Here is a 51,402-nt window from a genome sequence, read left to right as displayed (position 1 = left end):
GTTGATTATATGGATTTTGTTGCTTCTTTAAAAATGTTTAGTTTTGTTCTGGTAGGCTGTTTGTTGACTGTGAATCAGAGTGATCTTTTCAAGGCTTATTTGTTTTTAAGCTTTGTGATGATGGGTCTAGAGTAGCCTTTTCTGCAGGTCTAACTTAGCCCTACTAAATGCATCAGGTGAATAAGGTCTCCCAACACCACGTCTCCCAACACCAAGGTCTCTTTGATGCTTGTCCAGCATCCAGTTCCTCAGTAGCTTTTGTTTGCTGACCTCACGGAGTCTCATCCTACTCCTGCACAGCTTTGTATTTGGCCAAAGGCACAAGGGACCTCCTATGCAGATTTCTGAAACTTGTTCTCTGTGTAATTCCCATCTCTCTGGTATTTTGCTCCACAAATTTTAGCTGCCTTAGTCTCTATAACCTCTGACTTTTTCTCCTCAGCTCAGAAAGTCTGTCATGCTTTCCTTGGGATACCCCTTCTTGTGCTGATATTTGGAAATGCCACCAAGCAGAAAGCTGGGGAAATTGTAGGGCTCACTTCACTTTTTCCCTTTCTCTCAGTAATCACTGTCCTGTGCTCCTGTGGTCCAATGACTGAAAACAATTATTTCATATATGTCGTACAGTTATCTAATTGCTTATGACAGAAGATTTAGGCTGGTACCAGTTACTCTGTCTTGCCTAGATATGTGTATTATTTTTTTGACTAGTTCCTTTTTGCTCAACATTATGTTTATAAGATTCATCCTTGTTGTTGAGTGAAGTAGTGAGCTTGCTTTTTATTTCTGTATGGCATTTTATAGTAGGAATATATCACAATTTACCTATATAATATGTTGTTATTGGACATTCGAGTAGTTTCCATTTGGAGGCTATTATAAACAATGCAGCTATGAACATTCTTGTACATACCTTCCTGCTAGGTATATATCCAGAAATGGAATTGCTGGGTCATAGGCAGTGCTTATAGTCAGTTTTATACATATTGCCAATTAGTTTTACAAAATGGTTGCACCAATCTAATAGTATATTAGAGTCCCAGTTGTTTCACACTTCATTAGCACTTGGTATTGTCAGTTTTTTAAATGGGAGCCTTTATGGTGGGTGTACTTTCTGGCTTCCAAAGAAGTGGATCACCTTTCACATGTTTATTGCTCTTTTGGATATCTATCGGCCTATTCGTGTCTTTTGTCCATTTTTCTATTGGATTGTCTGACTTTTTTCTTTTTTGATTGACCAGTTAATCGAGTGAGTTATTTACTCATTCTGGATTTGAGTCCTTTGTCAGTTACATATTACACATTATCTTATTCCACTCTGTGGCTTGCCTTTTTAATCTCTTAATAGTGTATTTTGGTGAAAAGAAGTTCTTAATTTTAATGTAGTCCAATTTATCAGTGTTTTCATTTTGATGTCTTATATGTGAAATCTTTCCTACCTCAAGGTCATGAAAATATTTTTTTCTTTTTAGAAACTTTATTACTTTACCTATCACATTGAGATCTACAACACACCTAGAAATAATTTTTGGATGAGTGTGAAGAAGAACTCAAGATTCATTTCTTCTCCATATGGATATACAATTGACACGATCCCATTTATTACAACGACTGCCCTTTCTCACTGCTCTGCAGTGTACTTTTGTTATTAATCAAGTTTCCATATTTGTAAGCATCTATTTCTGTCTTCTATCCTGTCTCAATGGTCTATTTATCTATTCTTGTGCCCATACCACCCTCTTAGATATTGTAGCTTTATAATTATCCTTAATATCACATAGTGTGAGTCCTCTATCTCTGTTTTTCAAGATTATCTGGGCTATTCTAGACCATTTGCATTTTCATATAAAGTTTATAACAAGTTTACTAATTTTTATAACAGTAATAACTTGGATGTTGATTAGAATTACCTTGACATCTTTATAATATTTGGTCCTCTAATTCATGAATATGATAAAACCCTCTTTTAGATTTCTTTTTAGATTTTTCTTTAATTTTTCTTAATCATGTTTTGCAGTTTTCTCTGTAGGGTTTTTGCATGTCTTTCATTAGGTTTCTTACTAAGTATTTGATGTTCCTTGATGCTATTGTAAATGGTATTTAAAATATTTTCCCTTTTTGCTGTTGTTATATAGAATACCATCAATTTTTGTATATTTATGTTTTCGTTGTTTTTGCTGAGGAAGATTTTCCCTGAGCTAACATCTGTTGCCAATCTTCCTCTTTTTGCTTGAGGAAGATTGACCCTGAACTAACATCTATGCCTATCTTCCTCTATTTTGTATGTGGGTTGCTGCCACAGCATGGCCGCTGCAAAGCAGTGTAGGTCCGTGTCTGGGAACCAAACCTGGGCTGCTGCAGCAGAGCACCCCGAACTTAACTACTAGGCCATGGGACCAGCCCCTGTATATTTATGTTTTTATTCGGCAAGCTTACTAAATCTACTTTTAATTCTAGTAATCCATTTGTAGAGTCTTCTGATTTTCTGCATGCACAATCATGTTGTCTGTGGATGATAGTTTTACTTCTTACTTTCCAATTCTTATGCCTTTTATTTCTTTTTTTGCCTTACTTTACAATCTTGGACCTCTAGTAGAATGTCAAATAGAAATAATGATAGAGATCTTCTCTTCTCTTGTTTCCAATATGAGGGGACAAAATGTCAATATTTTACCATGTTTCTAAATAAACCATGTCTGAAAGAAGAAATCATAATGAAAATTTAAAATGTTGTATTGGAATAATAATGAAAGTGTGGTACTTAAAACTAGAACGATACAGCTAAAGACATACTTAGAAGAAATTTTATAGCCTTAAATGCATATGCATGCACAAACACACACACATACAAAGGGCTGAAAAATCAGTGAGCTAAGCATCCATCTCAAGGTGTTAGAAAAAGAGCAAATTAAACCTAAGATAACAGATGAAGGAAATAATAAAGATGATCATGAATCAATGAAACAGAAAACAAATAATAGCAAGTATTATCAAAGGCAAATATTGGTTTTTTTAAAAGACTATTAATATTGAAAAACTCCTGACAAGACTAATAAAAGAGAGAACCAGATAAGCAATAACAGGATTGAAGAAGGGGACATCACTATACACATAAACAGATATTAAGAAGCTAAGAAGATATTATAGACAAATTCATGACAATAAATTTTAAAATCTATATGAACATCCAGGTTTTTGCATGTATCAATAGTTTGTTCCTTTTCATTCTGAGTAGTATTCTACAGTGTGGATATATCACGGTTTGTTTAACCACTTACCTGTTTAAGGAATCTTGGCTGATTCCAGTTTGGGGCTATCAAAATTAAGCTGCCATAAACACTTGTGGACAGGTTTTTACGTAAACATACATTTACATTTTTCTAGGATAAATGCCTAGGAGTGCAATTGCTGGGTCAGATGGTAGTGACATGTTTAATTTTGTAAGAAACTGCCAAACTGTTCTTCCAGAGTGGCTGTACCATTTACATTCCCATCAGCAATGGTTGAGAGATCCATTTTCTCCACATCCTTTCCAGCATTTGTTGTCACTATTTTCTATATTAGCCATTCTGATCAGTGTGCAAATCAATTTAAAAAATATTTCACCCCGGGGGCCGGCCCCATGGCCAAGTTGTTACGTCTGTGTGCTCTGCTTCAGCAGCCCAGTTCAGATCCTGGGCGTGGACCTAGCACCACTCATCAAGCCACGCTGAGGCCGTGTTCCACATAGCACAGCTAGAAGGACCTACAACTAGAATATGCAACTATGTACTTGGGGGCTTTGGGGAGAAGAAAAAGAAAAAGATTGGCAACAGATGTTAGCTCAGGTCCAATCTTTAAAAAAAAAAAAAATTTCATCCAGATTTTTTAGTGTTTTTGAAGGGTGAGGTAATCTGCAACATATTAAACCTCTATAACCAATACTGAATCAGGTTTTCGAGGGATAGGACCCAGACATCTAGATATTTTTTAAATCTTCATTGGTGAATCTGATTTGCAGCCAAGGTTATGAAGACACCTTGGTCTCAGAAGACACAAGCCACAAGCTTTGAAGGAAAAGTCATCCTTTGAAGAAACAGCCATATCCAATGATGGGAACGTCACAGACAATGAAAATATGTCGTAGGATAATAGAACTGAGTGACATTTCAGAAATATACACAAGGATTCTATGACCCTGAAAAATAACATTTTTTGAAAATAATTTTTAAACTTTTGAAAATTCAAATAGATTAATTTTTAAAAGAACTACTTGGACCAAAACTAATTTTAAATTTGAATATCTAAATAATAAATGGTTACTTAGAGCCATGAAGAATTCCTTATTAACAAGAAATGAAAATAAGTTAGTTGATAAGATGTATAATTGCCCCATTCACCTAGAAAAGAAAAAATAGAAAAAGTTCAGGTAGTGACTAATCAAATTAATTGATTAATTTGAGGCTATCAAAATTTCTGACAACCCAGGAAAGTTGTAGATTGCGTCTCCAGGGGGAGCCGAACCTCTACAGAGCAATGCAGGAGGGGAAAGTATTGAAAATTCTAAGAACTAAAAAAGTAAGGCCTCATGAAGAGAGGTAACATCAATTAGAAATCTACAGTATGTTATTAAAAAAGGAGCAAGTCTAAGAGTAAGAGGTTTCAAAACAAAAAGAAAGAGAAGGGTCTGCCTAATCCACCCCCGGCTTATCATCCCTGCCTCTCCAGTGGGATTCTGTCACGTGCAACTGGAGAGTCCTGACTAGGAGCAACTGCCATGTGCCGCTTTGGAGAACTGGTGGTAATGACATCAGAATGGCTAGTCAGGGCCAGTCAGGGCAGACAAAGTAGGTCCAAGTAGTCAAACCTGCTCACCCTCTTGTGCTCTCTACCTGGATTTATGGCATCAGGATCCACCCATGTCATCGAAACCAGAAACCTGGGCTTTATCCTTGACTCTAATACCTCTTACTGATAATGTGACTAGTTTTCCTACCTAGCTACCTTTGAATTTATACTGAGAAATGATCTGTGCATCTCCAGAATACTCTCTTCCACAGCAAACTACGGGTTCCAACCTTGCTATTTCCCTACCTTCCCCAGCAACATCACTGATAGGTCCCAGTCTCCCCAGGAGATGCTAAAGGTCACTCAAAAGGATTTTCAGCACACTATCTACAAGCCCACGCACTCAAGTTTGAGTACTGTATACTTTTAAAAGAAAAAATTATCAGACTTCTAGGATTATTAACTATATAATTATTATACTAAAATTATTTCAGTATAATCTTGCTTTAATATGTCCAAATCCAATATTAGGTATAAACTTCTTATAACTCTTATGCAAGTATAAAATCAAAACTAACCTACATAGTAAATACAACCCAAATTACAACTAATAAAAGTAAACTGTCAATGTTAATTAGTTATAATGGCTGATGCTGTTTTGCTGAAACTAAATCCCCTCTTACATCATGGATTTGGCACTAGCTGCTTTAGAGGAGGCTCTTTTGCATTTGGCAAGTTCATACTACTACCTGAGGCAGAGTAATGACTCAGTTATAAAACTTTTCTCTAATTGAATTACATCCATCACTTGGTTTATGCATTCTCAGTCCGTAAATTTTAGATTTAAAAAAAAAAACCTGAATATTTACACCTGCCATTTATTCTAAAACATTTTTAGATTTTTATGAGTTTTCTTTCAAACCAAAGATACTCTCTATACCATGACATAGAAGATAAGTTTCCCTGTTACTTTTGCTGCTGCTGCTGCTGAGGATTCATGAGGGGACTATGGGGAGGGGTTTATTGACACTTTGGTTGAGTGACTCTGTTGGCTCTGGGACCTGTGTCTGCTGAACAACCAAAGTGTTTCTGTTGAACACACGCCCAGTTTAAACTCTTGTTTGTATTGTTATGATTATTTTTTTTTGAGGAAGATTAGCCCTGAGCTAATTACTGCCAGTCCTCCTCTTTTTTGCTGAGGAAGCCTGGCCCTGAGCTAACATCCGTGCCCATCTTCCTCTATTTTATATGTGGGACGCCTACTACAGCATGGCTTTTGCCAAGTGGTGCCATGTCTGCACCCGGGATCCGAACCGGTGAACCCTGGGCCACCAAAGCAGAACGTGTGAACTTAACTGCTGCGCCACTGGGCCAGCCCTGTATTATTTTTTCTAACATCACAACCTTTAAACTAGAAAAAGAAAGGATGGAAAAAGTATTAACTTAAGCTGTGAAAACTAAGAAAAAAATGCTTATTTTAAGTGAAAAATTAGTGGTGATAAATCAAAGCAAGACAAACATTAATGGCATGAAAGCCAAACTTTGTACATACAAGGGCATTGGGCGGTAACAGGTTTGGAAAGAGCATTAAGACACCTATCTTGAAACTGCACTTTTATAGCAAGCAATCTTTTAAGAAAATTAGCCCTGAGATACAATTTACCTATAACAAATTCAACAATTTAAAAAGTACAATTTGATGAGCTTTGACAGATGTTTACAATCATGTGACCACCACCACAAACATGATAAAGATTACAGAACATCTCCTGTTACTTCCCAAATTTCCCTTGTATTTTTTTGCAATCAATTCTATACCCCACCTCTAACCTCTGATCTGCTTTCTGCTTTGCCTTTTCTGGAATGTCATAAAAATAGAAACAAATAGTATTTTGTGTCTGGCTTCTTTCACATATCATAATGCTTTTGAGATTCGTCCATGTCGTTGCATGTATCAGTATTTTGTGTCTTTCATTGCTCAGTATTATTCCAGTGTATGGACATACTACAATTTGTTCAAATAGTCACCAGTTGATGGACATCTGGTTTGTTTCCCATTTGGCTATTATGAATAAAGTAGCTATAAACATTTGGCTAGTGATCTTTGCGTGGACATAAGTTTTGATTTCCCTTGGGTAAACATCCTGGAGTGGAATTGCTGGGTCATATAGTAAGTATATATTTGACTTTATAAAAACTGCCAAACTTTTCCAAAGTGGCTGCTGTAGTTTGCATTCCTACCAACAATGTATGAGAGTTTCAGTTGCTCTGCATTCTCACCAATATTGTCAGACTTCTTAATTTTAGCCATTCTAAGGGTTGTGTATAGATATAACAATGTTGTATTAATTTGTGTTTACCTAGTGACTACTGGATGTCAGGCATCTTTTCATGGACTTATTGGCCATGTGTATATTCACTTTGGTGAAGTGTCTGTTCAAATCATTTGCTCGTTCTTTAATTGGATTGTCTTCTTATTAAGTTGTAAGAGCTCCTTATCTGTTTTGTATGTAAGTCCATTAGCAGATACATGTTCTACAAATATTTTCTCCCAGTTTATGGCTTGCTTTTTCATTTTCTTAATAGTTTTCTTTGAAGAGCAAAAGTTTTCCATTTTGATGAGGCATAACTTGTCAATTTTTCTTCTTTTATGGTTCGTGCTTTTCTGTGTCCTAAGAAACCTTTGTCTAACTCAAGGTCACAAAGATCTTCTTTTATGCTTCCTAAATTTTATAGCTTTAACTCTTATTTTTAGTTCTACGATCCACTATTTATAGTATGAGGTAAGGGCTGAGGTTCCTTTTTTGGGCATATGATATCCAGTTGTTCCAGTGACATTTGTTGGAAAGACCATAATTTACCCCATTGAATTACCTTGGCACCTTTGCTGAAAATCTGTTTGCCATAAACGTGCAAGCCAATAAGCACATGAAAGGATGCTCAAGATCATTAATCATCAGGAAATGCAAATGAAAACTACAATGAGATACCACTTCACACTCACTTGGATGGCTATAATAAAAAAATAGAAAATAACAAATGTTAGTGAGAAATAGGGATTCTCATATTTTGCTGCTGGGAATATAAAAGGGTACAGTCACTTTGGAAAACAATCTGGCAGTTCTTCAAAATATTAAACACATAGTTACTATATGACCTAGCAATTTCACTCCTAGGTATATACTTGTTCATAGCAGCTTCACTCATAATAGCCCCAAAATGAAAACTATCCAAACATCCATCAGCTGAGGAGTGGATAAACAAAATGTGATATATACATACAATGGAATATTATTTGGCCACAAAAAAGAATGAAGTACTGGGGCTGGCCCCGTGGCCGAGTGGTTAAGTTTGCGTGCTCTGCTGCAGGCGGCCCAGTGTTTCGTGGGTTCGAATCCTGGGCGCAGACATGGCACCGCTCATCCAGCCACGCTGAGGCGGCGTCCCACATACCACAACTGGAAGTACCCACAACTAAGAATGTGCAACTATGTACCAGGGGGCTTTGGGGAGAAAAAGGAGAAAAATAAAATCTTAAAAAAAAAAAAATGAAGTACTGATATATGCTACAACATGGATGAATCTTGAAAACATCATGCAAAGTGAAAGAAGCCAGTCACAAAGATCACATATTATATGATTTCATTTGTATGAAATGCATAGAATTGGCAAACCTACAGAGACTAGTGATTAGGGTGCGTGCAGGGTGGTGGTGTAAGGGAAAATTGGGAGTAACTGCTAATGGGTATGGAGTTTCCTTTTGAGGGCAGAGAAATTTTCTAAAAGGGGGTTGTGGTGACAGTGGTACAACCCTGTCAATTTATTTAAAAACACTGAATTGGACAATTTAAGTGAATTGTATGGTATGTGAATTATACCTTAATAAATTTGTTTTAAAAATCCAAAAAAATTAATTGATTTAAAATTTTTGTTCCCTAAAGCTATATTCTTGTCTCTACCAGTATCATAAAACAATTTCCAGTGTTTAAAACAGCGGCTGTCTCCTTCCTGATATTGTTAAAATAAAACTTTTTCTAAAGTCACAGTCACAAAACACACACACAAGCACACTAAGATAAAAAAAAAGTTTAGTAAATTTCACCAATGCATCAGTTACATACGAAATAGCAAGCTAGGGGCCCGCCCCGAGGCCGAGTGGTTAAGTTCGAGTGCTCCGCTTCGGCGGCCCAGGGTTTTGCCGGTTCGAATTCTGGGCGCGGACATGGTACCTGTCGTCAGGCCACGTTGAGGCGGCGTTCCACGTGCCACAACTAGACGGACACACAGCCAAAAAAATACACAACTATTTGCTGGGGAGATTTGGGGAGAAAAAAGAAGAAAAAGAAGATTGGCAACAGTTGTTAGCTCAGGTGCCAATCTTTAAAAAAAAAAAGTAGCAAGCTAAAGTAAAAATAAAGTATAATAGAGAAATTGCAGACCACTGGGAATACATACTCAGATGTCAGTTCTATTCTCAGGTTCTCCTCCTGATTCATGGGTACCACCTGACCAGTGAGAATATGGAGGACTGCTGCTCCCCAAACCCCTCCACAATATAGGAGCACTTAATCTCATGACCTTCCAAATTTTCCTTGCACATCATCCTATATTTTTATGTTAGACACAAACACTTTCCATAGGTTAAGTTCCTTCTTCCAAACAAGAACTATATAAAAGAATCAAGATATAGTCAAGAAGGGAGGAAAGTGCCATCACCTGTGCCTTTATAATTCACAACGTCAGTATACGTGCTTGCTCATACTGTTCCAGCTGTGTCTTTAGCTCCTGAATCTGAAAGGTACACTTAGGATGCTTGTGAACACCTGGGCCAGTCCCAATGCTTGGGCTGAGAGAAGACTACATGCTAAAAGAAAGGTCTTAGGCTGATGGGGGTGCAACCTATTAATTTCTGTTTTCAAGTAGAAGGACAGAACTGCAGAGAAGGCCCACCAAATGGCAAGATGAAGCCCCCAGCATCTTGGGCCACAGCTCTGTTTACTTTGTCCTTCAGACAAATACGTTCTCAGTTCAAATACCAATCTATTCAACTTTCCTTCTTTCACGAGTACACCACACTGACCTACAGAAAAAAAGCTATCTTCATCAGTCCATAGTCTACATACATCTGATATTCTACTATATCTTAATAATTTTTTATTGAGATATATTTGATATACAACACTGTAAGTTTAAGGTGTACAACATATTGATTTGATACGTTTATATTGCAATATGATTGCCATTGGCGAGTTAGCTAACACCTCTATCATATCACATAATTAGCATTTCTTCTAGTGTTGGGAACAATTTAAGATCTAGTCTCTTAGCAAGTTTAATGTTTATAATACAGTTTTGTTGTCTATAATCACTGTACTATATATTATGTCTCTGTGGCTTATTTATCTACTAATTGCAAGTATATACCCTTAAACAACATCTCTCCCATTACCCCACCCTGGGGCCCCTGGTAACCACCATTTTACTCTCTGCATTTATGATTTTGATCTTTTTTAGATTCCACATATAAGAGATATCCTACAGTATTTGTCTTTCTCTAACTTATCTCACTTAGCATAATGTCCTCAAGGTCCATCCATCTTGTTACAAATGGCAGAATTTCCTTTTTTCTCATGGCCGAATAGTATTCCATTGTATACATATACCACATCTTCTTTATCCATTTATCTGTTGATGAACACTTAGGTTGTTTCCATATCTTGGCTATTGTGAATAATGCTGCAATGAACATGGGAGTCCATATGTCACTTTGATAACCTGTTTTCATTTCCTATGGATATATACTCAGAAGTGGGACTGCTAGATTGTCTGGCAGTTCTATTTATAATTTTTTGAGGAGATGCCATCACGTTTTCGATAATGACTAACCCAGTTTACAATACCACCAACAGTGCACACGTGTTCCCTTTTCCACATCCTTGGCAATACTTGTTATCTCTTGTCTTCTTGACAGTAGTCATTCTTACAGGTGTGAGGTGATATCTCATCATGGTTTTGATTTGCATTTCCCTGATTATTAGTGATACTCAGCACTTTTTTACCTATCTGTCAGTACATAACTTTCATTGCTAGTGTATTTGGATGGCTTCTTTGGAAAAATGTCTATTTAGTTCCTCTGTGCATTTTTAAATCGGATTTTTTTTTTTTTGTTATTGAGTTTTAAGAGTTCTTGATAAATTTTGGATATTAACCGCTTATTCAATACATGATTTGCCGAAATTTTCTCCCATTCTTTAGCTTGGCGTTTTCATTTTGTTGATTGTTTCTTTTGCTGTACAGAAGCTTTTAAGTTTGATGTCGTCCCACCTGTTGGTTTTTTCTTTTGTTGTTTGTGCTTTCAGTGTCATATCCGAAAAATCATTGCCAAGTCCAATGTTGAGGAGGTTCTTCCCTGTTTTCTTCTGGGAGTTTTACAGTGTTAGGTCTTATGTTTAAGTCTTTGATCTATTTCAAGTTAATTTTTGTGAGTGGTGTAAGATAGGAATCCAATTTCATTTTTTTGCATGTGGTTATCCAGTTTTTCCAACATCATTTTTTGAAGAGACTATCCTTTCCCTGCTGGATGTTCCCAAGTCCTTTATCAAATATTAGTTGACCGTATATACGGGGGTTTAATTCTAGGTTGTCTATTCTGTTCCATTGGCCTATGTGTCTATTTTTATGCCAGTACCACACTGTTAATTACTATAGCTTTGTAGCATAGTCTGAAATCAGGAAGTGTTACTATGGCTTTGCTCCTTCTCAGGAATGCTTTGGCTATTTGGGGTCTTCTGTGGTTTCATATAAATTTTAGGATTCTTTTTTCTATTTCCGTGAAAAAAGCCGCTGGAATTTTGATAGGGATTGTGTTGAACCTGTAGATGGCTTTGGATATTATGGACATTTAAAGAATATTAACTCTTCTAATCCATGAACGTGGGATGTCCTTCCATTTGTTTGTATCTTCTTTGATTTCTTTCAGCAAAATCTTGTGGTTTGTACAGATCTTTGTATAGATCTTTGACTTCCTTGGTTAAATTTATTTCTAGGTAGTTTACTGTTTTTGATGCTATTGTGAATTGAACAGTTTTCTTTTTCAGATGCTTCATTGCTAGTGTATACAAAAGCAACTTATTTCTGTGTATTGATTTTACATCCTGCAACTTTACTGAACTCATTGATTAAATCCAACAGTTTGTCTTTTACATCTTAATAACTTTTCATATTAACGTATTGCATTTATTTAGCCACACATTGGCTTGAGACACAACGAAGAATCTTGCTCATCTCACATATAATACTTAATGAATCCAATAATTGAACTCCTGAGAGTCTAACATATAGTTATTTACGAATAAATTCAGGTTTGAAAAGTAGCTGCAGGTTTTGTAGTCTGTCGACTCAGAAGGCACACAACTCTTACAAACACTTCCACTGTTTCATTCATAATAAATGGCATATTTGATGATGTACTTTGCAGAAATTCTAAGATTAAACAGAGTAGCTAAACTTTCAAAAATGCACTCAATTTTTAGATCACTACCAACCTGTGACCTATTGTGTTAACATTTCTAAGTCAATAGGGTTTGTTTTTACTTGACCACTGCAAGCTCTGGATGCTTCTTCATTCATTGGCTAGAATGATTACAGGAAAATCATACCCAGGTGAACTTTGGGTCATGCTCCCCAAGCATTTCTTATGGCTATAGAGAAGAGAACCTGATGGAGGCTCTATTAAACCTCAGCCCAGCCCTTTCCTCTACCAAGAGTACCAAAGTATAGCAGGTGCTCTCCAGGTGTTGGGGAGGTGGTCTGAACTTCTCCCACATGCTCTCCTGGGCCTAGATTAAATCTTGCTCCTCTGGCTGGAGTATGGCCCAGGTGGTGGCAGTGATAGCAGGTACCTTGTTCACTCCAGCTGAGACACAGGTCCTCAATCTTCCCTGCTGGGGACAGCCATGGGAAGAGCGTTGGCTACAAAGGAGACCCACCTCTGCTCAGATCGCAAGTGAGCCACAAGATTTTTCTTGTCCCCAGCATCTCACCTCCATAAGCCCTGCCCATGGCCAAGGGGACTGTCCTCTGCAGTTCTGGCCGCCACCCTCTCCCACTACTGGACTTTCGTGTAGTAAGGATGGTATAAGTCACAACTGACTGGTCTAGAGCAAGAAGGTAAATTGCTGCTAAGTTTCTTAGATATGATATCAGTTTTATGGTTATACTGGAAAGTGTCCTTTTCAGGAGATGCATATTGAAGTATTTTGTGATGAAGTGTCATGGTATCTCATCTTCAGAAAGTTCAGACACCAAATACACATACACAGAGTCCATGTGCAGTGTTTTACTCTGTTTTTCTCTAATTCTCTGCTTGTGGAAAGGAAAACTGAGGTCAAGGGAGAGCTTTTTTTTAAAGATTGGCACCTGACCTAACAACTGTTGCCAATCTTTTTTTTTTCTGCTTTTTCTCCCCAAATCCCCCCAGTGCATAGTTGCACATTCTAGTTGTGGGTCCCCCTAGTTGTGGCATGTGGGATGCTGCAAAATGGCCTGACGAGTGGTGCCATGTCCATGTCCAGGATCCAAACAAGCGAAACCCTGGGCTGCTGAAGCAGAGCACGTGAGAACTTAACCACTCGGCCATGAGGCCAGCCCCAAGGGGGGAGCTCTTCATAGGTTAAGGCACCAGGATTATACATAATTCTGCCAGAGGGTGATAGATTAATCCTGAAGGGATTTCTGCTCCTGGCAGGGAGAAGCAACCTGGCAGCATTGCATCAGTCTCAGGATAGTCTATCCTGGACCACAAACTGATTGTAATTTGGAAAGGGAACACCAAATGTGAAATAAGTATATCTGGGTGTCTGCAAATTGAACATTGGTGGGAAAGCTATGTGTAGCCCTGATGGCTGGTGTTTAAAATAACCTGAAGCATGAGCAAAGGGTTCAGTCTGGTTGCCAGGCAAGCCTGCCAAGAGCTTCCTTCAGGTTGACCTTTATTTATTCTTTTCTATCCACATCTCTTAACATTTCCACTTCTGGGCCACCCTTGATTCATTTGATATTTAATGAGCACTGTTCGTGTGAGTTGGGGGATCCAGGACAGGCCACACCACAAGCTCTGAAACAAAACAGGGCAGAAACCTTGCCCTCAAGCACCTGACACTAATAAAAATAGAAAGGCAAGTATACAATTACCATGATTTTGTTCATTTAACATAATCCTTTACAATTTGTAACTCAATCACACCCACAAAGATCCTTTTACCAAATAAGGTAACATGTACAGGTTCCAGGGTTTAGGACCTGCCATCTTTGGGGGACATTTTCAGCCTAGCACAGATGGGAAACACGGAAGCGCACTTCTAAGAATGACCGCTGAAGCTCTTGTTACCCGAATGGCTGGCTGACTACTAGAGCCTAGGCTACATTCAAAATGATGTCCTGATTCTCTGGAAGCTCAGGCTATGGTGCTTTCTTTTGCTTACTTTGTTTCCTCAACCTCTCATTAACTAAAGTAACCTAGGCATGGCTCTTTTGATTGCAAATTGAGTCAAACTGTAGCAAAATGGCTGACCTAAGAACAGTTCCTTTTGCATATAATTTTCACACTGTAAATTTACCAAAATTTCAATGGTTGTAGATCTTTTGGTACTATTGGTTCGGTCCACGCTCCCCATCTATGGGGGTAGGCCCCTTTGGCAATGTTGATACTAAGTGACAGCATCCCCCGTCAGAGCTGATTGGATCAGAGACAGGCACTTGACTAAGTTGGACCAATCAGATTCTCTTCAGGGACTTGGAACTTAGACACTGCTCGTTTTGTTTCTGGAATTTAAATGGGCTGCCAATGTAGCCCTGAAAGGTTAATCTTTCTGTCAAGTGAATGCCATTATATAGAGAGAAGCAGAGACAAGTGACCACAGGGACTCGTCAAGAGACAGAAAGTGCAGCTGCCTTGGTTCTTAATGGCTTCCCTGGTTAGAGACTCAAGTGAAGCCCAGCTACATTTCTGCTTTAGATTAAGAGAGAATTTTGCCCTGCATAACCCCCACCACGCCAGCCCAGCAATCCTGAGAGTAAATTTCCCTTTTTGCTTAGGCAGTTTGAGTGGCCATTATCAGCAACCAAAAGAAGTTTAAGACTGATGTTTCACTCTTGCTTTAAGTACTTCTTATCTTACACCCACAGAATTATTCAGGCTCAGTAGCTAAAATGATGCTGTACTTGGGTAATTTTTCAAAAGATGCTTCTAAAACCTCCAGAGATTGCCCATGATTATTAGTCCTTCCTGACATTTTAATAATCATTGGCTAAGCACAATATTATGATAATGTTTTCATTTCATAAAACAGTGGCACACAAGGCACCTTAGGGGATGTCTAATTCAACCCCCTCACTTTCAAGTAAGGAAACTAAGGCCCAAAATGGCCAAGAATCTTGCCCAGTGCTGGGATCAGAACCTTATTTCTGTCAATACTCAGGCCAGGGTCCTTTGCCAATGAATGTTTCAGGGGCCAAGATGGTATTTTCCTTTCCTTAAATTCCAAATGAGATCACTAAACAACATTTACCAATTGCCTGCTTAATTGGTCAGGACTCTCTAAGTTGCAAGTTAAAAATCCAGCTCAAATAGCTTAAGCAAAGATTCTATCTCTTCACCTCTAGGAAAGACTTTCCACAAGGTGGGGCACCATAGACTCACATCCTATCAGCTTAGCTACCTGAGCAGTACATGCCGACTATCCTTGGACTTCTGAGTTATATGAGCCAATGAATTTCTTTTTATTCCCTTAAGCCAATTTGAATTTGGTTTGTCACTTGCAACAAGCATTCTAAAACCGAGTTTATCAAAGACACAAGGATAATGATACCCAATGAGATGCTCCCTTCAAAACTCTGAATGTAAGAGTAAGTAGTATAAGCAGAAGCTGAAAGAATATGCAGAGAAGGCAGCAATTCAGGCCATGATAAAAATGAACTTACTCTTGACACACTATGTTGGCCTCTAATCTTTACCTCTTCTATAACTTCTCTACCTTACATCTTCTGCTTAGTCAGTTTCTGCTTATTCATGACTTCACCTTATTCTTGGTCTCACCTGTATGATGATCTGGATTGCTACATAATATCCTAAGCTGATTTGACCCGGAACCTTTTTCCCAGAAACAGCAAAAGGTAATTGTCAGCAAAGCCTCCTGGGCTTTAAACAGAACAAGCAAGAACAGGTTTCCTCTTCCAACTTGGTAAGGCTCCTCATGACATCCTAGGATCCAAACTAACTCACGTTATAACTCATGTGGTAACCACATTTGGATCAGGATGTGGGTTTCCCTCAGGCAGGAGGCTTGACAAGACAACCAAGATTCTCTGCAGATACCCAATTGTGCCTGAAATTTTCCTGGATCCTCAGGTTCCTTAATGTCTCTGAGTCTCAATTCCTGTGGCAATAAAATGGGGGAAATCACCCACTTCACTGATTTGAAATAAGAAATGAAATATATGTAAAATGGCTGGTACCTGGTCTGTACTCAGTGAATACTGGTTCTCTTCCCCCAAATTTTAATATGTCATTTACTATATGAAGTATTACCCAATTATTTTCTTTTGCTCAAATGTCTTAAAATTTATACCATGGAATGGTATTATTCTACATACAACAAACAGTTTAAACAAAGAATCAGGATTTTTTTTAACCTAAAAAAAGTTTTGCTGCAGTTTTTCAAATGTTTTTATTGGATTTAAATCCCATTTAAGGGATATACAGATATAGAGCTAGTTTGATCAGCTACTAATATATTTTCGCATCCCTTTATTTTTGTACTCAAGAGCCAGTTCACTTTTTCTCCATGTTCAATACTTAGCTTTGGTAAAATTTTGCCATGCTCTTCATCTGTTACTGAAGCATTAGCGTTTCCACCCTGCTTGGTATAAGTTGCTCTTTTAGTTTTCTTCCTGTGGGTATGTTTTGTAGGACTCTTCTGTTTTTTCTCAACTTCACTGCTTACATCCCACAATATTATCTTCCCATCATTTCCTCCAGTAAGCAGCAAATAGGATTCTGGCAGAAAGCAGACCTGGGATACTCCCAAAGTGTGGCCCTTAAATCCCAGTTCTTGTTCACACTTGACTCCCATCACCCTAAAGATTCGAACCTTACCATCTTCTGCACCACAACTAAAAATATTGCCGCACGACGCCACAGACACTGAGTGAGCTAGAGCAGGGTTTAAAAGCTGACCAGGTGATTGTGGGCTTTCCATTTCTTCTGTTTCCTCCTCCTGTAAATTTGTAATCCAGAGTGGCCGGGCTTTCTGAAGGTTCCAGAGCATCACCTTTAAACAGAAGTTACACAGTCAAACAGAGTTCTAGCCTTTTTGCTCAACTATCATGCTTATTCCACTTCTAATAAAACCATCAAAGTAGCCTGAGAATGATTAGTAGGAGACACTTCCAGTAATATGAAAAAAAAAACACCTCAGATGGCACTGCAACATGCCAGTGGAATGCTACCCTGGTACCCAACCTAGAATGCCAATTGGCAGTAAGGTACACTTTAGAAAACAAGCTCCTGGATAACTTTTGATTAAGAAATCAAAGTGCAATCCAAATTCTTAAGCAGTTGCCAGTTTCTTTAAGTCATTCTACCCTCATCTCTGCAAGTAAAATGAAAGATTATGAAATTTATTAATTTTAGTCTACGCTGGTTACAAGTAAAAATGCCTATCAACTAAATAAACTAAATCTGGAATATCACTGAAATAATTTCTATCTGGAATGCTTTTCCTTTCCTTTCACATTACCCTAATTATCCATCCTAGGGGCTTAGCTCAAGTCCCTGTCCCTTCAAAGAGGCTTTCCTAACTATTCCAGCCCACTTCTCTCTTCCCCCTATTTAACTGATATTCTATTAGTTGACGTATACTACTAACTTGTCGGTTTCTTGAAATTTAATTCATCTTTGCTAATGCCTGGCATAATACCTGGAAAAGAGGAGAAATTCCAAACACATGTGTTGATTAATTTGACATCCTGGTATATTTGGCTTTTTGTTTTTGTTCCCCACCATGATCTTGGACCTACTAAATTGATTTAAATGAAATGTTAATTAAAATGTATTTAAAACAAAACAATAACCTTCGTGAATTGATTTTACTCTATAATGTACTGATTCATTTTCTTCCTGGAGCAACTAATTTGAAAAGGAAAATTTTTTCATACTTTCAGAGAGAATAGACAGCTTTATTTTACCATCTCATATTACCCCTGAATTATGACTCATAATTTAAAATGGATACTAGGATAAGCATGACCTTGTTCAGATAGTCAAAAACATAGAGCTGAATTGACAAGATTATTACTGCTGATGATATTAAGGATTTGGTTTTCTGTTCAGCGGAACTTGTCTCAACTCCACCTACTTTCAAAAGAAGTGACAGCTAATAACACTTATATTTTGTTTCCAGTAGGAGAAGCACTGAAAATCCTTTTGGATTGGATCTATAACATTATACTAAGTGCCGGCAATCACTATTTGGGTGAAGTCAAAATACTAACAAACTGAAATAAAGTAAAACAGTATCAAAAAATATAACAAAAATGAATGGTACTAAAACTTGATGTGGAAACAGCCTCTATAAAAAAACCTGAACACAAGGAAATTGGACATCCCAGAATCTGCTAGCTTAACTGTTTTGGCAGGTATCCCCAAGTTCTTTCTTGCACAGCTCCCATAATGCCTGGATTATATTTGTCCTCCTTAGACACCCAAACATGAAGTACATCCAAATGTTTTCAGCAGCTTAAACATTTTTGTATTTATTTAAATCATCTAAATGTGCTGATAGCCATCCCAGATTCTACCAATTCAAGAATCATTTTCAAGTACTGAAGATTCGCAAATTGTTCCTGCCTGGACATTCTCTTCATAGTTCTTTACTCTTCCTAACTCCCAAAGATTCCAAGGTGTTTCACAACGTCTCAACTACCTGTTCAAGTGGTATCACCCTAAGTGGGAGAGCTAGAGATACCGAAGGAAAGAATACAAGAGCTTGGGGGTTTTGGTCCTATAAAACTTTAAAGGGAGAGAAAGTGGACAATTGGCAAATGTTCAGAAGTGAAAGCAATCATATCAAAGTGACCCTGCTCAAAAATTTCTCTCCCTACCAAAACATTTCTTTCCACGTAAAAGATTCAATGGCAAAAAAAAGCGCCTCCTCCATGTGGCATCCTGATTCTTCTTTGTTTAAAAATTGGCATCTGACCTAACAACTGTTGCTAATCTTTTTTTTTTTTTCATTCTTCTCCCCTAAGACCCCCAGTACATAGATGTATATTCTAGTTGTGAGTGCTCCTGGTTGTGATATGTGGGACACCGCCTCAGCATGGCTTGACAAGTGGTGCCATGTCCTCGCCCAGGATCCGAATCAGCGAAATCCCCGGCTGCCAAAGCGGAGCCCACGAACTTAACCACTCAGGCACGGGGCCAGCCACAGCATCCTGATTCTTAAGTGTTGGTACCAGTGATCTTTCAAATGCCAAAAAAAGAAGAACAAACCTTTGAACCATTTATTTTCAGATGCGAAAGTGAGGGGGGAAAAAACCAACACGTATGTTACAGAAATATATGATGGTTTCAAATTTCCAAAGGTCTTTATGAGAAAAAACTATATTTGAGTGGTGGGTACACAGGTATTTATTTAATATTATTCTTTATACCTTTATTTATGTTATGTTATTCTTTATACATTTATGTATTATAAATATTATTTTGTACTTACTTAACAAAAAAATCAAGCAGTCTTAAATGTCTTAATAAATTACACTTTGTTCTTAAGGTCCCTGCCTCTTTAGGCATGCTTTGCCTAATTATTTAAACTTAGCTAAATCAAAGGATATAATTTTTATAATTTCTATAATGACAAAGATAGGTGTGTTGAACATATCTATTGTGTGTGGCAGTAATTCAACTCCTGCCTTGGGATAAAATGCATTTGCTCAGAGAGAAATAACTCTCAAAATTAACCTGACAACAACTCCCCTCCACAATTATGCCTACATTCTTGGACTCCCTCACAAGCTGGGCTGTTCTTCAAGTTTAGAATACTGGATAACCAGGTTTTAAGAAGTAAACTGTGGAAGAAGTTATAGTTTCAACTTCAGTTAATGAAGCAATTTCTTAAACGCATAGTTGTGCTGTCTTACCCACTGTTTTTATACCACAACCCAGTGCAGAAGTTAATCTACAGTGAACTTTTAGCAATTCTTGGCAGTCAAATCAAATAAGCAATTACCTAAGCTTTCCTTTCAGAAAATATTTATTTCCCATACCATTCTCTAACAGCTGCCTGCTACTAAAGCATCTTGCCCAGAATTGAGGGCAAAAAGATAAATTCTGGATGCCACTTCTTATCTAATATTAAGAATACAGGTCATTTTTGCACACCTAATTGTTTACTGCCATGCCTAGTAGTTGATTAATGAACCAATGATTGAAAACTGGTATAGCTTAAGGATGAAAGAACGACTAATCCAAGAGACAATGAGACACTGTACAGTCTGCCTACTTAAAACAGATATCCACCTGGTTGAACAACCAAATAGGCAGATTATCACTACTAAGATAGAAAACGTCGGAGGTTTATAAAGGACTTGGTTGAGATCTAGGAGCAGAAAAGAAGTTTAGAGGTAATAGGGTCACTGTGCCCCATAAACACAGAATAATTCTCAATAGAGGCACTATAGACATTTTTGGCAGGACAAATCTTTATTGTTTAGGGACTGTCCTAGCACTGCAGGATATCCACTGATTCTGCCTACTTGGGGGAGGGGTGAGGCAGTAATAGTGACAACAACAAAAACCAGCCTCATCTACTTCTAAATTACGAAGCGGGGTGGAGGATGGAGGAGGGAGTGGGAAAGGTCATTGGCCAAGAAGGCAGAAAGACAAAGCCTTTGATGCTATTAGAGAATCACGGAGTCTTAGAAGAAAGATACCGTGTACAGTTGAGAATGTAGATCAAATGCCTAGCGCAGTGCTGGGAACACAGGTCATTAATAAACAATGGTTCTTTTTCTAGAAGCCATCTGTTCCTAAACCAAGAAGATTTTCTACCACATTACTGATGATATTCTGCTTGAATATCTCTGGTGTCACAGAGAAAAAAACATAAGCTTTGGAGTCAGAGAGATTGAGGTTTGAATCCCAATTCAGGCAGCGGTGTGGACACAATTTGAATCTCAGTTTCCTCATTTCTAAAAAAGAAATAATAACTATCTATCACAATGTGATTAGAATGCAGACTTATCTATGTAAAGCACTGGCAAGTATTAAGTGCTCACCAAAGAGACGCCGTGATTCTTCTCACTCCAGTGATAGGAGATTTACTCTCAGAAGGAAGCACATTTGCTGTGGGAAAGTGGAAGCTATTTGAAACCTTTCTTTTATTAAACCAAAATCAGCTTCCCTATGACTTCTACTTAGACCAGCATATTCCACTTTTTCCCCTCATGAAAACCAAGAATTAAACACCTCCAGTTCCCCACACAATGGGGTTTCTAAATACATCTACTCTCCTGATGGCCTTCCTCTGAATTTGGGCTAATTTGTGATGTTCCCCTCAAAACTCAGCATTGAATACAATGCTCTGATCCTGGTCACCAATACACACTATTTCAATTAATGCACTCCAGAATTTTAAAGTAAAAACAACAGATCCAGTCCAACTTTTTTTTAAACACAGAGTTTGCAGAGAGTGATAAACTCTGCCTTCAGCGTGCCCCTTCATTTGAACAGATGTTTAGAATATTTGAACTCTCAGGTTTTAGGAATGTATTAAAGCATAAAGAAAGGAAGACCAAACGATTAATAATTACTTTGTAAATAAAATCTACTAGGCTTTGTCAAGTTAATATTAAACATGCAGTAGAAGTAAAGCTTATGGTTCATAAATAGGTAAGACATCTTAGTAGAGAATAGAAAATGCAGAGATATATTTAGCCCAATCAATAATTTGATTCAGTTAGCAAATTCCATTTAGAAATTACTCAAGTACTCTCTGCAAAGCATCACCTGCATATCCAGTCCACATGACACCAGGCTCTGAGGCCTTTGAGGCCGAAAAGCTACAGACGAACAGATATTGGAATGTCTCTTCAGTGATCTGCTAACTTTCTTATTTTCCAAATCCAGGATTTTGATTGCCCCGGAGTCATCAGCAGAAGCCAGCAGGTTTTCAGTTTCATTCAATGAAAGACAATTGATTTCTTCTTCATTCACATGAAAATGGTCCAGGGAATCTTTGAGGGACCTTACGTCCAGTATGCTAATGGTTTCTCCATGTGAAGCATAGAGCTTCGTGGGGTAGGAAGGAGAGAATAAGACACTGGTAACATCATTAGCCCCCTGGAAGTGTGTGTGTCCTAATGGGGTTCCATCTTCACCCCAAACCATGAGATCTCCACCCTCTGCCCCAGAAGCCACTAGCCCTTCTTGACTTGCATTCAGGCAGAGAATTGGAGAAGAATGTCCACCAGTCCACTTGAGTGCCATAATGGCCCAGCAGACTCTGTGAAGAGAGAGAAAAAACTATAATCTCATGTTTTATATAAGAACTTGACAGTAGGAGACAAATGCAATAAGCAACACATCATTTAAATATTTCTAAAAGACATCTAAGAAAACTCGATCAACCAAAAAAGACATTTGAAGATCAAGTCCACAAAAGCCTAGCTGAACACAGGGCTGAGGGGCACCTGGCTGGCACATGCCTAAGGCTTCCCTTGCAATCAGGTGCCCAGGTAAGCTAGGTTCTTCAGCCTGTGATATGAGGCCCACATAAGAATAAACATTAAATATATTTATTTTAAGTTAGGAAAAATTCTTTTTAAGAGAGGGCTGCACAATCATCAGGATTTATCTTTTATTTGAATAATGTTTGAGAGAGTGAGCTCTGGAGCTAATCTCTGGGTTTAAATATCTGCTTCCTATCTGGGTGACTTTGGGCTAGTTACTGAAGCTCTCTGTGGTTCACTTTCCTTCTCTATAAAATGTGGGTGATGATAACACCCATTTCATAGTATCAGAGAGGATTAAATGAGATAATATACGTACAGCACATTGAATAGTGCCTGGTACACAATGAGTGCTTGACAAATATTACCATTATCATTTTTCCTATTTTTATTAGGCTGGTCAAAGTGGCATCATATATACTACACCAATGGTCCTCAAAATATGGTTTCCAGTCTAGCAGCATATCACCCAGGAATTTGTTAGAAATATAAAGTGCTGGACCCCTCAAAAACTCTGGGGGAGGGACCCAGTGATGTGTTTTAACAAGTCTTCCAGGTGGTTCTGATGCATGCTGGAAGTGGAAAACCTGTACCACACCAAGAACCATCCAGGGAACTGGAACCCTTGGGTCTTACCACCAGAGGCTAATCAGTAGGTTATTTAATTTTATTCTCAAAACAACCCTGCTAACTGGTAATTATTCCATTTTACAGATGATAAAACTGAGTCTCAGAAATGTTAAGTAATTTACGTAAAGTCATCTTGCCCTTAGGATTTGTATATGGGGTCCAACATAAAGGGACCCCAAACTTTTAAATAACAAAGACTCTTTTCTAACAATTCCACTTGACAACAGTTTTACTTGTTAGTATTCTTTGAAAGTACAGAAAATGACCAAAAGCTACTAGTAATTACTGCTTTTAAATGTATTCACAAATTTTTAATCACATTATCACCTGTTTGTGTTTATACAACAGTAGTAGCTATGTTTGAGATTTAGATTCCGTATGCCAGGCATCCCAGATCTATAAACCTGAATTGCCATATAATACTTACCTGCCTTAACTACCTATTGGGCAAAACAAACAAGAAATCAGGGCAATTTATACAACTCTAAATGGTCACACAAAAGGAAGCAAAGAAATCGATCTGGATAAATTTAATTTTTCCTTTTACAAGCCAAGGGAGAGTTATCTAGTGAAAAACTGCCATAATTGCTTTACTATTTTCAGACATGATACTCGAATTTAGTTGAATGACACAGAGATAAATTTTCTAATATTGAAAAAGCATTTAAAATAATCTGGCAATCTGCCTAAAGTTTCTATTCCCAACACAAAGCTTACTTCCTCCCACTTTTAGCCAAACACAAAAAAATCACTAACTACACTGCAAAAAATCACTAATCTACTAGTAATCAAGGTAACAGAAACATGGTCACAAAATCAGATACAGCAATTTTCATAAAGATAAAATGAAAAAAGACAAAAAGATACACGTTTTATTTCAGCAGAAGCACTCAAGTAGCATCTAGAGGAAACTAATTTGAGCAACTAAGTTTTAATGGAGAGGTTTGGAGAGGAAATGACTCAGAGGAAGGTGAAGACAGGGAACCCTGGTGGTTTGATTTTTGCTGACAAGTACTGAAATACTAGTTAAATAATTTGCTACCATAACAAAGATTCTTGCCAAATGTTTCAGATAAACCAAGAAAAAGGATACTTAAAACGATTTAAGATGAAAGGTATTCATATTATTTAGGCTTAGGAACAGCCATCTATGGTGACTATTGACTTATCATACGATGAAGATGATATCCTACCTTAAAATATGAAATTTGAATTAACCACTGAAAAGGCCAAGTTACAAATAACTTTAATTCTGTTACGAATTTTAGAGTACTGATCACTTATTTCCTAAGTTTGAGTTTTAATTTTTCTAAGGTGAATCAACTTTCAAGTCCGGAAGTGGGCCCTCTACAGCTTTAGGATTTGGGGTGAATACAGATTTTAGATCCCTGCTGGGAGTTTAGGTTTTCTCTAAGACAAGATGAGGCAGGGTTTCTAGTACTTGTATTTCTCCATCTCAGATCTACCCACAGCGGACTAAGTAAATGTTGACTGGCAGGTAAGTTTTAGCAGATTTTTTTCTCTGATATAATTCTTTTCTGAAAAGATTAACTCAATTTTAAAGATACATTTGGTTAAGCTCCAACCCAAAATGTTAGGTCAGGCAATAAATGGATTTTGTACTTAAAGGGACTATTATAGACAACAACACAGGTCCTGTAAATTTTTCCATAACGGAACCAGTAGTAACTCTTGGTCTATTAATCTCACAAGACCAAGGCCAGCTCCACCTTAACCTTTGTGCACTTAAGAGTAAAAAACACTAAACTTCTGGGGCTGGCCCGGTGGCGTAGCGGTTAAGTTCCCACATTCCACTTCGCGGTGGCCCGGGGTTCGCCAGTTCGGATCCCGGGGCAGACATGGCACCACTTGGCAAGCCATGCTGTGGTAGGCATCCCACATATAAAGTACATGAAGATGCGCACAGATGTTAGCTCAGGGCCAGTCTTCCTCAGCAAAAAGAGGAGGATTGGCAGCAGTTAGCTCAGGGCTAATGTTCCTCGAAAAAAAGGGAAAAAAAATACTAAACTTCTAATCTCATCACCCATTAGATAATATCTATTGATCACCTAGCTAGTCGGAAAAATAAAAATAAAGACCTACTATGGGGAAAATTAAGAAAAAGAGTTGGGAAAGCCCCAGAAATCCATACACTCTGATGCTTTAATTTTAGTCAATCAATATTTACCATGCAGTGTTTATTAGTGACTCAACCAGAGCCCTCCACTCACTGTTCACTTAGTCTGCAAAATTAAAATTATTTGAAACACATGCAAAGGCCACCATCAAAAAGTGTTAAACAATCAGACTGCTATGGTGGAAGGAAGTGGGAAAAAATGTAGATTTAATATCTAGGTTAAATCAAAACAGTCTTTCAGAAATGAGCTGTCAAGCAACTGTTTCTTATTTTTCTCTTGCTGGGACTGGAAAGCCCATCAGAAATAGCTACATGCCACTATTCCCACATTCAGGTATCAAGTCAACAAGCTTCTCTTCACATATGCAGATGCCTAAAGAACCAAGCACAACAATTAATCATATCCTATTGTGAGTAATTACAATTAGATAATAGATTCCTTCCAACAGCTAATGATCTCTACTCTAAATACTCTGCTCCAGTCTTATCTCCACACACCCATCTTTTTTAAGTGTCTGTACTTTTAAAGCTGTTCGTTCTGCCTGGTTCTTTGCCCCCTTCACAGAGGGACCAACTCTACTTATCCTTGAAGACTTAAAAGAAACCTAAGTGTCTTTCCAGATAAAACTTGGTCTTCCTTCCTTGGATGTCCTATGGCTGAAAGCTGAAAAATGAATAAAATTCCCTAGTCTGAGTTCACACTATCATTCAAATAATACAGTGAGGGAGAGTTACAATCACTATAACTACACGTCAACTTTTCTTCACGTTTGGATTTTCTAAAGTTGGCCACGACGTGGAGAAACTGGATAGCAACCAAAGTGACTGAAGGGCTGCAGCACTGGCATTAGCAAGAATAAAAAGAATCTGGGTTACTAAGAGTGGAGAAAAAAACATCTGGGAAGAAGGGAAGGGAAGTAACAATCAAACACCATATATCAGAGAGTACAGAAGGTAGCTGTTATTTTTTGTTTTTACTGGAGAAAAGAAATGGATTATACACAGCAGGGGAGCTTCTGGAAAGATTTCTTACTACATAAAGACGAGACATTGGGGCCGGCCTGTGGCCAAGTGGTTAAGTTCTCACGCTTCACTGCGGTGGCCCAGGGTTTCGCCAGTTCGGATCCTGGGCGCAGATAGGCACCGCTCGTCAGGCCACCTTGAGGAGGCGGCCCACATGCCACAACTAGAAGGACCCGCAACTAAGATACACAACTATGTGCGGGGGGGGGGGGGGGGGGGGGGGGGGTTGGGGAGATAAAGCAGAAAAAAAAGAAAAAGACGAGACAGTGGAGTTGACTGTCTCGTGAACCCTATTATTATAATAATTGCTTATTACTTACCTCAGAGTCGTTTTGAGAATTATATAAAAATTCGCATAAAGGACCCTAGTAGACTGCCTGGCTCACATGATAGTTATTATTTTCTCTTACTAAGCATTCTTTAAAGGCTTTCAGAAAACTTTTTGGACCACCCAGGAAAACGCAGTCTGATCGAATAATGCTGAAATTCTTTCCCTTCCAAAAAGCCATCTATAATTATAGCTTCCACGTCATTCTCCCGATTGGACTGTCTAATTAAATAAAAACACATTGCCTTAATCCGCCTACTAATGCACGAAAGACTGAGATAGGCTACGTTTAGTCCAAAAGAACGTAGCACTTAATAAGCACTTTAACGGCACTTTAAGGTTAGCCAACGTTTGCGCGCGGGGGCGGGGGAAGGGGTAGGGAGGAAGGGAGGTTCAAATGCAGCCACCCCATTTTCCGAATATACGCTGGGACACACGTGCTGCTAAATCTCGGTACTTAGAGAGAACGAGAGGGCCTGACAAGGAAAAAGATGACCTTAGCTGCCAAAGGTAAAGAAAGATCCAACTCAAGCCAAAGGCGGCGGAGCTAGGAACTGGCTAGCAAGGTAAGAGAAGTTTCCTACATTAGGTTGGAGTCTGAAGCTGGGACCTAGCTGACACAGGGAAACCTCACAGGAAAAGAGGCCCAGGAAAGCCTACAAGGGACCGCGCAACCAAAAAGAGGAAAAGGCACCAGACGACAACCACCAACCCACCGGCGCCAGACTCATACCTGCGCTTCCCGCTTGCCTCCTCGGCGTCTCGTGATGACGTCACCCACCAGCGCCCAATCCCAGCTAGCGTTGGCCGCCCGGCGCCTCAGCCAAACAGTCACATCCGGGGCCGAGAGGAACCGCGGACGAGCTGGGCGTGCGCCCTTGCTTCGTGCCCTCAACCCGCATGGCGGAGCCGCGGGCGCGCCGCTGGGAGGCCGTGCGAGTCGGGCGGTTCCGGCGCCCGCGCTGAGCCGCGGGGGAGGGGCGGGGGACGCCCGTGCGGCCCGGGCGTCTGCCCTCAGTGAGGCGGGGCGCGCGGCGGACGCCCCCGGGCAGGGGCGGGAGTGGTGGAGCGGCCGGGCGGTTGGCTGTGAAAGGGGCGGTGAGCGAGCTGCTCTGGTCTCCAGGCGAGGCTTGGCCTCCCTAGCAGAGACGGGGGGAGGCGGCGGTGGTGGCGGCGGCCCTCGGGCCGGCTGGTGAGGTGATGGCGGCGCCGGCCCCTGGGGCTGGGGCAGCCTCGGGCGGCGCTGGCTGTAGCGGCGGCGGCGGCGGCGCGGGCGCCGGCTCGGGCTCCGGGTCCGCGGGGGTCGGGGGCCGGCTGCCCAGCCGGGTGCTGGAGTTGGTGTTCTCCTACCTGGAGCTGTCCGAGCTGCGGAGCTGCGCCCTGGTGTGCAAGCACTGGTACCGCTGCCTGCACGGCGATGAGAACAGCGAGGTGTGGCGGAGCCTGTGCGCCCGCAGCCTGGCAGAAGAGGCTCTGCGCACGGACATCCTCTGCAACCTGCCCAGCTACAAGGCCAAGGTGAGGGAGCCCCGGGCCACGCCGCTGCCCCCAGTCCCGCTCCTCCAGCCCCCTCGCAGTGCTTCTAGTCTAAGCTTCTGAGTCAGACGCCTCGCTTCACCATCCCGCCTTTCCACGGCTCCCGTCAATACCTTCCCTCACCTTCCCCCTCCATAATGATCCTCTTTTAGGATTGAAGTTCTGCTCCTCAACCCATCCCACTTCCGTGATACACTTTTTAAAGGACCATACGGTTTCCCATCCCTGGTTTCCATCACTCATCCTACTTTGCACAGTCTTTCCCCTTCCAGACAGACCACCCCCATTGTTGCACCTTTCGATACTCTCATCCAATTTTTTCTCCCTGCCCTCCAGATAGGCTCACATCGTCTCGGCTGCCTCTAACATCGGCTTTGTTTCGAACATTTTTGCTTTCACCCCACATTCACCTCACCCTTTCCAAGTTCTGAGTCATAACCATTTTTTCTTTATTTTCGCTCAAGTTCTCTTTAATTGACTCTACTGTATTTCAGGCTTATAAGTGAGTGTGGTTCTAGGCATCCTACTAATTTTCAAGATAAGGCTTTAACAGAACATCTTCCCATCGGCACCACTTAACCGTCATAATACTGCTTTGCCCACTATTATTGGCTACTGCCTTGCCAACTTTTTCATAGTTCCACCTTGATAGTGTGTCTCTTCTGTTCTATTTGTCATCTAACGTGCTGATTCCAGTTTTGCTGCCTTTTTTCCTTGTAGATTCTTGTGCGTGTTTCTGCCTTCCTCATATACAGATAAAAATGTCAAATGACAGGTTATGGCAGGGCTGAGAGGATTCTTCAGGCAATATAAACAAAAGGTCTTCAGCTTGAATTCAGTTGGATGGATAACAGCTATTTAGTGTAGCAGTCACCAAGAGCATATCTGAGAGAGGATAAAGTCAGGCGTGGAATGTAGTAAACCATAATAACTAGAAAGGGAAAACGTCCCCTTTTAATGCCAGACTGACAACGGAGGTCAGAGTAAGAAGTAAATTATTTTTTCCATGTGAAATAGTGTAAAATTTATTCTTCTGTAATAAAGCAGGTTTTAATAAGATAAAGAATGTTGCTGTTAAATATGTCACCTGTCAAATTGTTTTTCCGTTAAGTGAAATAGCATGTTAATTTACTAGGACAGTATTTGTACGTGGTAGATGCTCAAAAGGTACTAGGTGTAATTTATATAGCTGGGTGCAGAAGATTGCGGTTTTGTCCTACTTGGCCTGATAAACGTATAGTCTTCCTAAGTTTTATTTAGTTTTTATTTTTCCAATAAGTTTATTGTTTTTACTTATTTTAAATTAAGACATTTTTGTAATTGGTCTGTAATTGATATGTTTCACATGATTCAAGATTCATGTAATAATATGTAATAGATCATGTGTTCATGAGAGTCAACATTTAAAAGAAGCAAAATAGTGTAAAGCAAAATGTCTTCCTTTTGCCCTTGTCCCCCAGCCACCCAGTTTCCCTTCGTGAAGGCAGCCTGTGTTACCTATTTCTGTTGTATCAGTCCAGAGATAGTTTAGGATTCTTAAGTTTTTAATACTTTGTGTGTCTTTCTACTACATGTGCTGTAGGTATTGTAGGCTTCTACTAATCACACATTCATTCAGATATTGCAGGACTTTTTTGAATATCTTGAGGATAAAAAGATTAATTCAAAAGAAGTCAGATAGCTTAGTAAGGAAGTCCTCAGTCTAGTAGAGGAGAAAAGAATCTATAGAAAGAACTAACACATAGTAGAAATTGCTCCTAATTGTTAGAGATATAAAAATATATATTAGAAGTTCATTGAAAGGAGAGATTTACATGTTGAGTGGAAGATTGAAGAAGGTTTGAGGTTGAGATTGCATTTGAGCTGAATTTAAAAGATGAGAAGGAACATTTTAGTAAGAGGAAATACCCTGAACAAAAGCAGGACAAGAGGAAAGCAAATATATGTACAGTATATATTTTTATTTAAAACAATATGAGTGCCAGGCACTATGCTCAGTTTTGCAGATGCAAAGGTGAATAAAACCAGACACAAACTCTTACAGATGCCTTGCCCTGTGGAGCTTGCAGTCTAGTAGGGGGAAAATGGATATTAATGAAGTAATGACACAGTTGTAAAATTGCCTCTGTGGTAAGTACTGTGAAGGCACAATACATGGTGCTCTGAATGTCTGTAATGGAAGATTTGACCTAGGTGGGAGGGTCAGGGAAGGCTCTCTCTGGGGAAATAATGCATGAGCTGAGACCTGAAGGATAAAGATGAATAGGCCAAGGGGAGAGAGAAGAGCCTTCTAGAAGGGAACCTGATGAGTATGAGGGACAGAAAATACATCAATGTGGCTGGAGCATAGAGAGCAAAGGTGAAGCAGATTTGAGATAAGATGGAAGAGGTGGACTGTGGCCAAACTATGGGGAAGCCATTTTGAATTGTAAGCAAGAAGGGGTTAGGAGAGTCAGGATTGGTAATATGATTATTTTCCATGTTTAAGAGGTTATTTCTAACTTTAGGTGTGGAGAACAGATTCAATGGGGACCTTAGAAATATGGGTAGATCAGTTAGGAAGTAAGTAGTAGAGGAGATGAGGGGAAATTTAGAAGAGATTTAGGAAGTAAAATCTACAGGAGTTGGCAATCGATTTGAAATAGGAGTGAGGAAAAGGGAGGTGCTAAGGATGACTCTTAGGATCTGGCTTACATAATATAGGAATCACCTGGACAAGATTTAGGAGGAATAACAAGTTCAGTTTTGGTAGAGTAGAATTTACAGTGTTTTTGAGACATCCAAGAGATTTCATATAGGCAGCTGTTACAGTTTGGAGCTTAGAGGAGAGGCTAAAGAGATAGAAAATAGTTTAGTTAGACCGAATTGAAGTAGTGGGAAATATGATTGTAAAGGTAAGCTGAAAGTAGATATATCGTGGAGGTCCTTGAAATACAACCTTCAGTCTATAGTTTTGGCTTTGTTCGACAGTTGGAAACCACAGAAGTTCGAACAGAAGAGTGACAAAAGAAGAGCTGTGCTTTAGAAAAACTAGGCCATAAGATGACTTGGAGAGGGCAGGGGTTAGTGCCTATACCACAGATACTTAGGACCTGAACAAGTGTGTAGAGGCGAGAAGGGGATGGCTGGGAGAGCAGTTACAGAGAACAAATCCAGCTAGGTGGACAGCTGACTAGATGAGTGAGATGAGGAAGAAGGAAGAATCAGATAGAATTTCCAGGGAAGCTGGGTAACTGAGAGAAGGATGGGAACAGGTTTGGGATAGCACAAAACTGGAAAGTATTTGGAGTTGTCAATCTGTTTAGGATTTGTCTTCTTTTTAAAAGTTAGTTTTACATGTCGCCAGGTAACATGAATTTTTCCAGTCATACTTAGCAGCTAACTATAATTCTCTAAATTTCAGACTTAGATCCTAAACTAGATCTTAAATCTGTTTGCTATAATGTAAAATCCAGGTTGTGCATGAGACTGTGAGACATAGATTGTTTTTATTTATTAATTTGTGTATTTATTTTTCCATTTCATCTAAATTTTTCAGTATCCATCTCTAAAAGATAAGAACACAACATAATCACAATATCATCATCACGTCTAAAGTATAAAGAAGTTAACAATAATTCCTTTATATAAAAAATGCAGTGTTCAAATTTCCAATTATCTCATAAATGTCAAATGTTGTATTTTTAACTTTCAGTTTATTTAATCAAGATCTATATAAAGTTCCCATGGCAAACACTTTATGTGTCTCTTAACGCTATTTTAGTCTACAAATTTACCCTCCATCTTCCCCACCTCCTACCCCTACAACTTATTTGTTGAAGAAATCCGGTTGTTTACCCTGTAGTGTTTCCTTCAGTCTGGATTTCACAGATTTCATTCTCGTGGTGTTGCTTAACATGTTCTTCTGTCTTCTGTATTTCCTATTGAGGTTTGATCAGTTTAGGTTAGATTAGATTTTGAGAGGGCAAGATATTTTTTACAAGAATCAAGTGGTTGAGGTGTGTACAGAATCAAGTGTTGTATGGTGCAGAATATTGTGGGTAGGAATTCAGAAGAGAGAAATGAGGGAGGTTGGGTGGTCCTGGTTAAAAATAGCCTTATGGAGATGGTAAGACTAGAGCTGGTCCTAGAGGATACATGGAAGGAGAAAGCAGTTATGATACTACAGACAAGGAGAACAACATGAAGTTAGAAAGGGAAATAGGAGGAACCAGATCTAGAGGGCTTTGCAGGCCAGGCAGAAGAATTTATAGTTGATGTGATAGTATGGAACTATCAAAGGTTATTGAACTGTGAAGAGTTGTAATAAAGGTGCTGTTTTAGAAAGACAAGTCTGGATGGAAAGAATTCAGGGAGAGGATTAAGGATTGAGTTCTGGAGAGTTTTGGGAGGCAGAGGCAGAATGGTCACCAAAAAAGGATACAGTGAAGGATCAGTCCAGGATAATAGGAAGATGTCATAAAAGTTTGAGGAAGAGATTGTAACAGGGTCAGTGTGACAAAGAGAATAAGAATAGAGCAAAAGCAATTGGTATGTATAAGAATTGAGAAGTAGGCATAGATAAGTATTAAATATAGTGAATTGTCTTGAGAGTAATCTTTGAGTTATTTAGGCAATATTTAATATTTTGGGGACATTTTACTCCTCCATTTATTCCTATCTTCTGATCTTTTAGGTGCTTAAAAGTGTATTATAAATAGGATCAGATAGGGAAAAATGTAGGAATACTTCGGTTTTACAGCCTCCCTATGAAAATGTGAGATACCTGAAACAAGCAGGTGTTTTTGTTTTTGTTTCAAATCTCTCTGCTGTGGAGTGCAGCAATGAAACAGTGAAGTACTGGCTAGGAGTACATGAACACTGGATGAGGGGACTGAATACCTGGCTTCTGTTTGGGGCTCTTGCTCTAACAAGCTATTGACTTTTGGGTCTGCGTCCTCATCCTGAGTTGTACTGGGTGACTGTTTTTGTTTTTTTGGTGAGGAAGATTCACCCCCACTAACATCTGTTGCAAATCTTCCTTTTTTTTTGGCCTGAGGAAGATTAGCCCTGAGCTAACATCTGTGCCAGTCTTCCCCTGTTTTTTGTATGTGGGATGCCTCCACAGCATGGCTGATGAGTGGAGTAGGTCTGCACCCAGGATCCAAATCTGCAAACCCAGGCCACCGAAGTAGAGCATGCAGAACTTTAACCCCTCAGCCACAGGGCCAGCCCCAAGAAGGGATTTTTAAAAAACATACAAACCAAAAGCTTTAAATTATTAAAACATGAGGAATCGCTATGTTTTGTGCAGAGGAGCAATTTTCATACTCTCTTTATTTTGGAAGCTTAAAAAACTGATAATTACTGAATATCAGCTAATCTGGCCCATCATTGGTAGCTGCTCTTAATGACTATCTCTCTAAATTCTAGTGGTTGCATTTAGATGCTATCTAGGGGATTATTTGATTTGGTAAAATGAGAGTGGTGCTGTTTGGGTGTATGAGTAATACCTAGCAAGGAGGCTGAGGATCTAAGATAGTTTGTGGTTATTAAAATTTTTCATAGACTTTAGAGCTGCTATGACTAAGTTTTCTATTTTACTTAAAATATTCTTTTTAATGACAACATTGCCAACATGAAAACTGTGCATCTCTTAACTTTTTGATATAAAAATATCAAATGTAAACAAGAGTAGTGAAAATAATGACCCTCCCAATACCTATCACCAAGCTTTGCTGATGATTAATTCATGGGCAGTCTGGTTTCTTCTTTACCCCACCCACTCTCCCACTCCAAACCTGGATATTTCAGAGCAGTTGCCAGATATCATTATGTCATCCATAAACATTTCAGTGTTATCTCTATAAGGACTCTGTGTATATCTTGATATTTTAAGAAGTCTATTTGGAGAAATTATACTACATTTAGAATTTTGGTCAATAATGAAACGGTTGGCAGTTATTTTTAAATGTCATACAATTTATGTTAGTATCCCATCTTGACACTTCAGCCATTTTTTGGAAATACTCATTGTGTTGTTTAAAAATATATAACTTTATTGTTTAAAAACATGTAGCCTATAGTTTGGGTACTTTTTAATATTTAAGAAAAACCAAATTTCCATTTTTTCGTCTGTTTTTCATCTTTTCAGATACGTGCTTTCCAGCATGCCTTCAGCACTAATGACTGCTCCAGGAATGTCTACATTAAGAAGAATGGTTTTACTTTACATCGAAACCCCATTGCTCAGAGCACTGATGGTGCAAGGACCAAGATTGGTTTCAGTGAGGGCCGCCATGCGTGGGAGGTGTGGTGGGAGGGCCCTCTGGGCACTGTGGCAGTGATTGGAATTGCCACAAAACGGGCCCCCATGCAGTGCCAAGGTTATGTGGCATTGCTGGGCAGTGATGACCAGAGCTGGGGCTGGAATCTGGTGGACAATAATCTGCTACATAATGGAGAAGTCAATGGCAGTTTTCCACAATGCAACAATGCACCAAAATATCAGGTGAGAAACTGGGTATTTTCTCAGATGTGGGCCTTTGTCAATTCATGACTTAATTTATTTTAAATTTACAAAATTTTATATAGCTTTGTGTATTTTTGGTAATTTTTAAATAAATAATGTAACTGACCTTTTTTGCCACCCTGATAATAATGTTTTAGCATCTCAATATTTGTTTCCTAATACATATTTGACCTTGAGCAGTCCATCTTTGCTCTAAATCAGAAGTTGGCAAACTTTTTCTGTACATGGCCAGGTAGTAAATATTTTAGGCTTTGTGGTCCATATGATCTCTGTCATAACTATTCAATTCTTTTTATAACACAAAAGCAGCCATAGATAATAAGAAAATAAATGAGCATAGCCGTGTTACAATAAAACCTATATATGGGCTGCAGGCCAAATTTGGCCCAGGGGCCATAGTTTACCAACTCATGTTCTAGATTGTCATCTTTCCTATATCATGGCACATCCAAATCTACTTTTTCTAGACATCTCACCCCCACAAACGCGCCTATGTGCATACACACACGTACTCACCCTCTGCTACTTATTAATCTGTTTGTGTCAAAGATTTCTGTGAAGACAGACAAGTTCAGGCAAACTACTGTATTTTTTATTCTTTTCATCTTAGCCTTACGCCATACTCATTTGATTCTGGGGTCATAACTATAGTTCCTACTTGTAAAAGCTATATGATTACCATAGATTAGCAGAGTCTAAAACAAATCTGATGAGAATGTTAAAATAATCTGATAAGAAATTGGAAATTTTAAGGAATTATAGATTGCATATTTCAGTGGAACATGTGGCCTGAAAGCTCTAGCCTTAGTAATGACCTCAAGTCAGGCATACTAAAGTAGAAGAACTAAAAATATATCTCATTTCCTGAGGTATAAAAGCCTGGAACGATTTTCTTTCACAGAATCCTTTCCTCACTGTCCTTTCAGGCTCTGGAATTACCCTAAGGAGAAGGGTGTTTGGACTTAATAATCATTGAAGATAAAGTCCTATGACCAGCCTTGTGGTGATTTTGTAGTGAAAGTCCTTTAGTCTTTGTTTTTCAGAGAACATACTCTGTATGATTTCAGTCCTTTTAAATTTATTGAGACTTGTTTTATTCCGAACATATGGTTTATCTTGATGAATGTTCCATGTGTGCTTAAAAGCATGTATATCCTGTTTTTGTATGGAATATTCTATAAATGACAATTAGGTCAAATTGGTTGACAGTGCTCAAGTCTTCTATATCCTTACTGATTTTTCTTTCTACGAGTTCTATCATTTACTGAGAGGAATATTGAAATCTCCAACTATACTTGCTAATTTATCTATTTCTTCTTTCAGTTCTGTCAGTTTTTCCTTCGTGTGTTTTGGAGCTCTGTTATTAGGTGCATATACATTTATAATTGTTATATTTCCCCACTTGATGAACTCTTTTATCATTGTGAAATGACTTTCTTTGACTCCAGTAATATTGCTTGTCTTTAAGTCTATTTTGTCTGATACTACTATAGCCACTATAACTTTCTTATGCTTACTATTGCAAGGTACCTCTTTTCCCCCATCCTTTTACTTTTAATCTGTCTTTGTATTTAAAGTGGGTCTTCTAGACAGTGTATAATTGGGTCTTTCTTTTTATCTAACCCTATCTCATAATCTCTGCCTTTTTGAGTGTTTAATCCATTTAAATTTAATATAATTGTTGGACTGCTTGATATTTTCCATATCTCTATGCCTTTGAAGCAGTGTTCTTTTTTAAAAAATCTTTGTTCTATTTTTTGGATTGGATAATTTCTGTTACTTTGTCTTCAAGTTCATAGATTCTTTATTGTCATTTCAACTCTGCTATTAAGTCAGGCTAGTGAATTTTGGTTATTGTGCTCTTTAGCTCTAGAATTTTTATTTGGTTCTTTTTTATGGTTTCCATTTCTCTATTAAGAATCTGTATCTGTCCATTCATTAATACTAGATTTTTCTTTGATTGTTTGCACATATTGATAATAACTGCTTTGAAGTCTTTGTCTGCCAAATCCAACCTCTAGGCCCACTTGGAGTCAGCTTCTATTGACTGCTTTTTTCCCCTGAGAATGAGTTGCACTTTCCAGTAATTTTTGAATTGAAAACTGGACGTTGCAGGTAATATGTAGTAGTAACTCTGGAATGTTTTCTCTTCTAGAAATTACTTTGCTTTTCTGAAAAGTGTAAGTTTTCGTGTTCTAGTAAGCAATTAACTTGCCTGGACTCAAATTGTAAACCCTGTCTCCCCCATGGTGTGCAGCAGCTAATGTCTTCATTCAGGTTTTTGGTCTTCTAGCTGCTACTTTTTCAGCCTGATTCTCTGAGGGTTTCCCCTATGTCTGTGTAAAACAGCAGTCACACAAGAATTTGGGCAGTTTATCCTCAGATTTTGGGGCTCATCCTCTTTGTGTTTCTGTTACTTCTGGAGTTCCTTCTCTGAGTTTGCAGTTGCTTTGCCTTCTCCAAGCTTTGCCCTCTGACACCTAGAGCTACTAAGACGTCTGCTTTCTGCTGCCTGTGCTGGGTGCATGCTATGTGCTCAGTCAAAGGTGAAGCAGACTTGCAAATTTCACCAGAAGCCATTCTGTCTTCTTAGTGTCATCTTTGGTAAAATAAGGATAATTCCTAGGATTGATCTGAGGATTAAATGAAATAATGCAAATAAAGCATAAAATGAATACCCAACAAAACACTAACTTTTCGTTTCAATATTTTGTTGTTGTTAAGGTTTTTGGTGGCAGTAGTGGTGATGATGATTAGGACCATAAAATGGGGTGTGGGTTAAACTGTGAGTTGGGCAAAGGGAGGAAAAAAGCAGATGTTTGTAGTTTGTGACAGGAAATACAATGAAGGGAAGTAATGACAACAGCAGGAGTTACCATGATTGGGAAGTATTATGACTTTTGATTGCAAACGTTAGGACTTTCTGCTTCTAAGTATGTAGATGCAACAACTTTTTATAGATGCAAATTATGAAGATAAAACATCCTTATTTCTTTGCTTACTTTTCCAAATGGGAAAATAACTGGATACGTTATGCTTCCAGTTTAGTTTAACAATCAGTGCTGCTGTTTTTATAACAAACAGATGTTTCAGAGCAGTTGCCTGCAAAGTGACTATTTAATAAACCTATTCTGCATCTTTAGAATCTGGAGTCAGATTTGGCTGTTCTTGATTATATAAGTTCCACGTTGTATATAGAACTGTTTTGTAAACTTTAAATGCTGTGTGTTTTATTATAGTAATTTGTTTATTGTGGTAAAGTATAGACAACAATATTTATTATTTTAACCATTTGTAAGTGTACAATTCAGTGGCATTAAATACATTCACAATGTTGTGTAACCATCACCACTCTCTATACCCCCAATTTTTCTTCATCCCCAGCATAAACTCTGTATTCATTAAACAATAACTCCATTTCTCCCTCCTCTCAGCTTCTGTAACCTCTGTTCTACTTCCGACTCTATGAATTTGAATATTCTAGGTGCCTGATATAAGTGGAATCATACAATATTTATCTTTTTGTGTGTGGCTTATTTCACTTAGCATAATGTTTTCAAGGTGCATCAATGTTGTAGCACATATCAAAACTGTGTTTCTTTTTATGGCTGAATAATATTCCATTGTATGTATATATATATATACTGTAATAATTTGAAAAGGTTATTTAGATAGCCTTTTTTTGGTAAAATATTCCAAGTTATGGATTTTAGTGGTAACCTTCATAAGAAAAGCCTATAAACAGAGTAAGTAAAATCTGGGGACTATTCGGGAGAACATTTAAACTCAGTATTAAATGTAGATCCCATGCAAGTCTTAAAATTAAAAAAAAGACTATCAAAAGAAGCATTTGTGGTGAAATTGATAAATGTTCTTTCTTCTAGATGTTTCTCCCTGACCAGAATACTTTTCTTCTGAAAAGTTCTCTTCTGGTTTTTCTAGATAACTTTTAGGATATATTGTGATTTGTATCATGTTTCTTCTAGCTGTAGTGGGTTTTCTTCTAACCTTTTTTTGATGTCTTTGCAGATAGGAGAAAGAATTCGCGTCATCTTGGACATGGAAGATAAGACTTTAGCTTTTGAACGTGGATATGAGTTCCTGGGGGTGGCCTTTAGAGGACTTCCCAAGGCCTGCTTATATCCAGCAGTTTCTGCTGTATATGGCAACACAGAAGTGACTTTGGTTTACCTTGGAAAACCTTTGGATGGATGACAGTGGCTTTCTTGGGGTGAAAGACAGAGTGGAGGAGATATCTGCTTGTTGAAAGTAGAATCATGAAGTGACAGTGTCATACATGCATGCCCAAGAAACATCCTGAAAAACACACGAAATTGTTAACTGGAGAAGCAGCTTTACAGCAGAGATTATCTTAGTGTTTCCTCTTTCTACTGGGCCAGAAAAATCCTCAGGGTTGCAGCTGGTTGAGTGGGCAGTTGACATATGCATGTTGCAACAGATTTTGTCTCTAAGTCAGCAGTGTGTTATTTCCAACTTTTAAGGTGAGATTTTAGAGATGCTATGAAAGGGATAAGATAGGGAAATAGCAAGATTGTTAAGTAGTGTGTTTGTGAAGAAAGACTGATCCTGTTTTACAACTGCCTGTTTTTTCTCCAGACCTGTTTTTCCAGCCAGCTTGACTATTAGAAAAGTATGAAACTGGTTGGATTTTATTTAATATTTTTAATATATTGAGAAGCATGGTCTGCCTGGACTGCACTTCTCTAACAGTGAGATGTAAAATTGTGCAGCTATTTTAAAAGTTGTATATACAATATGTGTGTAAAAAAACTGTATAAAAAAACACAGGACAAAGGGGTTTCTTTGTTCTAGTTCAGTTTCTTAAAAACCACTACATGGTACAAAATTAGAGTAACATTTAGGGACAATTGGGTAACTACAAAGAAGAGGATTTTAAGAGGAGATGTGTTGTATTGGCTGATTCTGTATTATATTTGGTTTACAGTTTCCATAGCTATTACAGTCTTTTTTTTAGAGATCAAAATTATTGTTAAAATCCCTCATCTCCTGGCTAAGGATGAGGGAAGGCGAGTCTATTTCTAATCATACATATGTCAGTAATAGTAATGATAATGTGCATCTTGTAGTATCTGGTTTTATATTTTGGCCTTCTGAGAAAGTGTCTCATAACAACACCGAATGTTGCCATTTGCTCTTATAGGACTCAAGTAAGGAAGCTGTTAGTCACAGACTTTAGGAAAGGAATTGATTACTGGTCCCTTTATTTTGTAACTTTATAATGCTGCAGATATTATAATTTTTTTTTTTAATTTCATATTGTTTACATCATGCAACAATCTAAGCCTCAAACTCTTCCTTGGGGTTATCAAAAAATGTTTACTCATGCACCTGAAACAGTGCCAACCTGAACCCAGGTTAAGAATGTGTTCTTAATCTCATTATAGATAATTGCCCCCATGGGACTTGAAATAAAACACCTTGTGCTGAAACCTTCAGGTTGGCAATATTTTGAAAGTTTCATTGTAGAAGAACTTAACATTAATTCCTGTTCTGAATTTTTGACTAATAAATCTGATTTCACTAATACTCTTTTAAATTAATAATCCAACATACATGAGCTGAGATTTTCTTTTGTTAGAAGAGAAACAGCATCATCTTTCTGTATGAAAGTATAAATTGTATGGTTTCAGATACATCTTTGTGATAAGAATTGACTAAGGCAAGTGGAATCTTTGTACTTTTTAGGTTATTACTGTATGTGTATTTTGTTTTAAATCTAATAAAATTAGGGACAGCAAGCAGCTGGCTGGGGTTCTTGGGTTGCTCCTTGAGAGTTAAGATTATCAGTACTCCTATGAAGCAGGGGATTTCAGTCATGAACAAAGATTTTTTTGCCACCTGACAGGTTTACAAATATTTATTGTGCATTTGGTATGTTGCTTAAAGGTGAAATCTGTTACAGATCCTTTTTGATACCCATGTCAAGAAGAAATCTCCTGGAGACCATATTTAATAGTACAGAGTGAAATTATATTAGACAATATAGCTGCTACAGAAATTTACTTTTCTTGGTGTAGAACAACTCAATTTGGCAAAGTTTAAAGTTTAAGTAAAGAAGAGAACTGGTTCAGGATGAAGATTGAGCTATTTAGAAAACTATAAAGTCCTTTCAGTACTTGTTTCTTTTTCAGATTGTGATACAGCTAATTCCAAGAGCTGTTACTGAGAGTTTTGTTTATAACTTCTGTTTTGTCTTATTGGTAAACATTCACTTGTAACAAAGTTTTGAAGGTGCTTAATGGAACACAGAAACACATGGTGAGTGCGTATTGAACCTAGAATCAAAGAATTGCCTAAATATTTAACAAGCCATTCTTATCTCAAAAATTTAAATTTCCTAATATCCCATTTGCAAATTTTATAAAATGGAGGTTCATATTTACCATAAACATCAGGGGAATGAAGAGCCTTCATACCTAACCTGATTGATTCATTACTGGAGACCAATAGTAGCTGCACAGAATGTTAAACAGCTACAGCGTTCAAGGAAATGGAATCTCTTTTTCATTGGTGCTGAGTGTTTAGGTAGAAGTCACAGCTGAAGACTGAGTATAACTCCTCTAAACCAGTGGTTCTCAGCCTTAGCTGTACTTTGGAGTCATGTGCATCTTGAAAAATACTGATGTTGGCTCCCATACCCTAAGATTCTGATGTTGGTCTGCTTCCCAGGTGATTTCAATCTGCTGCCAAGGTTGCATTCTAAATTCACCTTAAGTTTTCTCATCTGCAAAATTTAAAGAAATCCTTGCTCCCTCCCTTCACTACCTCACAAGGATATTGAGGGTAAAGGAGAAAATAACGGGAAAATGTTTGTGCAATGGATAATAAGTGCTATTGAAAGGCAAAGTAGTGTTTGTTGTCTTTCAGCTGAAACTATGATCAGGAAAAAATGTGTAATTGAGTTTGCTTTGTTGACTTGGGAAACTGGGAGCATTTTCTTTGGTTCTTAACTTTAGTGAAGCATGCAGATGTGTAAGCAAACATTACTATTACTCTTATTCATACTATGGTCTTCTGTCATACTTGAGATAGGCTGTTTTAAATTATCTGGTTTTACATAGGAAAGAAGAAATATTAAGGGTTAAAGTCTGTAATGGTCAATGGCTAATAATTCATTAAAACTTTTCATACAAAGAATTCTGTGGTTAATATATATCATTTCATAGTTGCTAGTTTTTTCGTTGTCTGACTTTTGAATGTTAAGCCATTTATTTCATCTCCTTTTTCTTATTCATGTAAGCACCAAAAGCAAGTAGGTTTTGCCGTTGAAGACTTAAAGTTATGGCTCAATTATTAGACATTTTTCGCCTCTCAGATATGACTTGACCTGGGAAAGAGTTTCGAAAACAACAGAGCCCTAAACCATATAGTAGGTATAATTAACTTTTTAAGTGCCCAAACTGCTGTTTATATAGACTGTAATATTAATATTTTTTGATCATTTAAAAAAAATGAACAGTTTGAAGAGATAGAAACTTAAGGACCTTATTTTAAAGATTAGTATTGAGAAGATTACTTCCCAGAAGTCAAAACCACCACAATCAGGACCACTTTGAAGCCTTCCTGGAAGGAATACTCCCTTCCCAACCCAAATACTACCCTCATAAAGCATTCCTCAACTCCTCTAGCTGAGTGTAATCTCTCTTTCCTTGAAATTTCCCTATGTTTATATTTTATCTATACTTGTGCTGTTTTACTTTATACCTTGTATGAATTTATTTATATTTATTGATTATTTCTTGGTGTTTTATCTCCCCTGAACACCTTAGGACAGGATCTCTGATGGATTCATCTTTATGCCCACATCATCTTAGCCCATTAGGCAGGTACTCACGTATTTGCTGAAGGAACAGAGAAAAAACTATGTAGGAAAACAAACTCTGAAGTTACAGACTACAGTAACAAAAGATATATGAGGGAGAATTCTTTCTGTATTCTGTCCAAGTGAAGCACAAAGGAAAGGGATGCTAATCTGAGGCTAATAAGGAAGAAATAATGACTGTGGATGCATTTTAGCCATTCCCCTTTATTCTTAAATATTGGTAAACTCTGATTTTTAGTTCTTGATGTAGATTTCATACTTGTTTAGAATTAAAATTAGAATTCTGTATTTTAATTTTTGGAAATTCTGGTGTTTTGCTTTAGTTTCTTAATAAAAAGTTAAAACAAATATTAACCTGTGATTGCTTACATTTAAAACAAGGGACTTGCTTATACATTAGAGAGAAAAAGTGGGGTACCTTAGTAACCAGATGTGGTGAGGGAGTTTACCTGTAAGTGTCGTGGCTTTTAATAATGGAATCCGCATTTCCCATGTTTAGACTGGAACGTGGACGGGGAATAGTAATTCACCAGGATTCTGTCCCCTGTTGCCTCTGCCCCCAGCTAACAATTGTTTGATAATACAGTTGTTTGCCAAGAGTTACAGAGGCAGGCGTGGCTGAACAAATGGTTTCTGTGATCCAAAGCTTAAAAGAGAGTCAATTGATCATGTTGGTAAAAGTTGCTTGATGTATTAGTATGTTAAAATTTATACAAAGGGGAGCTGGCTCTGTGGCTGAGTGGTTAAGTTCGCGGGCTCCGCTGCAGGCAGCCCAGTGTTTCATTGGTTCAAATCCTGGGTGCGGACATGGCACTGCTCATTAAACCACGCTGAGGCAGCGTCCCACATGCCACAACTAGAAGGACCCACAACGAAGAATATACAACTATGGACCGAGGGGATTTGGGGAGAAAAAGGAAAAAAATAAAATCTTTAAGATTTATACAAAGGGTTTTAATTTTCTAAAGGAAAATTAAGTAGGTGTAAAATTTCTGTATTTATCTTTTTATTTAGTGGAAAGAGATACCAGGGACAGCTTTACCAGTCTGTTGTCCTAATTTCTTTTTTGGATCCTCCCCCAAACTGTTTGTTTTTTATTTAATGTATTCATTAAAATATTGCTGAGAGCAACATGTTCTCTACTCTTCAGAATATAGTTTGTTAAAAGAAGTAGCTTCTCAGGAGTTAAGGTTTGTCCTTAATCATCTTATGTGTATAGGATTTCATGATGAGTGACTCGAAGTAAAAATCATTTAGAGAATTTTCCTTCAGTCACCCTGTTGACAGTCCTTAATTTCTCTTTCTTTTTAAACAAGAAAACACATAAGAAAAAGATTAGGGAAGTCAAGTCCTGTCTACCTAGTCTATGATACGCTACTTAGTAAGTCATATGGTATTTCTGCTCCCTCCTTTCCTCTCAAAATAAAATGAGGGATTCAACTGAGTAATGGGAATGGTTCTGAGGTCCTATCTCCCTTGAGAAAGGCTCCCTGAAATAATTTGTTAAAATGTTAATATCCAAAGTTAGATTAATTAGAGGCATATTGTAATAGGAATAGGCCAGCTATCTTTGTTTATTTTAATGTAGCCATCTTGTTCACATTTTCCAACCAATGTTTAAAAGATTTTTTATTCGTCTGTGCCCCTTTGTTGATCACCTTTACTTTTGAAGGAAAGGATGCTTAAGGTTGGAGTGAGAGTAGTCACTGACTTCACTCCCCCCTTTCAACAGGCCAAAGAGTGATACAATTCATTACTAAGTTGCCCAGAGCAATAAAGAGTTTGGACAGACTACTACTTGCTGAAAGGCATGTTGATAGCAGAAACTGGCTACGTTGAGTTTTTGGAGCAGCTAAATGTATCCACCCTTCCAAGCACAGCTTACAGGAATAATGAACTTAAGTGCTGATGGAGCCGCATGGAACCAAGAGTGACTCCCTAGGTCACTCTGGGTTTTATGTGACCGGAGCTAAACCATGGCTTCCTAAATTATGATCCTCCTGCCCACCCAGCTGCTAGTCACCCACTCAGTAGTTCAGAAAGAATGAAAGAAGCATAAAAGAAATTCATAATTCATTAAATATTTTTATACACCTGTATATACCAGACTCTTGCCAGGTCCTAGGGATGTAGAGATGAGAACAAAACAAAACAAAAACACGGCCTGTTCTAAAGTTCACAAGCTAGTGAGAAAGCAAATGTGGAAATAGACTGCCATGAAACAATGGAATAATTGCTTTAATGGAGTTGTGTATGAGGTCCAGCGTGGCATAGGAGAGAGGGAGTATTTAACTTAATCTGGAGTGATATTTAAGCTAAGACTCAGCTCTTAGCTAGGAGTTAGTGAGGAGAGATCCACTACTGTAGGCAGACGGAATAGTATGTATGATGACACAGAGTCGTAAGTGGATCCAGTATGTATGGAAACCCAGCGTGCATAGTGGAAGAGGGGTGGGAGAGGATATGAAACAGGGAGATTGGGACCAGATGGTAATTGTCATGCTCAGGAGTTTGGGCTTCATCCTGTTTTTCGTGAGGAAATCATTCAAAGGTTTTCAAGCCGGGGCATGGCATGATCTGTGGTGTTTTTCAATGATTATTCTAGCTGCAAGAGGCAGCAATAGAAAGATGGGCCATCAGTCGGGAGGTCTAGGCAGGAAATGACGAGGACCTACACTGAGGTGACTGTAAGGAAGCAGAGGAAGGATGTACTTGGGAGAGGTTCAGGGAGATAAATGGACACCACTTGTGTGTGGAGGATGAAGCACTTTTTTTGATGTGGCTGTTTGGGAGAATAATGGTACTCTTTATTAAGATAGGGAATTGAAAAGGAGGAATAAATTGGAGAAGGAGGTGACGAGTTCAGTTTTGAACATGTTGACTCTGAGGTAAAAGTACTGAAAAGGTGGTTGGAACTAGTAAGTCTGGAGTTAAGGAAAGAGGAAGCCAACAGGCCACTGAACAGCGCATGAGAGCTGCCGACGTGTTGCTTTCCTCTTTGGCTCTACCGGCTCCTCTGGACTGTGATGAAAGTGGGCAGAGTGAGGGGAGGGTGGGCCTGGAATACGATCACAGGACAACCAGCTGACCTCTAAGTGGTGACTCTACCAAGAAAAGGCTAGTGGGTTTTTGTTTTTTGTTTTAGCTCTCGTGCCCTACACCCCTGAGTAACAATCCTAGCACTTCAAATTTTTCAAGGGCCTCATTTTAAATTTTTCGAGGAGCTAAGTAATTTTCTCTCATTTTGGTTTTAAGGAAAGAACACTGGAGTTCAGTTCATTAGTCACAGGTTCTAAGTCCTGGCAGTACTGCCAGTCATGACATGATTCCTGAGCAGATTCCTTCCCTTCTAGGGCTGTTTCTTTATCTGCGTAAAGGAAGAGGTTAACCTAACTTGGTGGTTCTCATTTTGAGATGCCTGCTAGAATCTGGAAGGTGCTTTTTTTTTTTTTTTTATGGTGAGGAAGATTGGCCCTGAGCTAACATCTGTGCCAATCTTCCTCTGTTTCGTATGTGGGACACGACCACAGCATGACTTGATGAGTGGTGTGTAGGTCCACACCCAGGATCCAAACCCGTGAACCTGGGGCCACCAAAGCAGAGCACATGAACCTAACCACTATGCCATGGGGCGGCCTCAAAGCTTTTTATTTTTTAAACAGCTTTATTGAGATATAATTGATATACAGTGAACTATATATATTTAAAGTGTACAGTTTGATAAGTTTTGACATATGTCTACATCCATCACAATCAAGATAATAGATACCTGGGAAAGACAAGATGCCCAGGCAAATTAAATCAGGTGGAATAGGGGGATGGACTCAGGCATCAGTATTGGTATTTTTCTTTAAGTTCCCAGGTAATTCTCCCCTGAGCTAGGAGAGCACTATTCAGGACTGGCTTTTGAGGAGCCTGAGAATGCAGGCGAAATCTCTGTTTTATAACCAGGAAAGTAGATATAGAAAGAAAACCTCTAGCCCAGACCGAGAGCAAATCAATGGCAGAGCCAGAGCTGTTACCTAAGGCATCTGTACCTCTTCTGTTGGTCCGTCCTTCACCTTAGTGAGCTACGTTAATGCAGTCATTGAAAGGAGGACAATGTCCTAACAAGATTCTTTCAGGGGTAGTGGATTTGGTATCCATCATGAATCAAGGTGACGAGGAAATTTAAGCGCTAAACCAAAGCTAAGAAGCCGCACCCGTGGCTTGTCATATCTTAGATTCAAAATTTTTACCTCTTTGAAAAAAAAAGGAGATATAATCATTGAAAATTGCTGCAGGAAAGAAATAATAAAACCTGGTATTAGGAGTTGAATTGTATTCCCCCAAAATTTGTATGTTGGAGTCCTAACCCCCAGTACCTCAGAATGTGACCTTATTCGGAAATAGGGTCATTGCAGATGTAATTAGTTGAGGCCATACTGGAGTAGTGTGGGCCTCTAATCCAATGTGATTGGTGTCCTTATTAAAAGGGGATATTTGGACACAGACATGCACACAGAGAGAACACCACATGGAGATGCAGCCAAAGATTGCCAGCAAACCACCAGACGCTAGGAAAGAGGCATGGAACAGATCCTCCCTCACAGCTCTCAGAAGGAACCAACTCTGCCCACACTTTGGTCTCAGACTTCTGGCCTCCAGAACAGCAAGATGATAAATTTTTGTTTTTTAAGCCAACCAGTGTGTGGTATTTTGCTACGGCAGCTGTAGGAAACTGACACACCTGGTAAGTTTTCTCTCCGCCAATTCTCCAATTCTCTTGGGAGGCAACTTTGATGCTGTATTTGGATGTCCACCGGAATGAGGGGGAAGGCTGGGTACTGTTTCAGGGATGTCATAGATTTGTTGGAAGGTCTTTTGTCAGGTTGATTGGTAACCTGCTGTCTGTAAGGTACATAGTGTAGTGGTTAAGGGCATGGATCCTGGAGGCAAGACTACCTGGATTCAAACCCCCGTTCCACCACCTATTAGCTCTGTAACTTTGGAGAAGACATTTGATTTCTCTGTGCCTCAGTTCACTCATCTGTAAAATGGGAGGAAGAGTGCTACTTCCTTTAAAGGATATTGTGAAGTTGAAATGAAAGGCACATTGACTGCTTAGAATGGTGCCAGGAAGATAGTAAGTGCCCCAGGCATTTCTTGCTATTATTACTGAACTGTCCTAGAATGGGGAAATATTATTAGGAAGCAACCAGGAGAGAAAAGCAATTTTTTTGTGTGGGATTTTTGTTTGTGCATGTGCGTGAAAAATAAAACCTTTAGCTCATTTGGTCCTAAAATTAGGAATAGGAAACATTAAAAAAAAATATTTGAAGCAACAGATACTTGAGGTAGTTTAAGCAAAAGGAGGTGATTATAGAGATACGGAGATATCTCACAGAGGTGAGTGGCGGGAATGCAGTTGGGCTTCATGAGGGACCTGGACAAGGCAATGGGAAGTCATCAGGAGCCTGAGAGTGTCGACTCTTCCTTGTTCCTGAGACGTCTCTTCATTCTTTCCCTGAACTTTCTCTTCCACATGGTCCGCAGTGTGGAAAATGGCTGCCTCTGTCTCTCCTCCTTTCAAAAGATGAACCCAGGATGAGACTGGATTCCTAGTCCCAATACCAAATTCTGAAGATAGGGACTTCACTTTCTACTGCTAGTCTGATCAGCTGTGGTCATGTCAAGGGGTGGGGAGCGGCTTCACATGGCAGCTAGGAAGTCGCTAGGGTCCCACCTCTGTACCTGGTGGCTGGGGCTGGAGGGTAGGGTAGGTAGGAGCCAGTCACAAAGGAGAGAGGCTGGATACTGCACGAAGACGCAAACAAACAGGCTTTTATTTCAAAATTTGGCCATATAAAGGGTAGCACTTTTAGAGAATCGAAGAGGAAAAAGAGAGGAGCTGAAAGGGGTAAGGAGAAAAAGATAGAGAGAGGAGAGCAAGGCAACCCCATAAAGGCATGGAGGCTTACAGCACGACAGCAGCCCGAGGTGCCAGACTCAGCTCCGAGAGGCCACAGACGCTGCTTGGGCGGCAGGAGCTGGTTTGCTAACTCAAGGGCAAGAATAAAAAGCTCAGGTCATTTGGATCTTGTAAAAAGAAACTACGCTTCTTGCCTCAGGCTTCTGCCCCCTGCTTTAAGAGACACACTATAGGACGGTGAGGTTCGAAATTCAGAGGAAAGCTGGCTCAGTGGTCTGCTTTTTGTTTGGCTGATCTTGAATCCTTAGCATCCAGCTGCTCATTTTGAGCATTAAAAACGAGGGTGATTGCATTGGTCATAAGTTGCTCCCTCTCCTGTGGGCATCGTGCTTACATATTTCCCCGCACTCCTTTCCTGGAGACCCCAGAGTTGAATTTTGGTTGCTTTTGGAGTACTGAAGTGAACTGAGGGTCACAGCCTGCAGGGGGGTTCAGTAATGAGGTGAACTGAGGGCGTATTTTAGGGAAAAGACCGTGTCTTTTCCTAAGATGGTTTAGACACTTAGAGACACCTTCCCTCTAAGTTTCTAAGTGAAATTTAGGTTTTGAGGTACAAAAAGAGCTCTTGCAGGAAGATGGAGCCAGGCATCTGCCCAGAGGGAGCTCAGGAGGACCTACTGCACCCTCCAGACTCCTCCCAGCCCGAGCCTGTATGTGGCCCTGATTTCATGACCTCTTGTGGCCTGCCACCCTGGCACCAAGTCCCTGACTTAGGGACCCACAATGTTGCATCAGATATACTTACGCTAAAGAGCTATTCATTGTTATCTGAAATTCAAATTTCATTGGGTGTCCTGTATTTTTATTTGCTAAATCTCACAACCCTAAAACCCAGAGGCCTCTTGTCTAGTCCTGACTGTCAGCCGCCTTACCTTTCTGAACCCTTGGCTTTTCCGTGTCGCATCCTGAGAGCAGCCTGGCTCTGGGCTCCTGGTCCTCGCCCAAGCACTCCTCATCTGCGTGAGAGCTGGGTCTACTGCTGCTGCGGAGAAAAGCTTCCATCATATTTTCTTGCTTTCCTTCCTCTGAGAGCACCTGGCACCACACTGGCAGGCTGGCACCATGGGCTGAGTCTGAAGGTAGAAATTGGCAGAACTTCATCTCAAAGGAAATGGCCCAAGAGGCAAAAATGTTGAAACAGCAAAAGTCTGTGGCTTAAACTCAAAGCCCAGACCGTTATAAATACCCTCACTTTGCAGGCTGGAAGGAGTGGCTGTTTTTAGTTACTTGATCCTTTCCCCAGTGAGGGCTCCTGGTCCCTCTTTCTCCTCTCACTTGTTTGGATACCTAAGGACCCACCCCAAGCACCACACAACCAGGCAGACAGAGACAAGTAAAACTCTGCCCTCAAGGATCTCATGGTCCTGCAAGGAAGCCAAGACATGTCTAAATAGCTGTAACATGCGGTAGAAAATGATAATGCCCGAGGGCAGTGCAGAGAGAATGCTATGGGACTTCAGAGCAAGCAGAGGGCATTTTGGGATGAGGCAGTGTTTCAATCCAAGCAACTTCATGGAGGAGGTGTCATTTGAGCAGACCCTCAAAGGATAAATAGTATTTAAACATCTCTCTCAATTTGCTAAGTAACGAATCGTTAAATGCTAATTCATTAATAGCAGTTTACAATTTGTCAAATGACCAACTCGCTAAAACTTTGTTTCTTTTAACTATTTATAGCAATTTGGTTTTTACCAAGGCTTCCAAATATTCTGTTTATTATTATTTTTAAAAATCTCAGGCATTGTTCATGTCCCCAATGTCAAAAATATTCTAAGATTGATTTCTGTCTTCCTCCCAATTTTAAACCCACGTTATTGCCTCCTTGGGCTTCCGTGACTCCACTGACTTGACTCCCACAGGTACCCCCTTCTGCAGACACATGCTGGAAGCTTTCTCTGTCTTGTGACTCTCCTTTTGTAATTTTGACATCTTTGAAATAAGCAGAAGAGTAAAGAGAATAACAACAAACACTCATGTGCACACTGTTCAGCTTTAACAAATCTTCACATTTTGCCATATTTGTTTCAGGTAATTTTTTCCCAGAAACAAAGTACTACACGTAGAGTTGAAGCCCCCATGTACCCCTGCCTGGCATTTGATTTCTTTCCAGAATCTGGCACTTTTCATTCCCATGGGTTTTTTTTTAAGTTTTTCTACACATGCCTGATTCCATAAAGAAGGTTTAGCATTGTTTTGCTTATTTACAAATATACATATACATATACCATAATACTGCTTATGTCCTTCTCTAACATTATGCCTTGTGACTTAATCATACTTAAACACAGAGCTGTTAATTCATTTAAAATTACTGTACAGTATTTCATCTTACAAATATATTGCACTCTATGTATTCTTCTGTTGATGACCATTTATGTTATTTCCATTTTTTATTATTACAAACAAAGCGTTCTGTACATATGCTATGATCCCTCTAGAATATATTACTAGGAATGGCATTGATTGATGGATGGTGCTCATCTTCCCCTTTGTTAGGTATTGCCTAACTGATTATCAAAATATTTAGACCAATTTACTCTCGCCAGCAATACTTCTGTTTATCAAGCAAGGGCAAGGGCAAACCCCACAGATAATACACGGTAAAGGCATATTTCAACCTGCAAGCATAAGGGGTGCATGTGGTACCCCAGATTCTGACCATTTCCTGGGGAAGCTTCGGCCGGGCACAGCCGGACGCATCATGAATGGCATACAGGAGAGGGAGTCCAGATTTCTGTTGCCTCACACTTTTATAGAGAAGTGTGGAGGAATCAGGCCCATCAGACCAAGCTGGCTTTTTGATTAAGGTTTCAGCCTTCCTGGCATGAGAAATGTGTTAGAAACGGCC

At 39.0% G+C, this 51,402-nt stretch overlaps 2 protein-coding genes across 6 annotated transcripts; one reads left to right on the top strand and one right to left on the bottom strand.

Moving 5' to 3' along the window:
- Positions 1-16,474: 16,474 nt before the first annotated feature.
- On the bottom strand, positions 16,475-27,738 carry WDR53 (WD repeat domain 53). Of its 5 annotated transcripts, none has more exons than XM_070243524.1 (4): positions 27,406-27,444; positions 21,833-22,328; positions 21,103-21,169; positions 16,475-17,096 (listed from the first exon to the last, which is right to left on the bottom strand). In XM_070243524.1, exon 4 carries the CDS (start codon positions 17,091-17,093, stop codon positions 16,503-16,505), a length of 591 nt encoding a protein of 196 aa, XP_070099625.1. In that variant the 5' UTR covers positions 17,094-17,096; positions 21,103-21,169; positions 21,833-22,328; positions 27,406-27,444; the 3' UTR covers positions 16,475-16,502. The 5 variants fall into 5 exon arrangements, with proteins under 5 accessions (XP_070099625.1, XP_070099624.1, XP_023479330.1 ...); XM_070243523.1 differs by lacking the exon at positions 27,406-27,444 and adding an exon at positions 26,665-27,395; XM_023623562.2 differs by lacking the exon at positions 21,103-21,169 and having other exon boundaries at positions 27,406-27,738.
- Positions 27,739-27,872: 134 nt separating this feature from the next.
- FBXO45 (F-box protein 45) lies at positions 27,873-41,898 on the top strand. Its single transcript, XM_001916634.5, has 3 exons — positions 27,873-28,190; positions 34,342-34,698; positions 38,749-41,898. The coding sequence occupies exons 1-3, from the start codon at positions 27,873-27,875 to the stop codon at positions 38,932-38,934; spliced, it is 861 nt and encodes a 286-aa protein (XP_001916669.3). The 3' UTR covers positions 38,935-41,898.
- The last annotated feature ends 9,504 nt before the right edge of the window (positions 41,899-51,402 follow it).

The sequence above is a fragment of the Equus caballus genome, chromosome 19 (genome assembly GCF_041296265.1).
Source record: "Equus caballus isolate H_3958 breed thoroughbred chromosome 19, TB-T2T, whole genome shotgun sequence".
Taxonomy (NCBI): domain Eukaryota; kingdom Metazoa; phylum Chordata; class Mammalia; order Perissodactyla; family Equidae; genus Equus; species Equus caballus.
Note: the sequence above shows the minus strand (reverse complement) of the source record. Positions and strands in the feature narration are given on the sequence as shown.

What these genes read in the sequence shown, in the direction of transcription:
- WDR53 (XM_023623562.2), bottom strand. Translation starts at nt 22,312, where the DNA reads ATGGCACTCAAGTGGACTGGTGGACATTCTTCTCCAATTCTCTGCCTG. An exon ending in CATGTGGACTGGATATGCAG is followed by an intron (nt 17,097 to 21,832) that starts GTGATGCTTTGC and finishes TTCTGTTTAAAG; the next exon opens with GTGATGCTCTGGAACCTTCA.
- FBXO45 (XM_001916634.5), top strand. Translation starts at nt 27,873, where the DNA reads ATGGCGGCGCCGGCCCCTGGGGCTGGGGCAGCCTCGGGCGGCGCTGGC. An exon ending in TGCCCAGCTACAAGGCCAAG is followed by an intron (nt 28,191 to 34,341) that starts GTGAGGGAGCCC and finishes TCATCTTTTCAG; the next exon opens with ATACGTGCTTTCCAGCATGC. An exon ending in ACAATGCACCAAAATATCAG is followed by an intron (nt 34,699 to 38,748) that starts GTGAGAAACTGG and finishes ATGTCTTTGCAG; the next exon opens with ATAGGAGAAAGAATTCGCGT.